The sequence below is a fragment of the Phacochoerus africanus genome, chromosome 9 (genome assembly GCF_016906955.1).
Source record: "Phacochoerus africanus isolate WHEZ1 chromosome 9, ROS_Pafr_v1, whole genome shotgun sequence".
NCBI lineage: Eukaryota > Metazoa > Chordata > Mammalia > Artiodactyla > Suidae > Phacochoerus > Phacochoerus africanus.
This window is the reverse complement of record NC_062552.1, coordinates 45,063,060-45,135,148: the sequence shown is the minus strand read 5'-3', so window position 1 is coordinate 45,135,148 and position 72,089 is coordinate 45,063,060. Positions and strand designations below refer to the sequence as shown.

The following is a 72,089-nucleotide window of genomic DNA, read 5'->3' as shown; positions in this document are numbered from 1 at the left end:
CAGGAGGTTGAGGATCACCCTTCTGCTGATTTGAATACATACCTTAATACCAAGGAGGAGCTACTGCTCCCAGAAAGAGGAAGAGGCCATCTTTTCTCATCCCACTCCCCTGGGATGATAAAACTGTAGCCCACCCAATCCAGGGGGCAGAGCCTCCTTTCTGGCCACTTGCATCTCTCACAAGCATCCTGTCTTAATAAATCTATTTCTTGCCTATCACTTTGTCTCTGGTTGAATTCCTTCTGTGCAGAGGCATGAAGAACCTGAACCTCAGTAAGTCCAGACCCCAGGTGAGTGATTCCAATTTAAAACTATTGGTTCAAGTCCCAATTTAGGTTTAGGCTGGGTTTGAGTCCTGGAACATGGGTTTGAGTCCCAATCTAGGTTCTAACTAGGTTCAGGCCTTTAGTGCTGTCAGTTTCGCAGTGGGTTAAGAATCAAACTGCAGAGGCTCAGGTCACTGTGGAGGTGCTGGGTCAATCCCTGGCTTGGGAACTTCCACATGCTGTAAGTGTGAGACAGAATAGGAACATGGATTCTTTCCTTATGGATTGATTAATATTTGTGGCTTAAGGGTTCCAGGGAGTAACACCTCCACAGACCCCATTTTATTGTAGGAAATGTGTATCTCCCCACCACCCCAGACTGTTTACTGTACTCTAGCCCACTCCTCAACTGATAGAAAAGGAATGAGAGAAATGGTATCTCTAATCAAAGGGAAGAAAAAGACAAAGAAACCATAGAACTTACACCTGACATTTCCAACCCTAAAACCCCTATTGGACAAGGACTGATATAGGTACTTGAATAAGTCCAATGGAGAAAACCACATCTTTCTGGACCCCACATTGGTATCTTTAAGAGATAAAAACCCCTATAGGATAATAGAGAGCAGGGGCTCTTCTCCCCCATCCCAACAGTCCTAGGAGCTATTTGCTTCTCTTTAATAAAGACTTTGCTTGCTTGCTGCCTGTGTGTTTGCAGAGTTCATTCTTCCACTGCCATGAACAAGAACGCAGATTCTGGCATCATCTTTCTGGTATGAAGTGCAGTCATTAATAATAATAATAATAATATATTTTAAAAAGAGTAAGTCTAAGATGATAGAAGAAAGAATCGGTAGCTTGAAGATAAAAAAGAGCCAATCCAAAAAAAAAAGAAAGAAAAAATGATTTAAGATAAAAGAACAGTATTGAGATCTGTGAAACAATAAAAGAATTCCTATCTATGTATAGGTGGGTTCCCAGAAAATAGAACAGAGAGTATATTTCAAGAAATAATGGCCTAAAATATTCCGAATCTGATGAAAAATAATAACTAACAATGCCAAGAAAATCCACAAAACCCAAATAGGATAAGTACAAAAAGAACCATACCCAGACAAAGCATATTAGAGCTGCTGAAAGCTAAACACAAAGACAAAACCTTGAAAGTAGAAAAAAAAATACTGCTTGTACAAGAAAACAATGGTGTGATTAATAGCTGAATTCTCATCAAATAACAATGGAAGCTTGAAGATACTTGATGATCATTAGCATGGGTTCCTGTTCTCAACACACAATGAGTCCAAACAAACTGAAATGTTGGAGTTTGGAGCAGAGAAAGGTTTATTGCAGGGCTATGCAAGGAAATGAGGAGATGGGTGGCTTCTGCTCCCCCAAAAGCCCAAAGTCCCTGAACCAAAATTATAAAGTGTTTTTGAAAGCCAGGTGAGGGAATGAGGTCATGGGATAAGTGATCAGCTTGTGGCACCATTCTTGGGCTGATGATGGGATAAACATGATGGTGTCACCTGGGTTAACATTATCCATCCTTAGGCTCCAGGAGGTGGGGGGGGGGGCTAAGTGCTCATGGTCATCAAGTACTTAAAATCTTCTCTTTGGTGAGAGTTTTAGCATCTGTGGAAACAACTCAGAAAATGTGCGTCAGATACTATTATCTAGGTACTAAGAGGAGCTAAAGCAGAGGATATGGGGGAAGGGCCTGCCCCTGAAAGGCACCATAGGCTCCCGCTCCATCCCCTGAACCCATTCAAAATGCTGAAGAAAGAAAAACAAGCAAACTATTAATCACGGATCCCCTTTCAGTGAAAATATCCTTTAAAAATAATGGTAAAATGGAGACATTTCTAAATAAACAATAATGGAGAGAATTTCCTGCTAACAGCCCTACTCATCCTACAAGAAATTTCAAACTAAATCCTTTGAAAGGAAGGGACATGTTACTGGAGACTAACTCCGATTCTAGAAAAAGAATAAAAAGCACTGGAAATAGTATGTATGAAACCAAGAGGGCCCTGCGGGCTCCTGGGCACACAAGCCTTTCTCTGTCCCCCGTTTCTTGTTTTTAGGGAATAAATTTCAGCCTCCCTGACCTTCCTTGAGTACCAAAGGGTAGGTTCAAACAGTTGCTAATCAGGGAAGGGAGGGGATGCAGAGACCAGAGAGGAGCAATCAAAAAACAATAGTGCAACTTTGGGGAAGGGTCCTGATCCCGCCTCAAGGAATATGGATAACAATATTTTTGAGTTCTTCTGCAGAACTAACCCCCCAACAAATGGAAGATGGTAATGAAGCATTCTTTATTCTGGAAAAAAGATCGCCAGATCACTGAACACCAACTTTGAAAAAAATGCAAACTTGCCTCTACCCTGATCCTTATCTGCAGCCCTATTTTTCACTCCCTAAACCATAAAACCGCCTCCCAAGAGGAGTGGTCCCAATCTTTGAGGCATTATCCTCCTGTGACCTTCCTTTGCCCAGCAAAGCAATAAAGCTATTTTTTCGCCTCCGCCCAAAACTGTCTTTTTAGCAACAGGAAGCAGAGGCCGAGTTCTGCCAACATATATGTTGGGAAACAAAGTTTTGTATAATTTTTTCCCTTCTTTTCCTCTTTTAACTTATTTAAAAGAAATATTAATGTTTAAAGTAAAAAATATAAAACTGTTAAAGAAGAGAAGCATGTTTTCTTAATAGTGTTAATTACATGCATGATTTTAAAAATGGAAACTGTGATGCAACAAGGTGCTACATTTTCTACTCTTTCTAGTTCCTCTTGTGGAAAGTAACATAATGTCTTTTCTATCCAAGGAAATCTTGGTTACTCCAGTTTGTTCTGGTTTGGGCTCAAATGCCTTCTTCTGACCCCCCCCCCCCACCTTTCTGTCTTCTCCCAGTAACAATTTGTTTCAAATTAGCCAATTGAGAAGAATGTGCACCCTGACCTTACCAATGGGAAGGGGACAGGTACATCACCTGCGTTAGGTATAAACAGGGAGGGTCCTTTATTCTTTGTGCATGCTTTTTGAGTACCTGGGCCCTTCTACAAAAATAAAGAGACTTGTCGAAATCTCCCCGTGTTCATGTGTCTCATTTTCCAACACTGACAATCCGAGCCATCTCCCCAACACTCTGAATATCTGAGCAATCATTTAAGACTTCAGTACAGCTAAACTCAAATACACAAAACCAATATTTCTATTTTTCAGTTTGTCTGTTAGGTCTCACACTAAATTTGCTTATGAAAGCCAATTATCACTTTATATTTAATTAAAATGTCCCTGACTAATGACTTGTTCAAGCCACTAAAACAATTCACAATTTAAAGCCACTAAGACCATTTACAATTGCAAGGATAACCCAGGGAAGGATGCTGTACTGTGGTTGATTTGTGTAATGAAGCAAAGGTGATAAATTATTAACTCCCCAGACAGGCAGTAAGGAAGGAAATTCCCCCAAAGATGAGCTTTGTGACAAAATCTAAAACATCAACATGACATAAAAGAAGAAAAGAAAGGAAAGGAAAGGAAAAGGGAGGGAGGGAGGAAAGAAGGAAGGAAGGAACAGAAAAAAGAAAAAAAGTGAAAGAAAAAGAAAAAGCTAAATTCCCTAAAACTTCCAAATCATCTCTTTTAACAAAAATACAGTGAATTGATAATAAAAATATGTTTATACTATTATTTATAGGAATTTTATATAATTTATTTAACTATGAAAATAGAAATCTTCTTTCATTTTTGGAGTTTTCTATTTACTAATCATAAATAATAAATTCATGAGATGATAAACAGGACTGCTTACTTCATTCCGTAACTACCATTGCCAGAATGGTTCACACGTTCTGGTATAGTCTCTATATTGAGATCAATTGCTTCAATACAAATTTCAAATTTGGAAGTTCCCACCGTGGCTCAGCTGTTAGCAAACCTGAGGATTCAGGAGGATGTGGGTTCGACCCCTAGCCTCACTCAGTGGGTTAAGGATCCGGCATTGCCATGACCTGTCATGTAAGTTGCAGGCATTCCTCAGATCCTGCATTGCTGTGGCTCTGGTGTGGGTGGGCGATTACAGCTCCAATTGGACCCTTGCTTGGGAATCTCCATATGCCGCAGATGCGGCCCTAAAAAGAAAAAAAAAAAAAAAAGACAAATTTCAAGCCTGAACATCTCCACAGCAGAGAAAGAACATCACAAAGAAAGCCTGGATAAAAACTAATATGCACAAGAGGTAACCTTATCCATTATTTTGTACACAAAATTATTTGCATAAAGATTACAACTTTTTATTTTGCCTGTTTTTCTGTCAACAAAAATAAAAAATAAAAACCTTAAATGATAATTCCTTTCAAATCGAGAAATGGTTTTCTCTATCTACCTCAACATTCAAGATAAATTCTACATTCCAAGCAAACTAAACTTTCTCCATAAAATGTTCTTTGTTTTACAAAGTGTGTGATACTATCAATATTTTTGAAACTGACAGCCCTAATGGCCTGAACCTAGCCAGAACCTAGACTGGGACTCGAACCAATGTCCCGGGACTCAAGCCAAGCCTAAACCCAAATTGGGACTTGAACCCGTGTGCCAGGACTCAAACCCAGCCTAAACCTAAATTGGGACTTGAACCAATAGTTTTAAATTGGAATCACTCACCTGGGGTCTGGACTTACTGAGGTTCAGGTTCTTCATGCCTCTGCACAGAAGGAATTCAACCAGAGACAAAGTGATAGGCAAGAAATAGATTTATTAAGACAGGATGCTTGTGAGAGATGCAAGTGGCCAGAAAGGAGGCTCTGCCCCCTGGATTGGGTGGGCTACAGTTTTATCATCCCAGGGGAGTGGGATGGGAAAAGATGGCCTCTTCCTCTTTCTGGGAGCAGTAGCTCCTCCTTGGTATTAAGGTATGTATTCAAATCAGCAGAAGGGTGATCCTCAACCTCCTGCTCTTGGTCTGAATCCGAATGCAGGCCTCACTCCATCTCCCACCCAATGACCTGAGGCATATCTCGTGCCCTCCACTAGTCAAGCAAGCCTGCCTTGTTCTGATGGCTTTCTTGAGCAAATATTAACTTACAATGACCTCCCAAAGTCCCCTAGATTTCCCTCTTCATCTGTGGTCCCTAATCGGGACTTCTACAACTACTTGTGCCTACTCCATCCCTATCATTTTCACTACACTAGAAATATCCTTCCCCCAAGTTTTCTACATATTGAAACTCATCTATTCCTTTAAACTTATACCATGATGCATATACTAATTCTCTTCCAGCCCCAACTACTTTTTGTTAAGGCAATTTTGATTTGCTCTGATTTGAAGAGAATTTGTCACTTTTAACTTATTTTTCTTTTTAGGGCCACATCTGTAGCATATGGAAGTTTCCAGGTTAGGAGGTGAATCAGAGCTAGAGCTGTAGTCTACACCACAGCCTTGGCACACAGGATCTGAGCTGCATCTGTGACCTATGCTGCAGCTTACAGCAATGCAGATTCTTAACTCAGTGAGTGAGGCCAGGAATTGAACCTCATCCTTACAGACACCATGTTGGGTCCTTAACCTGCTGAGCCACAATGGGAATTTCTGTTACTTTTAATTTTAAATCAGATTTTAGTTGTTTCTATATGTGTCTTTCTAAGAATTCTTAACTAAGACGCTAAAACCCTGTTAAGATTTGATAGGATACCAGATAGTTGGTACTCAAAAGTTGTAAAATAAACATATCCCTAAACTCTTTGAATTAGCTGAGATTAATCTTATATCCAAAAGTCCTTTAGCTATTCCTACAGATAATATGATACACCTTGATTGTATAAATAAACCAAGTCACAACAAAACTTAGAGAGTAAGGATTATATAATCATGGATTTTAGAACTAGAAAGTGGTGAGAAACTAGTCCAGTTTCATTCTTTTGCATGTAGCTGTCCAGTTTTACCAATACCATGTATTGAGGAGACTCTTTTCTCCATTGTATATCCTTGCCTCCTTGATCATAGATTAACTGACCACAAGTACATGGGTTTATTTGTTGGTTCTCTACTGGATTCCATTTATCTATGTGTCTGTTTTTATGCTGGTACTATACTGTTTTTATTATTGTAGCTTTGTAGTATAGTCTAAAGTCAGGGAGCCTGATTCCTCCAGCTCTCTTCTTCTTTCTCCAGATTGTTTTGGCTATTTGGAGGTCTTTTGTGTCTCCATACATGTTTCAAAATTTTTATTCTAGTTCTGTGAAAAATACTCTTTGTTTTTGTTTTGGTTTTTTTTTGGGGGGGGGGGGTGGAGGGGGGCTGTACCCACAGCATATGGAAGTTTCCAGGCTAGGGATTGAATCGGAGCTACAGCTGCTGGTCTACACCACAGCCACAACAACTCAGGATCCAAGCCACATTTGCAAACTACACTGCAGCTCATGGCAAGGCCAGATCTTTAACCCACTGAGCTAAGCCAGGGATTGAGCCCTCTGGCCTCATGGATACTAGTTAGGTTCATTTCCACTGTGCCACAAAGGGAACTCCACTCTTTGTATTTTGATAGAAATTTCATTGAATCTGTTGATTGTCTTGGGTGGTATGGTCATTTTAACACTAAATTTTCCAAACCATAAACAAAGTATATCTTTCCACTTGTTTGTGTCCTTTGCTATTTCTTACATCAATGTCTTATAGTTTTATGAGTATATGTCCTTTACTTCCTTAGATTTATTCCTAGGTATTTTATTCTTCTTAAGGCAATTGTAAATGAAATTGTTTTCTTGGTTTCTCTTTATGATATTTTATTGTTAATGTATAGAAATGCAATAAATTTTTATATATTAATTTTGTATCCTGGAACTTTACTGAATTTATTCTAATGGATTTTAGAGGTGTCTTTAGGATTTTCTATGGATAGTATCATGTTATCTGCAGTGACAGTTTTACTCCTTTCTTTCCAATTTGGATGCCTCATTTCTTTTACTTGTGTGACTGCTGTGGTTGAAACGTCTAGTACAATTTTGAATAAAAATGGCAAGAGTGGGCATCCTTATCTCCTCAGGTAAGGCAAACATAAGCAAAAGTAAACAAATGGAACTATATCTACCTAAAATGCTTTTGCACAGCAAAGCAAACTTCCAACAAAATAAAAAGGCTGCCCACTGAATGGGAGAAAGAATTTGCAAACCATATATCTGACAAAGGGTTAATATTCAAAAATATGAAGAATTCATAAAACACTTGGTAGTATAATATATTATTAAGTAAATTAACTTCTGTGGTAACTTCATTTCATTATCAGACAACTGTAGTTATATTCTATAATATATATGAAGTAGAGATACAAAATAGAAACATATATGGCAAATAGTTGAATGTTTTCATGTGTTGGAAACTGCCCTAAAGATTTGATATGCACTTTCCTATGAAGCATCACAGCAATCTATGAGTCAAGCTATACTATCCTAATACATAGATTCGGAAATTGGAGAGGCTAAAGATCTTTCCAGTCGTCAACCACATGGTATCATTGAGTAGAGCCGGGATTAGGATACTAACAACCTGATTTCAAACCCCATGTCCTATGTGCTATCATATATTTCTGGTCCTGTTTGTTTCTTGACAAGTTCAGGTGAGCTCCACATCTTATAAATGGGCTCTCTCATCATATACAGATACCATGGTTTACAGAATAGCTTCACACTTGCATTATGATAAATCAAGCCCTGATTAAACTTATTTAGGAAATTTAAGATTCAGTGGGGCACATAAATAGTACATAGGAATACATGTAAATAATATAAGATTATATCATCTGTGGGCCAAGTGAGCAAATATTTTTAAAATGCTAAAAGAAACTCTCAATAGTTTTACTTCAATTCTTTATGTCAGAGATGGTTTGAGTTGAACTTTGGAATGGCAGGAGCTGGAAAAAGGTATGTCTGAGAGGGAGCAGGGTGAGGGTGGTGAGAATTATGAGTCCTAAGAGTGAAATTAAAAATCGTGAGCACTCCATGAAAAACCTGTTTTGCTCAAGCTGAATTATGAAATGCTTTGCAATAAGGACATTTACTTTATATTTTTCAAATAACCTCCAGAACACAGTAAGTTTCTAGTACCTCATTATTAATATGTGATTTGACCTCATTAGGATGACAGAGGATTAAAAATATTCCATCCAGAAAATCCTTTCATTTTTAATTCAACATTTTTAATACTCAATAAAATTAAAAAAAAAAACTGTGCTATAATCATGCCATGTTGTTGCCAGTCACTCTTCTCAGTACACCAGAGTGCTGGTACATACGCAAATTCATGCTTTCATAGAAAGGAGAGCTGCTATTTTGTGTATACACACACACATACACACATTTCATGTATGATTGTATATGTATTTACATCTTCCTGGGACATATTAGGAGGTCACTCAGTAATTGCCAAAGCACAGAAATTGCTGGGGGGAGGTTTTTTTTTTTTTTTTTTTTTGCTTTTATTTTTTAGGGCCGCACCTGCAGCATATGAAAGTTCCCAGGCTAGGGGTTGAATTGAAGCTGTAGCTGCTGGCCTGTACCACAGCCATAGCAATGCCAGATTCAAGCCACTTCTGTGCCCTACGCCTACAGTTCATGGCAACACCAGATCCTTAACCCACTATGCAAGGCCAGGAATCGAACCCACATCCTCATTACCACTGAGCCATGATGGGAACTCCCACAAATTGCTTTGATGTTAAAAAAAATTTTTTTCAGAAGCTTGCTAACATCATGATTGGTGTTCCTTGTAATGGATTTTGTTGTTAACTTGCAGGCGAATAAATACTATCTGATCTACAGTCTTAATAAGGAAAACAAATTGCAAAATATATCCTCGTAATGCTATACAAACTGTATCATATTAAAATTAAGAATATCAACCATAGGGAGTTCCTGCCGTAGTGCAGTGACTTAAGGATGCAGCATTGCCTCTGCAGCAGCTTTGGTTTTGCTGAGGCATGGGTGCAGGCAAAACAAAAAAAAAGGAATTTCTACTACACTAAATAATTTTTCTAATTAATTGATTATTGAAAAATTATTCATAATGTTCTTATTGCTGAATATACACCCTGACAATATTATCAATTATCATATAACAGATTGGGTGGGATTTGATTAGTGCTTAATTATTCTTACGTGTTTGGGATTTTTTTTCCCTTTCATTGGCTATAAACACTGAATGCTTGCATCCATTCTAGTTATCTGACTTTATATTTGCTCTGGAAATAACATCGTGGTAGAATGGGGGATTAGGTAGGAAGGTGAACCTCTTCTCAAATCCCATTAATCGTATTTCCTATTAGAATGAAATATAGCTGCCAGGGTCCAGCCCCAGCAGCCAGGAGACAATGAACAGGAGGAGGGGCTACAAACAGGCACGGAAAGAATTGGAGCCAACTCCCTCAGCAAGTGCTGCAGATGACACGTTTATTGAAAGGAGAGCATCAGCTTTTATACATTTTACTCTTATGCATGATTATACAAACAACAATATATGTTAATTTATTATTCCAAACTATTCTTTTAGTTTTAGATTTTAAATAAAGATTACGTACAAACTGTACTTTTATTCTTAGAAAATAAGTAAATAGCAAGCAGGATAATAGGTATCTAATTTTTACTTTAACAATGATTTGGCATAAGGTGATAGATATTCTTGCCTAAGCTACCTATTGTGCTCCTCTAGCAGGCATGAACAGCCATTGATGGGGAGTGAGGTATTCACACGTGGCTTGCTTTTGAGGTCAAGCTGACCTCAGACCATTAGCAGGTTGTGCGAACATAAACTGTCTTAAATAAACCTTATCTATTATAAAAATCTTTATTAATTATAAAATCTATATATCAAAAAAATCTTGCCAATTATAATAATAATTTCCACCTGCTGGGTCCCAACAGGTAGCGTTTATTGTAAAAAATATATATATATCTTGTCTTATAGTATCCACAATTGTTGGGCCATCGGCAACACCCAAACCACCCCCTAATCTGTCTCCATGGGGACGGACCAAAGTCCAACAAAGATCTCCAGGCTTACGTGGCAGTTCTGCGTAATATTTACTATTACTCCTCTGAAGGGAAACTTCCTATTCTTAGGAAAGTTCTTTATGCATGGTTCAATTGTTTTCAACCTATTTGACAAGGGCTTAGGTTTATAAGTAGGTAATGGCCCATACTTGGGTGGAAGCTCAGGAATTTGAGAAAGTTCCCATATTATGAGCCAAGAATGACTCACAACACACATAAGCATCAGACAGAAAAGAAGTGCAAGAATAGAAGAGGAAATCATATTTCAGAAATTTTTACTAAACAGGATCAGCTGGGGGATTCTTCGAAACTGCTTTGCAGCTTCAGTTTCTTCAGCCTCTGCTGTAGCTTTGCTTACAGTTAGGCCTCACACAGGATTATTCTTCTTAGCCACTTTGTGGCTCCCAGTATATAGCTATAGAAGCTAGAGCATTGTCTATGGTTCTTAGCTGTAGCCGTCAGCCTGGCTCTGATCCCCTTCTATCCCACACCAATGAAGAATGCTTTGTCTTTGGTTTCTAGAAGATACAGAAACACCGTTTCAAGTAGAGCTACTTGTGATTCCTTGGGCTGACAAGGACCCGAAGAGCAGCAGCGGTGTCCTTCTCGTCATCAGTATCACTGTCAGGGAAGATGAGTGCCAGCACTGAGCAGTCTGCTCAGGCCTCTCTTGGCATCAGCAATCGTGGTGGTGACAGCTTCTTGGCTCACTAAACGTTTTAACATACCACACTACCCAGACCCTGAGGGCCTAACTGGGCTGCACCTATGTTTTTCTTTTTATTTAGCATTAAGTAGAGTCATGTATGCATAAAATGATTGAACAAATGTTCTGTAACCATCTAAGCTTATAGCAATAAATGCTTTTTATTGTAAAAATAGTATTCCAAAGATCACCTGACAGATAACTTTTTCCCCCCCTGGAAATATTGTCTAAATGGAATAGCAGTAGCCCAGTTAGCATGGAGGTCCCTGCAAGTAAAAAGGGGTGGTCAGAGTTCTGCAGAAGGCCAAGATTTATGGCTATTTCAAGTAAACCGCTATAAGGGTCTTAAGTATTAGGGAATCTAAGGACATGACCTGCTTACTTGATTTTGAAATAAATGCTTGCGTTATATACATACTGCTCATTCTTCTTCCTAGCTCATGCCAATATAGGCTTTTCAAAACATTGTTAAGGGCCGTTAAGGTGGTTTATTAGAAAGTTACTTCATTGCCTCAGGAAACCTTGATATCTAATTTTGTTTGTTTGTTTGTTTGTTTGGCTTCTTAGGGCCACTTGCACAGCATATGGAAGTTCCCAGGCTAGGGGTTGGAATCACAGCTGTAGTTGCCAGTCTACTCCTCAGCCAGGGCAATGCAGGATCTGAGCTACGTCTTCAACCTACACCACAGCTCAGGGCAATTCCTGACTCTTAACCCACTGAGCAAGGCCAGGGATTGAATCTGTATCCTCACAGATACCAGGAGGGTTTGTAACCACGGAGCCACAATAGGATCTCCCCTTGACCTCTAATCTTAATGTTTCTTTTTTTTTTCTGCTAGGCAGAGTTAAGATTATTGTCTGTGATTCAGTTGGGGGTTATCTAGGAGATAATAACCCTGTGAAATTCCAGATTCTTTCACGACAAAAATCACCTCCATCCAGTCATTTCCTAAAGGAGCAAAAGATTTCTTCTGCAAGTGAGGAGTAATACATTTGAGTGACTAAATTTTCTTGTGTCTGAGATTACTAAGACATTCTTTTTCCATATCCAAGAGTTCTTGATCCCTATCCAACTGTTTTTGTTTCATAGCCTTCTGTTTATTTTCTGAATGCTAGTCATATTTTCTGAGAAGCTTATTCAGTTTACGTTAATTTCTTTTTAGAATACTTTTTTATTTATGTTATCTCAGGAGTGATCTCTCATTGGGATTTTTCCATAAAATTAATTTTTCTCATGGCAGCCATATTTGGGGAAGGAGTTTCTTGGCTGTTTGGTTGTTTTCTGGTCATGCTTACTCCACCATGTTTGATTTCTCTGCACTTATTTTTTCAGGACCCCAGGATTCTCAGATGAGATCCAACTCTTACATTTCTGACTCTGTATTGTATTGCTGTCTTAAGGAAAGGTAGCCAATTTGTTTTGAGACCCAACGTGTCATCTGATCCAGCTCTTGGTTGGTGGATTGTCGCCAACATTCCGTGACACACCCATGATGCTGCTCATCATATAATTTACATACAGCTGAGATTCTATCCAGAGTCCAAGCTATTTCCAGCCCCCATTTGCAAACCCAGGGCTCCGTTTCCTCACAGTGGGTGGACCACTGTTAGTGCTACAGTTCATGGGAGATAAACTTAGACATGCCGTGAGTCATTTCCAATAGTGGAGCCCTGCCTAGTCAAAGTGCTATTTTCTGAGTTTTCATTCCATTTCTGCTTCCTAGAGGAAGTTAATCTGCTTTTGACCATGAATAGTTCTCTTAAAATATGTACTATTAATGTTTCAACAGTGATGATGTGTGTTTTGAGTATGAGGATTCAGTGTATACTGACGTTAACATACTTGCCAGAAGACCTCCCATAAGCACTTTTAAAATATGTGTTTATTTGAACATATGGACAGTTTCATAATGAGTTACGTTTTCTACAGAACCCAAAGATCAGAAGGATTACAGAATATGTTAGGAATCAAGTAAAAGCAGGATATTCACCTGAGCATGAGGCATCTAGATACAAGTATGGAGCAAACTAGAAGATAATTTTTAAGATTGGTATACAAGATGTTTTATGGTTTTAATACATTTGATCTCTGGATATAAAATTTAAAGTGTCAAAACTTACCCATTGGAATATTAATTAATCAATAGATAGAATTAATAAGCATAATCTTAGATTCTGAGACATGAGTATGTGATTGTTGAGTATATAATTCTCCAACAAAATATGTTCAGAATACTATCAATAAAGCACAATTGACTTTATCTTGTAAAATACCTATTCTATAAAATATTTTACTCTATAAAACATCTTATGCTATAAAAATATTTTAAAGTATCATAATTAATATTTGACACAAAAAGTTGAAGTTTTGAAAATCTAATATCACATTAAATTACCTTATTGCTTCAGTACAAAAATTAGCTTAAATTGGTAATATGAACATTTAAAATAAGTAGTATTAATCAAATTTCTTACTAGTTTATTCAACTTAAAACTGTAGACACCCAATGGGAAAATATACATGCTATTCATAAATAGGTAGAATAATCTTTTCATTCACTAGAAAAAAAAGCCATTTATTTTGAGTAATTGTATATTGATCTTATCAGTGCTAATAATACTCATATGGTTCAAATTTTCAATTGTGCCAAACTCTCAAAATTTTCCATGCTATTTTTCCAATGAGAATGTGGAAATATGTATAAAAACAAATTTGAACTATTAATTTATTTAGCCAACAAGTGTTTAGCAGCATCTACTCTGTATAGAGCATAGCTAACTTTTAAGTAGAACTCAAACTAAGTCACATTTTATGCTAATAACCCTCTGTTATTTTTGTACATACAGTATCATTTTCTTTGAGGAATTTTCTATCCCTTAGAGCACCTGAAACTGGCATCTCAACTTTTAATGTGTAGGGGGCTTTATCAATACTTATTAAATTAAATCATTAAGATTTATTCTTATATTCAAATTCAATGACATGTAAAGAGCAAAGAATTTAAGAATATTAAAAAGTAATGTAATTTTCAAGCAGATGAGAAAGCCAGGAAAATGATTACTGTATAGTTGATAGATTAAAAAATCATTTTCTGACTCATAAAGAATATAAGAAACAAATTGTTTCCAGTCTTTATAGGCCTCTGGGGAAAATCTGCCCAGCATTCAATCAATACTTCTTAGATTTTAAGTGACCGTCTTTCTGAGATATTTCATTCTGGAATATCCTGAATTCCTTTAGCTCTATCAGCCACCAAGTCCCTCACTTCTTCCTTCTTTTGTCCCCTTCTATGTTCTACCCTTAGTAGCACCTTTGGAACATGTAGATAACTTAAATAGATGCACTTTGTTTTTTCATTTTTCAACGCACAGCCCTGCCATTATTCCTCATGTATAAAGTCCGTCTTTTCAAGATTGACTCTGATGAACATTGTCACAGAGATTTGATCTGTCAACATTTCTCCTAGTTGCTCCCAATTTTATCCTTTCCATTGTCTATTTAAAATGAAACATTAGACTTCCCTTGGATTATAAAAATGTAGCCCACCTAATCCTCAGGGCAGAGGCTCCTTGCCTGCTCACTTGCATCTCTCACAAGCATCCTATCTTAATAAATCTCTTACCTATCAAAAAAAAAAATATATATATATAAATTAAATGAAATGACATATTCTTGGACTTCCCATTGTGGCTCAGTGGTAACCAACCTGATTAGTCCATGAGTATGCACGTTTAATCCCTGGCCTCGCTCAGTGGGTTAAGGATCCAGCATTGCCATGAGCTGTGGTGTAGGTTGCAGATGCGGCTCGGATCCCACATTGCTTGTGGCTGTGGCATAGGCTGGCAGTTACATTTCTGATTTGACCATAGCCTGGGAACGTCCATCTGCCGTGGGTACAGCCCTAAAAGAGACAATAAATAAATAAATAAATAAATAAATAAATAAATAAATAAATAAATAAAATTATTGTCAAGAGGGTTTGTGTTTATTTGATTTCTATGTCAATTTCTAATTTATTAATCGAAAGCGTAGCACTTTGACTTCCATCAGAATGCTGGTGTCTACACTGAAAAGTCTAATTTTTCCAAAAAAAGTCCATAAGGTAGAATCACTATTATGCACAGGAAGGATCATAAGCAGAGAAGTCCAGAACACTGGATTAGAATCACAGCTCCAGAATTTCAGGCTATGTGACCTTGGGGAAGTATTTAAACCTTTTGTCTTCCATAAAGAGAACTCACAGCAGGGTTGTTGTAAGCGTTAGCTATAAAGTAGCCAGCTGAGTATCTGTCAGTAAAGACACAAAATAATAGATTTAGATCATATCATATTCATTTTATTATCACAAATATTGCTTGAACAGTGCATGCTATTTCTCTATACCTTCAATCAAATTTCAGGTAATGGGGCTCACAAGACATTTTGCAAAGCTGTTACATATGCAAGAGAGAAAAGTAAAATCTTTATATAATAGGATACTCATAAAGATAGGTACTTAACATTAAATGTAAATAATAAATCTCCATCTTACCATCACATTCAGACATGGTAAACATATTTTTCGAGTTACCTGTAAGTTAAATAATTTTTTCTTATAGTATTCTTTTCTTTTTTTTGTCTTTTGGGTTTTTTACGGCTGCACCCACAGCATATGGAGATTCCCAGGCTAGGGGTCTCATCAGAGCTGTAGCCGCCAGCCTACACCAGAGCCACAGCAATGCTAGATCCGAGCCACGTCTGTGACCTACACCACGGCTCACGGCAATGCCAGATCCTTAACCCACTGAGCGAGGCCAGGGATCAAACCCACAACCTCATGGTTCCTAGTCAGATTCCTTTCTGCTGAGCCACGACAGGAACTCCAAGCATTCTTAAAAATAAATCTACATTGTCAATTGGGACTGTCTACTTGTTAAATATGAGCTTTATAGTTTTAATCCTTTTACCTTGTTGAAAAGTAAATATAGAAGAAAGATCAAAGTAATGAATGTTTTTAAATGGAGAACTGGCTTTGTTTTGCACACACAGAAACATCGCATTTTAGGAAAGGTGTTTTGGAATCAGTTGCGCTTAAAAAAAGTAAGTTTCTTATAATCATGCCAACTAAGTCAATGAGCAGAAAATATGTAGAGACAAGTTCTAGGTTAAAGGGTCATGATAACAGCAAAATCCTCTACTTAAAAAAAAGGACTAGGGAAAATTACAAGTTTCATATCCTTCTATCTAGAATAAGCTTCCCCTTCATCAAGTCACTTAGTCCCTCTTTGTCTATAAATCTTCTGAAGAGTCAGTTTACACATAACGCAGGAGTTAAATATAGTACAGTTCTTTGGTTGTTTACCTTTAAGCTTAGATATATTCATTGGCTTAAGGAGAGAATAAAAGCTTTGGCTGCTCATGTGTTAGTGAGGAAAAGAAATTTTAGGGGCATATTCTAGCCTAACTCAAAGTTAACACGTCTTGGCTTTCATTACTCGAAGGAATGCCAAGTCTAGTCGGGAATAGGACTGCCACTGTGTCACCACCTCACATCTGCTACATGCTGACAATAATCCCGTTTTGGAGCTAATTCCTGACAGATAGCACTCTCCCATGATTTATTTTGGACATGTTTGTAAGTATTCATCAACAGTGCCAGAAAAATGTTATTCCTATAGGAATTCCTGAATAAAAAAATAACCATTCCCTTAGTTATGGTTATTATGTATTGATAAAAAAGTAATGACACAGGAAAATCTGTGGATAAAAATGAGTCCTTAATTATTTTGATTGCATATCTGTAAAACCTTATCCATGATTTCATAATGTGCTCTTGAAATCATAAGAAAAGAAAAGCTCAGAATTACAACAGAAGAGGCAAGGGAAAAAGTTCTCCTGCGTGATCGTGTGTTATGTAGAATGTTTATAATTAATACTGTAAATCAGAAATGAGTGCTTTGCTGTTTTTCACTCAGACCCTGTATTTTTTTTTTTAAACGGGTTTCCTGTAGCTATTTACGAGTCATGATACACCTAAAATCTAATTCTTAAGGAGAGAAGGAGGGAGTTCCCGTCATGGTGCAGCAAAAGCGAATCCAGCTAGGAACAATGAGGTTGTGGGTTCGATCCCCGGCCTTGCTCAGTGGATTAAGGATACGGCATTGCTGTGAGCTGTGGTGTAGGTTACAGATGCGGCTCGGATCTGGCATTGCTGTGGCTGAGGTGTAGGCCGGTGGCTACAGCTTCAATTAGACCCTGAGCCTAGGAGCCTCCATATGCCGTGGGTGCAGCCCTCAAAAGACAAAAAGACCAAAAAAAAAGGGGGGGGGAAAAAAAGAAAGAGAAGGAGGATTTCCACCCTCTATTTTGGCCTGTTCAATGGTTCTGATTTCAAAACTGGGAGTATAAAATCTCATTATATTGTGTAAAAAGCCGAGTAACTTACAGTTATATGTAAACATAAAAACATCAGTGACTTGAGAAACATTTAGAAAGTAAAAATTCTTATAAAAACTGAAATAGGTATATTTTGAAGTCTCAGATCTGTCACCTGAACAAGTAAGAATGATTGCAGTACCTCTTTGTAGGATTGTTGTGAGAATTAAGAGACAGAGATCGAGCTCTTAACTTATAAACACTCAATAATGAACACCTATTTTTCTTACATTGTGGAAAACCCACAGGGTGTTTGACATCATTTAATCTTTACTCTTTTTCTAACAGGATAAACATAGAGGAAAATATCAATATTAAGACGGGGCATTTTCAGAATTCCTGTTGTGGCTCAGTAGCGAACCCAACTAGCATCCATGAGGATGCGGGTTTGAGCCCTGGCCTTGCTCAGTGGGTTAAGGATCCACTGTTGCTATGAGCTGTGGTGTAGGTCGCAGACGCGGCTCAGATCCTACGTTGCTGTGGCTCTGGTGTAGATCGGAGGCTACTGCTCTGATTGGACCCCTAGCCGGAACCTCCATATGCTGCAGGTGGAGTCTTAAAAAAAGACAAAAAAAGACCAAAAAGAAGAAGGGGCATTTTCATATCATAGGGAACTAGGTACAACCAAGTGTGCTGACATGGCACAAAGATATAAATTTCTTACCTGGAAAGCATTCTTTCTTTGGTTCCTCTTTTTTTTTTTTTGGTCTTTTTTTTTTTTTTTTTTTTTGCTATTTCTTGGGCCGCTCCTGCGGCATATGGAGGTTCCCAGGCTAGGGGTCGAATCGGAGCTGCAGCCACCGGCCTACGCCAGAGCCACAGCAACGCGGGATCCGAGCCGCATCTGCGACCTACACCACAGCTCACGGCAACGCCGGATCCTTAACCCACTGAGCAAGGGCAGGGACCGAACCTGCAACCTCATGGTTCCTAGTCGGATTCGTTAACCACTGCGCCACGACGGGAACTCCTGGTTCCTCTTTTTTTTTAATGTTGACGAAACACTTTATTATACTCATCCGAAAATCAAATATTGCAGACTTACAAATTCTTGGCCCTCCAACAAATTTTTTTAGGAAATGTTTGCTTTTTTCAACCCTTTGTTAATTTTCTTTTGTCTTTTTTTTTTTTTTTTTTTTTAGGGCTACACCTGTGGCATATGGAGGTTCCCAGGCTAGGGGTCAAGTCAGAGCTACAGCTGCCGGCCTACACCACAGCCACAGCAATGCAGGATCCAAACCACATATGCAGCCTACACCACAGATCATGGCAACGCCGGATCCTTAACCAACAGAGTGAGGCCAGGGATCAAACCTGCAAGCTCATGGGTCTTCGTCAGATTCGTTTCCACTGCTCCATGACAGGAACTCCCCCTTTGTTAATTTTCAAAGGAGCACATTTTTTGGTAGGAAGATGCAATTGTGAGAGGAGTTCCATTGTTAAGAGTTCTCTGTTGAGATTCCGGAGAATCTTGCAGCTATATTCGTATCTAAGAAAACAAGGATGATCAAGCTGATCTTTCCAAAATGATTCTCTGACTAAATATTTCAATGTTTCTTTTTCCCCTCAAGAATAAGGTTCAGGATTTCCCACTGCGGGGCAGTGACTTAATGATCGGCTTGTCTCTGTGGAGGCACCAGTTCAATTCCTAGCCCAATGCAGTGGGTGAAAGACCTGGCATTGCTGCAGATGTGGGCCTAGGTTGCAGATGCATCTCAGATTCAATCCCAGGTCCAGGAACATCCATATGCCAAGGGTGCAGCAGAAAAAAAGAAAAAGAGAAAGAAAAAAAAAAAAGGTTCAAATTTTGTAGCACTTGAGTAGATTGATCTGCTCTCTGTATATTTTTTTAGACTCACCCCTACCTTCTGGCTAGAATTAAACTAAGCTATTACTCAGTGTCTCATGTGATTAATATTCATTTATCCCCTCTGTCATTAAACCTATGATAACATTTCCATTGTAGTCCTGGGGCTTATTGTTTTCTAGGATGGGAATAAAACGCATTTAAGAAGGGAGTCATTTACAAGGATGGCTAAAGAAGTGATTTGAAAGGTAAACCTCCTACTCTCTAGAGAGAAGCCCTGCAGGGACGAGCAGAACTGAGAAATGGAGAAATATAAGGAGATAGAGCAGTAGAGCACCTGGGTCTAGACAGACAGCAAATATATGATTTCTTTCATTTGCAGCTATACTTAGACATAGGTTTTCATTTTTATAATTTCCCCTAAATATCTTTAGGTGGGCACTCTAAATGTAGTGGGCATAAGAATCTCTGGAGAAGCTTGCGAGAGTTCTGTGGCTTCAATTTTAGGACTTCTCATTTAACCATTTGGGGAAAGAACCCAGGAATTTTTTTTTTCTTTTTTTCTTTTTTTTTTTTTTTTTTTTTAAACCAATATCCCACGTGTTTCATACATCTGGCTTCAAGGATTAAGAAAGAACCCATTTTGATAGTACTTTAAAAATATCAATAGTATTGCCTGACACAAACATTAAGTGTCCTTCTTATCCCTGCAAATATACATACATACAATAAATAGTATTTGCTTTACACCATCAGATAACTGAAAATAGGAAATCAATTACTGTATTCCTATAGAGGCATCCTTTTGATCAAAAGAACTGTCTTTACCTAATATTCCGTATCAGGGCACGCTAACAAATAATCATTGAAATTAGTGATTTAATATTGTCCTAGGTTCAGGACAGCTGTTCCAGAATCTTCTAACGTGAACTGATGCTTCTCACTGCTGATGGAGACCGTAGCCCAGGCCATTGCACCATCTGCTCAGCTCTCAGTCACCAGCAGCTGCTGCTCTTGCTTTGGCACCATCTGCCTGGCTCTTTCTCCTTCCCATCTGTACTACTCCTTGGCACTGCTAAAATTACCACACATTTCACCCTCAACTCCAAAACAGAGGAATTCCTTAGTCATTTCTCCTTTTAGATTTAGGGAAGCACTTTGTGAAACATCGATAAGGCTTAAAAAAACAGCTTTAAAAATCCCTTCTCCAACTCAAAAATTCATACTGTTGATGATTTCTCAAATTGAAAGGAAGCTCAGTCTTGGTTGCCACAGTAGAAATACAGAGCTTCACAAATGCAATTAAAATGATACCTGGTGTTCAGATGATGCTTGTCCTTAATAATAATAATAATAGTAATAATAGCAATAAAATATGTTTTTAAAACTCAAAAATTGCACTACATATAAAGGAAGAGAATAAACTGTTAGAGATTATTGCAAGATACATATGTGTGTGTGTGTGTGTATATATATATAAATGTATACCACAATTAACAAACAAATATGATGAAAGTGGTATGCTAATATCAGTGAGAAATACAAAATTTTAGAAACATCAACTTATAACCCAGTTTGGGAAATACAAACATATAAAAATGATAGAAATGTAAGACATAGAATTGTTGATTAAAAATCTTTATTTAGAAGAGTTAATCTCTCCAACCCTTTTTTAGTGCCTTCCCTTATCTCTAAAGGTAGAAGGATGGAATGGATAGGCAATAGGATCCTGCAGTACAGCACAGGGAAATGTGTATGATTGGGTCACTTTGTTGAACAGAACTTAATGAAACATTGTAAATAAACTATACTTTAATAACAATAATAAAAATAGGAGTTCCCATCATGGCTCAATGGCTAACGAATCCAACTAGGAACCATGAGGTTGCAGGTTCAATCCCTGGCCTTCCTCAGTGGGTTAAGGATCTGGCGTTGCCGTGAGCTGTGGTGTAGGTCACAGACGCAGTTCGGATCTGGCATTGCTGTGGCTCTGGTGTAGGCCGCTGGCTACAGCTCCAATTAGACTCCTAGCCTGGGAACCTCTGTATGCCGTGGGAGCAGCCCTAGAAAAGACAAAAAGACAAAATGATAATAATAATAATAATAATAATAATAGATGACTCTTCGCCTGCAGAAAATGGAAGGCTTATTCATCGAAGAAATTAAACAAGAAGAGCTTTGGATTCAAGGATGCAAAAGGAAGCACAAGGCAAGAATGAAATATAAGAAAAAAATTGAGAGAGGATGTTACATGATAATCTCTACATGCGGAGTCAGAATTCTAAATGCTAATCTTCCTTCCTGCTTCTAGAATTCCAGCAGCCAATTCTATAACTATCCACACTCTTTAAATTAGAAGATTATTTTTTTTTTCTCTTTGTAAAGAAGTTTCCCTCTACATTTGGATATTTGAGGTCCGGGAATAATTTTTGTTTTGTTTTGTTTTTTTACGGCCGCACCAGTGGCGGATGGAGGTTCCCAGGCTATGGATCGAATTGGAGATGTAACTATCTGTCCCATACCACAGTCACAGCAACACAGGATCCGAGTCTCCTCTGCAACCTACACCACAACTCACAGCAATGCCATATCCTTAATCCACTGAGCAAGGCCAGGGATTGAAACTGTGTCCTCATGGATGCTAGTCAGACTTGTTTCTGCTGAGCCACAGTGGGAACTCCCTTGAAATAATTTTTAAAGACAGAAAATCATGGGGTTTTTAATGCATATCATTATACCAAATAAAAAAAAATCTGGAATTGGGAAAGACAGACTTTTGTTCAAAAGGATTATTGTGAGGGAGGGAATGAGGCTATTGCAATGGAGGAGACCAGAACTAAGTATGAATTCTCTTTTGTGAAAGCAGAGGACTGTAGGATTGCTATGGGCTGGGTGAGCTGGAAAAGTGCTGGAGGAAACTGGGGGAAGATCGGACATCTTCTGTGTCTGTGAATTGGTTTTATCCAAATGAAAAATAAACTCCTATCTTCAGGACAGGAGGTAGTTTTAGAGCTTAGAGCAAGGTATCCCCAAACAATCAGGCTCCCACCTCCCACAGGAACAGGGAGATGGTAGCATTATCTCCTTTGAAATAATTAAAAATAACTCTGGCAAGATTAGAAATCTTGGTCTAGGCACATTATGTAGAAGGTAAAGAATAGTCTTTCCTATTGTAGAGGAAGACATCAAACAATGAAACAAAGAAGCAAGCCCGTGAGAACTCAGCAAACTTTGTAAAAATACTTTTACATTATGTCATGGCTTCTTTCCAGACTCAGCTATGATAGAAAAGTTTTGCCTTTCTCTGTATGTTCATTGCTATTTATGCTTTCCTATTCTAGGACAAATTGATACTTTAAGATCAAATTATTCTGTTTCTCCTTGGGGAAATAAATACAACATACAGACATGCATTTCTCTTGCTTGTCATATAGACTGCAGTAGCAATAGTAATTATAATTTTATTCAAAATAACTTCCTTGTACAGAGAAAAATGAGAAATGGCCATCATACACAAACACTTTAAGATATTCGTTGAATAGGAGTTCTCGTTGTGGCTCAGTGAGTTAAGAAACAGACATAGTATCCATGAGGATGTGGGTCCGATCCCTAGTCTCGCCCAGTGGATTAAGAATCCGGCATTGCCACAAGCTGTGTTGTAGGTCACAGATGTTGGATCCAGTGTTGCTGTGGCTATGGCATAGGCTGGCAGCTGTAGCTCCAAGTAGACCCCTAGCCGGGGAACTTCCATATGCCACAGCCATGGCCTTAAAAAGAAAGAAAGAAAAAAAAGAATATTAACTGAATACATGCAACTGTCTATGTTGAACTATATCTGAGCTGTATGTTCCTGGAAAGTAGCAACAATCAAGAAATCCCCAAGCCTGAGTGTCCCAAGAAAGGGCTAACCACTTAAGAGATAAGACATTTTCCTCTCCTTCCTCATGACTCTTATACACTTGTGCATGATTCTCTTATTTACCTGCCTCTATAAAACCCCAGCCTCCTCCTTTTCTTTGAGATGTTCCCCGTCTCTCTTTCCCCATCACGATCGACTGAATATAAGTCTCTCTTTCCTTGTCCTGTGCATTTGTATTTCACAGAGCACAACTTTTTATAGCATGACTTTTTACAGCTATCCCTTTTACAATCATTTCCCAATAATTTCTGGAGGTAAGAGACCACTCATTTCATACTCACACAATGAAGGTCAAGACTTTTCTTAATTATAGACACACCAACTCCTAGAAACACAAACATGTGAGACCTTATAGTGTCAGGTCTACAACTTCAGACACAAGTCACAGATATACAAACACAAAACACTCGCACATTTGTTCCCAGCAGGTGTGAACTTATTTATTTCTTTGAGCTTGCAAACAGACATCAATGAAAATGGCTAACAAACTGGATCCTCTATCATCTCTTACCATGTGGAGAACAATTTTCTACTATCCATCAACCAACCAGTTAGAGTTCTAAATGGTCAGAGAATAAAACCAAACAATCAGTCATTGCTGCCACCCACCAGTGGGGATTGAGTTCATAGTTGTGTGTGAACCGGAAACAAAAAACACAGAATCAGAACAGAGGGGGGAGATGAGTTCCCTGGTGGCTCAGTGGGTTAAGGATCTAGCACTGTCACTGCTATGGCTCTGTCACTGCTGTGTTTGATCTCTGACCTGGGAACTTCCATGGGCCTCAGACATGGCCAAAAAATTAAAATAAATAAATAAATAGTAAAGGGGGGAGGCAAGAGGAAAAGAGGGTTAAAATAAATAATTAAAAATAAATACATACATAAAATAAGAACACAGGGAAAGGCAAGAGAAGAAGAGGGTGAGAAAAAAAAAAGAGAAGAAAGAAAGAAAGAAAGAAAGAAAGAAAGAAAGAAGAAGAAAGAAGAAAAGGAAAGAAGAAGAAGACGAAAAAGAAAGAAAGAAAGAAAGAAGAAAGAAGGAAGGAAGGAAGGAAGGAAGGAAGGAAGGAAGGAAGGAAGGAAGGAAGGGAAAGAAAGAAAGAAAAGAAAGTGTTAAAATTTCATTGTTGCTTGGAATTCACTTTAGGGAGCCAAAAAATCCATGCCTGGGGTTAAGCTTCCCAGTAAGCAGCCTTCTCCATTAGTGTAACTTACTGAACTCTGACAGGTGAATCCATGAGTATTCTGAGGCCATCTCTAAAATAAAAGCCACGTGGATGTTTGATTACTCCGTGGTCAGGTTTACCAGTTGCTACGTCTGCCCTCACATATTGAGCTTCCTAGTCAGCGTCTGTAGTGCTTCCCTCTTAAATATAAGCTGACAGCCATAGATCAGCAAATATTTTGAGCATAAGAATAAAAGATATCCAAGTCAACAAACAAGGAAAGTCATTATAAAGTAAAAAGAGCCAGTTTACAGGTTTTTTAAAAAGGGAGAAAAGTGATTTCGCATGTGCAAATATGCTCGTTGCATTATCTTATCCACCTCTACCAGAAGGAGCTAGTAAATGCTTTACTTAACAAACACAAATACAGAGATTTCCAAAGAACATTTAAGAGGTTAAACTGGCAAGTGGGGACAAAGAGGTAGGCAATATCACTTTTTGAGAGAAGTGATTTGTTAGCTGATATGAAATACATTAGAAAAGCTATAAAGAACCATTGGGGGATTCTGTGTAGGATAAGATGGCATATACAGTGCGTTCACTAAAACTGCCTTTATTGAAACATGCATGGCACAATATAGATTTACTTCAGGATTTTCTAATGGTCTTCGAACAGAGGCACCGAATGCTTAAAATAAGTCACAAGCAATCTGCTCCTAGGTCACTCTTTTCTAGAAAGGAAAGCCCATATTTTCACTCATATTCTTAATTTAAGATCTAGAAGTGTGGACACTGGGAGGGGGAAGGAGTGGGATGGGCTGGGAGCTCGGGGTTAGTAGATGCAAGCTATTTCATTTAGAATGGATAAGCAATGAGGTCCTGCTGGGAACTGCACAGGGAACTCTATCCAGTCACTTGTGATAGAATATGATAGAAGATAATATGAGAAAAAAGAATGTGTGTGTGTCTGTGTGTGTATATATGTGACTGGGTCTCTTTGATGTGCAGCAGAAATTGACAAAACATTGTAAATCAACTATAATTAAAAAATTAGGAGTTCTCATCCTGGGTCAGTGGAAATGAAACTGACTAGTATCCATGAGGACACAAGTTCGATTCCTGGCCTCACTCAGTGGGTTAAGGATGCAGCATTGCCTTGAGCTGTGGTGTAGGTCACAAACTTGGCTTGGATCTCACGTTACTGTGGCTGTGGTATAGGCTGGCAGCTACAGCTCTGATTTGACATCTAGCCTGGGAAGCTCCATATGCCATGGGTGCAGCCCTAAAAAGATAAAAATAAAAAATATATAAAGTACTAACACTATCCATATAGGATAGTCTGTCTATTTCCCAGGGTTGGTGGAGGCTGATGGAGGAGAGGCAATTTGGAAGGGTGCAGGGGAGTATGCCTCATGGCAGCTCGAGTTCGGTGCATTATCTTCTCTGACTCTACATCCAGAGAGAAAATTTCCTCTTCCCACTAACAATTTAGTAGCTGGGGAGCCCACTTTTTCCTTCGAACATGTTGTACACCAATCACGTACAAGGCTCATGGGATACTTAGTGGAAGCTTAAGGAATTTTGTTTCTTTTTTGCATTTTTGAATTAACATTGTCTAATTTCTCTTTTTCTCCCTGGTTCTCTAAGTATCTTTCTTCTGCTGGCTTGTCTTTAAGTATTTCTGTCCACTATTCCTCGAAAATACTTATAACTCTGTCCTTCTCTTTATTTCTTACTTTGCCCATTCAACCCTCCCCTGAATGCTGAATATACAAGATATCTTTCTCTGTCCAGATTGCTATGGGGATCTGAAGTTGGGAGAGGTTAACTCTGCTCCCATAGGAAGATGACATTTTCAGTTTTGGTGTAGCCCCATGCTAGATGTGGAGAGGTGCCGTGTGTGTGTGTGTGTGTGTGTGTGTGCCTTTTTAGGGCCAGATCTGCAGCAGATGTGGAGAGGTGCCGTGTGTGTGTGTGTGTGTGTGTGTGTGTGTGTGTGTGTGTGTGTGTGTGTGTGTGTGTGTGTGTGTGTGCGCCTTTTTAGGGCCAGATCTGCAGCATATAGAAGTTCCCAGGCTAGGGATCCAACTGGAGCTGCAGCTGTCGGCCTATGTCACAGCCATAGCAATGAGGGATCTGAGCTGTATCTGGGACCTACACCACAGCTCACGGCAACACCGGATCCTTAACCCACTGAGCGAGACCAGGCATCAAACCCACATCCTCATGGACATGAATCAGGTTCGTTACCACTGAGCCACAATGGGAACTCCCAAAAGGTGCCTTCTTCAGTTCACCTTAAATCATTATCCTGATGTCTCCCCAAAATGAATGCTTCACAACGTCTGACCTAGAGTATAAAAGATGAAGAACGATTAAATAAAGGAACAATAAGAGAGACGGTGGAAAAGAAAAGCTTCACTTAACACTTACTATAAATATAGGAAGGAAAACTTGATTCAAGACTACTGCAATAGGGTAAAAATCATATTGCAAGAAGGAAGTGATTGAACTCAACTCTGTTGAACCAAAAGACAGAGGATTTAAATTTAAACCCTGGAGTGAAACTAATAAAAAAGTGCTGGAGGACGTTAGTGGGGAGGATGGTCATTGTAATTAGTCCATCTCTGGTCACTAATTGTTGCTTATTGAAATTAGGCTCCTACCCTCCCATGGAGACAGGGAGGCAGTGGCTCTATTTTTCTTGATGGTCTTACCAAACAATAAAAACAAGCAAACAAACAATTGCACTAGACAGAATGGAAGAGGATCACAAAAGAATGAAAAATCTCTGTTTACAGATTCAAGTCTAGACCTTAGGGGGTTGGAGATGAAAGTGAGCCAGGAGGCCAATGTTGAAAATTTCCTCTCTCAACAGGTTAAGCAGTAGGTACTGTAAACATTTATTTCTCTATAGTATGATTTGGGCAGTTGTAAAAAATAGATAGTTCCTCTTCAGAACAAAGGAGAACCTCCTTCCTGTAATGATCTGAGGCTGACACTTCCTCCCTTTGGCCCAAATGGGTTGTCTGATGGTGGCTTACGAACAGTAGAAAAGTTTCCTCCAAAGTTCTAGTGGTCAGGTGTTCCTGTTGTGGTTCAGTGGTACTGAATCCAACTAGTACCCATGAGGACACAGGTTTGATCCCTGGCCTGGCACAGTGGGTTAAGGATCCTGCATTTCTGTGAGCTTTGTTGTAGGCTGCAGATGTGACTGGGATCCGGCATTGCTGTGGCTGTGGCTTAGGCCAGCCACTGTAGCTCCAATTCAACCCCTAGCCTGAGAACTTCCATATGCCTCGAATGACGCTTTAAAAAAAAAAAAAAAAAAAAGTCTATTGCCCAGAGTCTGAAATCGAGATGTCGTATGGTCCAGGTTCCCTCCGAAGACTCTAGGGAGAATTCGCCCTTCCTTCTCCCACTGCTTCGGGTAATTCCAAAGCTATGGCTGCATAGCTCCAATGTCTGCCTCTGTCTCTGCGGTCTGTGTCTTTCTCTCCTTTCTGTCTCTTAAGGAACTGCCATCAATTTAAGGCCCACCTGGATGATTCAGGAAGATAATATCTTGCATCCTTAATCACACTTGCAAAGACCATTTTTTTCCAAATAAGATCACATTGACGGTTTCCAGGGATCAGAATGTGGACATCTCCTTTTGAAGCCATCCTTCCTCCCATTGCATGCAGGCATATTCACTTTGTAAACAGCCATTGAACTCTTTATGTAGTGGTTGGTCTTCTTTCCTTTTTATGCATTCCACTCCATAAACAATTTTTTGGCAGCCCCTGAGACATGTGGAAGTTCCAGGGCCTGGGATCCAACCCATGCCACAGCAATGAACAGAGCCATAGCAGTGACAATGCCAGATTCTAAACCCACTTTGCTACCAAGGGACTCCAAAAAATTTCCAAATAAGTTAATAACTCTGCTCATTATAAGCTTTCTGATTATGAAACTCTTGTTTGCTTTTGCACATGTTGGATATTGTAATGGGGACAAAATATTGTTTTCCTTATGAGTCTTAATTTTTCAGTTCCAGACTACATTGAAAAATCGAAAGTAGATAAGATACAACGTACACAGACGTTGTGTTTTTAAAGAAATATTTTAAATAAAGCAGTCTCACAAAAATTAACACTGAAGAAGTCAACAACACAAATAAGTAGTCCCATGCCATGATAAGAGTTATGGCCAGAATAATGATACCACTAGATAATATTTTTAACTTTTTTTTTTGGTATGTTGACAGTTATTTTCATGTACTTAGTTCAAAATAGATGCATCAGGAGTTTCTGTTGTGGCTCAGTGGGTTAAGAACCTGACTAGTATTCATGAGGATTCGGGTTTGATCCCTGGACTCTTCAAGGAGTTAAGGACCCAGCATTGCTGCAAACTGCAGCATAAATGGCAGATGAGACTCAATTTTGTGTTGGTGTAGTTGTGGTGTAGGCTTGCAGCTGCAGCTCTGATGTGACCCCAGCCCAGGAACTTACATATGCCGTGGGTGCAGCTGTAAAAAGAAAAAGAAAATAGTGCATCAACCTTCCTCCCCAAACATATAAATTCAAAACACCTGCACTGAAAAGCCTGCTGTGATGTCTGGCTTTACGAGAGAGCAGATAAGCACAATTATGAGAATATAAATAGGGACAATAATCAGCCAAGAACCAGAACAGACAAAGAGGCTTCCTGAGCAGAGAACCTTAATCATTAACCCAATTCAAATATGTGACATCAGGTCTAAGTTTTTTGTTATGTTTTTCTGATCAGGAAATATACACTTTCGGAGTCCTCATCGTGGCTCAGCAGAAACGAATCTGACTAGCATCCATGAGCACGCATGTTTGATCCCTGGCCTCGCTCAGTGGGTTAAGGATCCAATGTTGCCATGAGCTGTGGTGTAGGTCACAGATGCATCTCGGATCATGCATTGATGTGGCTGTGGTGTAGGTCAGCAGCTACAGCTCCGATTCAACCCCTAGCCTGGGAACCTCCATATGCTGTGGGTGCAGCCCTAAAAAGGCAGAAAGACAGACAGACAGAAAGAAAGAAAGAAGGAATACACACTTTTATAGCTTGTTTACTATATATTTCATTAACATAGGCATGTCTAACACACTGAGCAGTAATGAGTTGTTACGAATACTCCAGATATTTGACCCAGTTTTGCACCGCAAATTGATTCCTTTGTGTAAAAGGGCTTCCTCATCTGCTCAACTTATTATTAAGTCCATTGTATGTTCTTGGTGGCCAGCTTATGAATTTTGAAACATCACTCTCACTAAAAATATGTAAAGAAAAATGGCATTTTTATTTGTTTCTTTTTACGTATCTGATATGTATATACCAGCATGAAAACCTCACAGAAGATGTTACTAGGTTGACACACTCATGATATCAGAGCCATAGCATGTAACCATTCTTGAACAAGTACCAATTAAACATTGTGTTTAACACGTGGATGCGGGTTTCTTTCTTCTCATAGTGATATTTGTGTTTTCTAAAATTGGGGGTAATGATTGATTTTTTAAAGTTTTCTTAATGCATATATTTTCACAAACATGATAGGCTTAACAACATATTTGTCTTCATCTATGTCCCAAGGATTTTCTGGGACAATTCCAATTCTATTTTTTTTCTATCATGTTGTTATATCCTGTGTTAGATCAATGCGTCTTGATTTTTTTCATTGTAAGAAAAATATTCATTGTAGATCCTTCCTCTATGCTGAGACTCGTAAACAGAAAAAGAACCATGTATGAACATAGGAGAAATTGGGTTGTGGTGATGGTTGTACCACTATAAATATGATAAAATTCAACTTAAAAAAATAGAAGAGACATGAACAAAGCAGCCAACTGGCATCCATGCTGGGGACTCATATGCAAATCAAGTTACTCTGTGCTTTCCAACACTTCCCAAAATCTTTTAAAACCATATTTGAAGCTGGATAGCAACTCTCTATGAAGACATCAGTGGTATAAATACGGACAGCATTGTGTTGGGTAGAGGAATACCAGGAGTTGACAGGACCAACAGATAAAACCAAAGCAATTAAGTTTCCATCAACACTTAACTTGATGTTGAACCAACACTCTTCTTTCTAGACAGCAGTGGAGCAAGACATAAATGACAAATCGTACATTTCCAGTCTATAAACCATGCTGGTTGGATGAAGAAACAGAATTCTTTTCCAGCTTTTCTTTTTACCCTGCTGGAGGGGGGAAAAGAAAGTTGCTCAGTGATTTGTGAGTGTTACCTCAGAGATGTGAATTTCTCTGTCTGAAGAATATTAAAAGATTTATAGATGAGCTTTGGCATGCTTCCAGATGACTACAATTCCCCTCCAATGACAACAACAAATTCTTATGGCTAGAGGTGAGCAATTTTTGAATGACATTTAGTCATTGTTTCTCGCAGACGGTTTCCAGGCATTCATTATCAGCTCTTGGGCAAAGCCAGAAAAATGCTGTCTCAAGAGCATTGGATTTTTCTGTTATGTGAAAATTGCATATCCTCCATCTCAACACATAACACAAAATAACTCATGATTACACACGCTTTATTTTATTCCCTGGGAGATAGTCAATTGATGGTTCTCAAGAAATATCTGAGGAAAACATTTTTATTAAATAATTCTATCTTCTTTCAAGGAACAAAGGCATAACTAATCCACAATGGAAAAGAAAAAGATGATACCAGAACCCCTGTAAATGGCCATGCACTCATGTAAACAAGCATTTCCTAAATTTTCAGAAAAATAATTCAAAACCATCTGATTATACCTGGTTTCAGAGTGATTTTCTACACTCACACATGATTTCTGTCTGTGCAGCAATGTCCTTTGCTTTAAAATATTTATCTATCCTCATCTAGCGCAAATAGCATCTGGATTTAAAATTTAGTATTTTAGTCTTTAATATAACGTGATTTAGTATTTCCAGACTTTTCAGGGCAGCTAATTCTTCCACATCACTTTTGGAAATTTTTTTTTTTTTTTTTTTTTTTTTTACTTTTTAGGGCCACACCCGCAACATATGGAGGTCCCCAGGCTAGGGGTTTAATCAGAGTTACAGCTGCCAGCCTATATCACAGCCACAGCAACACCAGATCCAAGCTGTGACCTACATCACAGCTCATGGCAACGCTGTACCCTTAACCCACTGAGTGAGGCCAGGGATCGAACCCAAGTCCACATGGATACTAATCGGGTTTGTTAACCGCTGAGCCACAGTGGGAGCTCCCAGTATCACACTGTTCATTCTGGTTAAAAAAACTGAAACAGTTTATTATTAATTTTGACTGGAATTCATGTTTAAAGTTTATGTAATAAACTTGTGTTTTGGACTTAATTTGTCTGCTTGTTTTCTTTTAAAATCCCTTTTTTTTTTTTTGCTTTTTTTTAGGACCACACTTGCAGCACATGGAGGTTCCCAGGCTAGGGGTCTAACCAGAGCTACAGCTGCTGGCATACACCACAGCCACTGCAACACAAAATCCGAGGTGCGTCTGTGACCTACACCAGAGCTCAGGGTAACGCCGGATCCTTAACCCACTGAGCAAGGCCAGGGATCGAACCTACCTCCTCATGGATCCTAGTGGGGTTCGTTAACCACTGAGTCATGATGGGAACTCCTGGAAATTTTTTTTATTAAAATGCTTTCATTAGCAATCAGTTTTCCTGTTGAACATGAAGTTCCTTAGAGAAATGAATTAGTTATCCTTTCATTCCCAGAATCTCAAAATGTCTGGCATTTTATAGTGCAGTTGCCATAAAAGTATTGTATGTACTATCATGCTGGGTGCTAGATTGCAAAATTCATGCAATTGTGCAGTTTACATGTTTGATTATTCCATGTACCTTTAGCAGCTAGAAGAGGGATTGGTTCATATTAATACTTCAATAAGTATTTATTGAATGCCTGTATGCATTCATGCGATAAAACCAACAAGTTACTTTTCTTTGCTGGGCCATAGGATCACTTTTGCTTTCAGTGATTTTGCTCTTTGATCATGACTCCACTGAATCATGCAGCTAATCTTTGCAGCTCATTCCAAATGTGGACGTTTAAGACTGGTGAGTTTCATAGATGACGTTGTCTGGATTATAAACTAGAAACACATCCACAGGCATGACTTGTAGTCTTCACAGCCTCTAGATTTGTTCTGATGATTATGTGTTCATGCCCCTTGTCTGCTATAAATTCCTGAATCTCTTGTAAGCATTTTCCTTTAGCTGACTTCCTCATAGAGCATATCTTCCCGTGCGGTGTTGTTTAAAGGCAAGAGCACACTATACAGCCAAATATTTCATTCTCATCAGAGCGCTGAATTTTACACACTGTGTGAATCGGGGTAAGTTATATATACCTTTAAGTGTCAGTTTAGTTATCTGAAAAGTGAGATTAATGACAAACAACTATTTAACGGCGTTCTCTTAATGTTAAATAAGAGGAAATGTGCAGCCTTATCTTAACACCTTCTATTGTAATTATAACGCAAAAGTTAATGTTGGTTTCCACGATTTTAGGAAAGGGATTAATAAATATACTACACAAATATATTATTTATTCGTATCATTCTCATGAACTTCCTGCAGCAGGGCTAGAAAGAAACTATTTTCATGCAGAGCCAATTACCATGTGGTTATATAGATCGTAAACTGCCAAAGCAGGCAACTTTTATTTCACAAACTGTATGACCCTGCTTCTAAAGCAATCAGCCAGTCATATAGAAACAGACAGTGGCCCTCTGTCTCTTTTATAACTGAAGGCAGGCTAATTTCAAATTTTACCCTGGAAGTTAGCAGTCATCTCATGGATTGTCATAAACCAGCTAAGTGTTTATATGATTCTGTTTACCTAATCCATTTTATCATATTTGTCCATTTATCTACACAGGTGCCACTAGTTTTTTTTAATTACCACGGCATCATAGTAGGTCTTGATATCCGATAGTATAAATCCTTCAGCTTTGTTCGACTTCAATATTTCATCAATGTTGAATCAAGCTTTAGAAGAAAACAACTCTGTGAGTCATGACTTAAGATAGACACACACATACAAGTAGTAACAATAAAGAAAGAAAAATACACAGGACGTATTTGAATAAAGAACTTTTATCACAAAAGGCACAATTAAGGAAGTTCCCATCATGGCTCAGTGGTTAACGAATCCGTCTAGGAACCATGAGGTTGCAGGTTCGATCCCTGGCCTCGCTCAGTGGGTTAAGGATCTGGTGTTGTGGTGAGCTGTGGTGTAGGCCACAGACATGGCTCGGATTCCGAGTTGCTGTGGCTCTGGTGTAGGCCGCTGGCTACAGCTCCGATTGGACCCCTAGCCTGGGAACCTCCATATGCCGCAGGAGCGGCCCTAGAAATGGCAAAAAAAAAGAAAAAAAAAGGCACAATTAAGGGAATTCAGAGAATAAGACACAGACTAAAAGGAATGATTTGCAATACATATATTTGGACAAATACTTTATATCAAGAACATATAGAGAATTCCTACAAACCAATGAGAAAGAGGCAGTCAACCTAATTAAAAGAGCGGCAAAAAATTTGACGGAGACTTCACAAAAGATAGCATAGAGTGGCTGATAAACATATAAAAATATGCTCAGCCTATTCTCAAGAGGAGGTGATGACACAAGTGCATAAATACCAGGAGGCAAGGATCATTTGGAACCATTTTAAAGGCTGCATATCTCACTTCTAGAAATCATTTTTTTTAATGAACATCAAAGTAGAAACAAATTAAGAAATATGAATAGGTAATTTTTTTCAAAGAAGAAATTTAAATATCTGATGCATGTATAAAAATGTACAATAATCCTAATCATTAAAGGGATGCTAATTAAAACAGCAATGGGATAACAATTTTTGCCTATCAGGTTGACTTACAATGTTCTTTTAAATATCAAGTATAGGTAAAAATATATAGAAAGCAGCAAACATATAATACTAGTGGGAGTGTAAATTAGCATTTATTTTGGAGTTTAATTTGAGAGTACTTCAGTGTATAATATAAATTTATTGTCTAACAATTTTACAATGAAAGACTTGTACTAAGAGAAATTATAAAAGCATAAAAATATTTAATAAATGATGCTCTCTTTATGTTAAAAACATATGCTCAGTATCATTAGACAAATACAAATTATAAAACATGATGAAATACCATTACATGAACATAGTGGATAATTTAAAAAAAAAAAAGAAAGAACTGAGAGTACCAGGTATGCATGAGGATATGAAGCTGGTAAAAGTATTAAAGCATACTTTTCTATACCTTGGGAAAAAATATATAAATATATATATATTTATACATATATATATTTTTTTTTTTTTTGGTCTTTCTGTCTTTTCTAGGGCTGCACCCGAGGCATGTGGAGGTTCCCAGGCTAGGAGTCTAATCGGAGCTATAGCCACCAGCCAACGCCAGAGCCACAGCAATGCCAGATGCGAGCCACATCTGCGACCTACACCACAACTCAGGGCAACACCAGATCCTTAACCCACTGAGCGAGGCCAGGGATTGAACCCGCAACCTCATGGTTCCTAGTCAGATTCGTTAACCACTGAACTCTGCACCTTGGAAAAACATTTGAGAACACCTACTGAAAGAAAACATATATATAGCATATGACCCAATAATGCCACTTCTGGGTATATGTCCAAAAAATTAAATAATAATGTGTACCAAAATATGTGTGGATAAAATGTCCATAGAAGTTTTATTCATAATAGCTCTAAGCTTAAAACAAACCAAATATTCATTAATAATAGAATGAGTAAATAAATAATATTGTCTGCTTACCACCCAGCTATTAGCAAAATTAAACTTCTTTATAGGCAATATAAATGAATCTCATAGGTATAATATTAAGTGAAAAATCTTAGGTTCTAAAAATATATATTCTGGAATTCCCTCATGGCTAAACAGGTTAAGGATCTGGCATTGTCACTGCTGTGGTTCAGGTCACTGCTGTGGAGTGGGTTAAATCCCTGGCTTAGGAACATGCATGCTGCAGACGCATCCAAAGAAAACAGACAAACACATAGATACATAAATACATAAACAAACAAAATAAATATAGTCTGCTTGTATAAGCTTTCGAAGCCAACAAAACTAAGCTAGAATTATGGAAATCAGAATTATTTTTACTCCAAAGAGTTACTGACTGGGGGGAACCAGGGACCTTCTTGGGTGCTAGAATTATTATATTTACATTGTTTTTTGGGGGGGGGTTACCCAAACATATGCATATTTACAAATTTATCAACCTGTACACTTAAGATTTATATACTTTACTAAATGTAAGTTGTAGAAAATCACAAATTCAATGAGGCAAAGAAGATTAAAAAGGATGAATGATATAATCCTTGTAGAATTTATTCTTATGAATTCTTTGATTAAGGGAAGGAACTGTTCTTCCTGTAAGTGCTTTCTGAGAAGGTCATGGTCTAACAATTTACTCCACATGAGAGAATGTGTTCCCAAGGGCACTAGTGGGAAGTACTCAGTGCTCCCGTCAGCCTTTCCCCAGGTTTTTGGTCTCTCCTCCTACTTAATATCAACTTACAAATATCCAAGTTCTGTTTACAAATTAATAAGACATACAATCCGAAACAGAAATGTAGGGAAAATTAATTTTTTTGTCTTTTTAGGGCCACAACCGTGGCAAGTGGAAGCTCCTTAGGCTAGGAGTCCAATTGGAGCCACGCCATAGCAACTCAGGATCCGAGCCATGTCTGTAACCTACACTACAGCTCACAGCAACTGCTGGCTCCTTAACCCACTGAGCAAGGCCAGGGATCGAACACACACCCTCATGGATACTAGTCCGGTCTGTTACCACTGAGCCACCACAGGAACTCTGGGAAAATTAAGTTTAATAGTCTGTGTATCAAGTTTCTAGTATTATTATCTGCAAGTACTTTAAGAGTTTGGGCTGAAAATTGCCTCTTGCATATGAAACAACTGTGGTAAGTAGAGGTTGATGTTAAAGTTAATGAGGTGATATTTCAGCTGCTTCTGTAATGCTTGTGTTTACAAAAGCTGCCTTTATCTGAGTACAAGCAACTATAATTCCTTAGTTAAAGTGGCCTCCTTCAGGAGTTCCCTTGTAGTTCAGGGGGTTAAGTATTTAAGGATCTGGCGTTGTCACTGCAGCAGTTTGGGTCATTGCTCTGGCAATGGGTTTGATCCCTGGCCCAGGAACTTCTCTATGCTGTGGTTGCAGCCAGAAAAGAAAAGAAAGAACAATAGCAGTTAACTCTAAAGAGATGGTTGTGTCATGCCATCTGTATCTCCAGCATCATGGATTTCATTCTCAGCAAAAATAATTGTTTTCAGACAACCTGTGGATTTATCAGTGTCATAGATAATAGGAGAACCTAGAGTAAAACACTGCTATTTTAACTCCAGGATCAGTATGACTTTTATTATACCCCATGTATTGATTGATTGCGTGTGTCTAAAATAGTCAATTATTTCAACTGTACAATAAACTTAATAAACTTTTATTAAACATGTGTCAAGTACACTTAGAAGTAAAATTAGATTTGCATCATCTTAAAAGAAAAAAGTGCAAAGATTTCAACTGATTTTCAATTCTGAAGCTCAAACCTTATGATAACACATGAAAGAAAATCCCTAAAATTGCTGGCTGTTTTTGCTAAAATATTCATGATAACATTATTTATAGAGGAAAATACGAATAACTTAAAATCAAACCTTAGTCAAAAATCTTAAGTTAATTACAAATCATTCATGTTATCAAAACAACACTCATAATAAATATATAATAACAATACAAATTCTGGAAAAAGAAGATATAATTTTTTGTATAAATTATGTGTTTATGTATCTATCTAAGTATTGAATTTGTACATAAGAAAAAAAGACTTGAAAGACAAAATCTAAATTGTCAGTAATATTTGTTTGGTGTGAAATAGAAAATTTTAGGGTGTATTTCTTAAGCATCTTGTAACAGCTTTTTTGAGGTAGAATTGAAGTACATGCTGGTATGTACCTAGGAAAACATCATAACAACTAAGATAATAAATATACACAACCTCTTCCCAAAATTTTCCCTCAGAAAATGCAAGAGAAGTAGACAGCCTCATAATGGGTATTAACTTGAATAATGTTCTCTTCAGTGAATAGAGAAAAAGATACAGATACAGATCTGTAGATACAGCTAAGTAGCTTTTTTATTTTATTTTATTTTTTCTTCAACTAACTCAGGGGGAAAAGTCTCTACATTACTGGGTTTTTTGAGGATTAAGTAAGAGAATAGGATGCATATTTCTTCATCTGTGTTACCATATTACTGTATCTCTTAAGGTTTCAGGGGATTTGACATTTTGGAGGGGAAAAGTGAGGAAGGGAAAGAAGGAGTGAAAAAAAGAGTGATACAAGAATTTTTCTATGTGTTTGTTCCCTGACAGATTTGATCTACAGAATTCCCCTCATATCAAACATGTTTGGCAGCGTGTGGGGGAATCTCGAGAGCGAAGGCTAACTGCATCCTGTGTGTTATTCTGCAGAAATCTCTTAACCTGCTCTTCGAAAGTCTTCTTTAAAATGAGAACCCAGCCGTTAGCCTTTTCTGCTTTCCACTTGGCAAAATGGATTCAGAAATAAGTTTGGCAGATGGTGAAATAAAGTACCAACCAAATTTAACAACATGTGCCTATTAATAGCCTAGCATCAGCAACCTATATCAAATGGAAGTAAAAGAGAGGGTGTATTAGCTCTGATTTGCTCAGCTCACAATGACAGCCATTCCTAGCAGAGGGATCCGACTTTGCAGAACATCTGCAGGTCATGTGCCATAAATCACTTGTACCATGATCACACCTCCATGCTATAGGCAGCAGAGAATTCAAATCTAATCTTGTTGTGTTCCTATGCTAGTTTCCTGTTGCTACTGTAACAAATTCCTATAAACTCAGAACCTTAAAACAGCATACATTTATTATTTTTCAGTCTGGAGGTCAGAAGTCCAAATGGGTCTCACTGAGCTAAAACCAAGGTTCAGCAGGAAGACTGCAGGAACGAATCCATTTCCTCATCCTTTCCTGCTTTTAGGGGTTGCCCTTATTCTTTGGCTCCTGGTCCCTTCCTCTATCTTCAAAGTCATTCATGACTAGTTGAGTCTTTTTCATAATCCATCACTGACGCTGCATCTTTCTTCAATGGCTAAGTACCCTTGTGATTACCTTGAGTTTACATTAGTGATCCAGGACAATCTCCCTACTTTAAAGTCAGCTGATTAGCAGCTTGAATTTCATCTGCTATCTTAATTCTCTTTTGTCACGTAATGTAACGTAGTCAAAGGTTCCAGGGATTAAGACATTAAGTGCATTATTCTTCCCATCCCAGTGCTCTTTCTCTCTTGGTCCTAATGACAAACATATTAAACCTTGTTCTGATCCTGCAGGTCTCTTCTTGCAGAAAATGCAACTATGTGTAAAAGTGTTTCCAAAAAAAAAAAAAGGCTTATTACAAAACATTATCCCAGGAGTGGACAATAGCCTAAACTTATGTTACTTTCCTTTTCAGGGATGACAATGAAACGCTTCTTGTTTTTGGCTGTTGCTTCTGGCTTCCTGCCTGTTTTGATTGTACAAGTATGTGAAGATTGTGTTTTAAAATTACTTTCAAAAAGAGGATAAGAGCTAATCCTTTAGTAAAACTCACTTTGTTACAGTCACTGTTGTGAGGATTCTGTGCCCATTAGTCATCTAATTCTTACCATAGCCCTACTAAGCCAGTGCTATTCTTCATCCCATATTACAGAGAAAGAAACCAAAGTATCAGGAGGTGAAGTCATGTGTCTGAGGTCAATTAATGAGGAAATGACAGAGCCTGAAGTTAAACTTAAGCAGTTTGGCTCCATGGCCCCATGCCTATGTCACTATAACCTGTCTAAATAATACCAAACAAAGCTAAAAATATAGGACAGGAATTACTTCTTTACAAACTATCCATCCATTTTCCATAGTGAAATGGAAAAGATATTACTTTTTAGTTTTTAACCCAGAAAAAGTAAGTCTTTCATCAACATCCCAATTGAGCTCTATGATTTATGACTATAACAAGAATTTAACCCATCTAAATTCAATATAAAATGGATGATGTCAACAGTAAGGAGAGAAATGTGGGTAACTGCTAGCAATGGAGTTAATATATGAGGCCTGAATCTCAGGGTTTATTAAAAACATTCACGCAACAGAAACAAAACATGAAATCATACAATAAGAAATGTCACTACTATTTTATGGACATCCAATAATATGCCCCTCTAAATAACCTCAATGATAGGAAGAAGATATTATAGTTTTAATGTGTCCAAAATATCTTTTGAGGAGCTGAAATTCAATAGCTTTGATATAGAACATGAGTTTTTTATACATGTACATATATATGTGATATATATATATATATAAAAGCTAGATAGGAGAAGTCAAAAGCAGAAGCAGGAGGCACTTAATTTCATAAATGAAAGAAAATTGACATGCATTAGATCATCGGAGCTGCTGGTTGGTTTCTTATCACTCCTATCTCTTCCCCAAAGAGAAACCAGGTGGAGTTCTTAGCCAATAACCACAAATCGTCCAGTAAGCAGGAGGTAGAGCCTTGAAGATTTCCCTTCCCTTCCCTCTGAAAACTGCCCACTGTAATCCCCCAGTATGGAGGGCCAATCTTCACACTTCATAGCAAGGAAAAGCCAAGCTGAACCAAAGCTACCATTCTGGAGGGACAGGACAAAGGCTGTGAGAAAGCTACACTTGCCTTTAAGACTTAGGTTTACTAGGCTGGTCTAGGCCTCTTCGTTTAAGTTCTGGGCGACAACCTGGCCCAGGTTGCCACCTGAAAGAAAGGAGATGGTATCACAATTAAAATCCCAGATAAAAAAGTAGACAGGTAGAACCCCTCCTATTCAAGGGGAGCAGTGCCTGATTCATTTACTAAGATTGCAAAGGAAATAATACGAAACGTTTAAAGACATTGATAAAACACATGTTTATGTTCTAGAAATAGGTAATTATTGGGATATTTGCAATTTTATAGACAGTTTGCTCAGAAAATTACAGCTTAAGAATTTTAAATGAAAACAAGAAGACAAATTAAGTCTCCCAAACACAAGTTTATTATATAAACTTTAAACATGAATTCCAGTCAAAATTAATAATAAGCTGTTCCAGTTTTTCCAACGAGAACAAACAGTGCGATACTGGGAGCTCCCATTGTGGCTCAGCAGTTAACAAACCGACTAGTATCCATGAGGACTTGAGTTTGATCCCTGGCCTCACTCAGTGGGTTAAGGGTCCAGCATTGCCATGAGCTGTGATGTAGGTCTCACATGCAGCTTGAATCTGGTGTTGCTATGGCTATGATATAGGCTGGCAGCTGCAGCTCTGATTAGACCCCTAACTTGAGAACTTCCATATGCCACCGGCACAGCCCTAAAAAGAAAAAAGAAAAAAAAAGTGTAATACTTTCTTTTAAATTTCTTTCCAACTTTACTGGAATGCTAGGCATCTAATTGGACAGAAAATGCTTTTTACTGAGATATAAAATTTTCCATGAGAATCTGAGATAGACATTTACACAAAAGGGTCTTCAGAGGAAAAGTATAGGCAGCTGCAATTGGATAAGTTGATCTAATCTTGTCTGGGGTAATTAAAGACCTGTCTGGTAATTAGGAGATGCTAGATCTGAGATCTGAAGGGTAAACTGTCATCCCTTGGTTGAGTAAGCTGAAAGCATATAGTAACAAAGGGACAGGCTTAGGCAAACATCTGGAGGCAGGATGGAAGCTGGCACAATAGAATAACTGAAAGGAAACCATGGAGACTAATGCAGAGAAAAGTAGGGAAGCGTGTCCTAAATAGTGACTGAGAGGCCAGCAGGGTCTTTAAGGGACTTGTAAAGATTTAGTTCTTCTTTCTGAGACATGTAAACTCTTGAAGACTTTTAACTGGAAGGTAAGCCTCTTGAGTCCTGTGTTTTGAAATGTGTACTCTGGTTGATGACTGGAGAATGGATCGTGGAAGGTTGAATGGGGGGGTAAGGACAATGTAGAGGTGAAGGGCACAGGGTGATGCTGGGAGGGCACTATCAGGCCAGGAGGTACCACAGTTGGTCCAAGTAAAGGAAGAGAAGTCTGAGAGGTTGGAGAAAAATGAAGAGACAGTGGTGTTCCTCACAAGAGAAAGATTATTTCTACGTTAAGAACTTAGTCCAAGGGGTCAACTGCCACTGGACCAAACAGGATGAAGACATCAAAAAATATTGAATTTAGGAGTTCCCGTTGTGGCTCAGTGGAAACGAATCCAACTAGGAATCATGAGGTTGTGGGTTCGATCTCTGGCCTCGCTCAGTGGGTTAAGGATCCAGAGTTGCCATGAGCTATGGTGCAGGTCGCAGATGCAGCTTGGATCCTGTGTTGCTGTGACTGTGGTGTAAGCTGACAGCTACAGATCCAATTTGACCCCTAGCCTGGGAACCTCCATATGCTGTGGGTAGAGCCCTAAAAAGCAAAAAAAAGAAGAATTTAGGGGTTCCCATTGTTTCGAAGCAGAAACAAATCTATTATTAATGAGGATGTGGGTTCAATCCATGACCTCTCTCAGTGGGCAGGGGATCTGGCATTGCCTTGAGCCGTGGTGTAGGTCGCAGACTCAGCTTGGATCCCAAGGTGCTGTGGCTATGTGTAGGCCTGAGCTGTAGCTCTGATTCCACCCCTAGTCTGGGAACTTCCATATGCTGCTGCGGGTACAGCCCTAAAAGAATTCTATATAAATATAAATATAATTTACAAATTGAGCTTGTCGATGACCTTAACAGAAGCTGTTTCAAAGCAGAAGATCTCAACTTCAGCACTACTGACATTTTGTATGGGATAATTCTTCTGTTTTGTTTTTTCATTTTTTGTTTTTTTTTTTCCTTTGGCTTTTTAGGGCTACACTGTGGCATATAGAAGTTCCCAGGCTAGGGGTCAATTCAAAGCTGTAGCCACAGGTCTACACCAATAGCCATGGGAGCACTGGATCCTTAACTTACTGAGTGACATGAGAGATCAAACCCGAGTCTTCAGGGATACTAATCAGGTTCATTAGCTACTGAGCCATGACAGGAACTCCTGTATGGGATGATACTTTGTCAGGGGGTTTTATAGAATGTCAAGCAGAATCACTGGCCACTGGCCACAAAATGGCAGGGTATTCTCCCCAAACCCAGGCATGACCACCAAAAATTTCTGTAGACATTGCCTGATGCCTGGGCTGGAGATTGGGCAGGGGGTGGGGGTGGGGGTGGGGGTGCCATAGCACTCCTGGTATAGAATCATTGTTTTAGTGGAATAAATGGGGGGAAGGGGAATGCAAGACTATTACTCAGACGATGGGAAATAATAGACAGCCAGTACCAACAACCTTTTCAGGAATTTTGATGGAGAAGGAAAGCAGAGAGAAAGAACAGTGATTGAATGGAAAAGTAAGATAAATAAAGGTGTTTTTATTGTTTAAGTTATAAGCAACTTGATCATGAGTGAATACCAATGGGAAGGACCAAGCAAAAAAAATGGTTGAAGATAAAATGGAAAGATAAATAATGTGAATAAAGGTGGAAGAAAAAGGACTAAATACCATTGGTGGAGAAATGAGCTTTCATTATTTTTTTCCATGCCCATGGCATGGAAAAGTTCCAGGGCCAGGAATTGAACTGGCACCACAGCAACTACCTGAGCAACTGCAGTGACAATGCTGGATCCTTGACCTCCTGTGCCATGACCCGTGATTCTTTTTTTAAAAAAAAAATTTTTGAGGAAGAACTTTTGAAAGAATGACTTGTTTTTAATTATTTGAGGAACCCCCATATATTCCCCCACATACTACTTTTCATAGTGGTTTTATGAATTTACATACCTACCAACAGTGATGTACCTAGATTCCTTTTTCTCCATGTCCTTGCCTACACTTGGAATCTTTTGTGTTTTGTTGTTGTTTGTTTTTGTTTTTGTTTGTTTCTGTTTTCATTTTGTTTTGTTTTGTCTTTTTAGGGTGGCAATCACGCCATATGGAGGTTCCCAGACTGGGGGTTGAATCAAAGCTACAGCTGCTGGCCTGCGCCACAGCCACGGCAATGCTGGATCCAAGCCAAGTCTGCAACCTACACCACAGCTCATGGCAATGCCAGATCCTTAACCAAATGAGCAAGGCAGGAGATCAAACCCACATCCTGGTGGATATTAGTCAGATTCGTTTCTATTGAGTCACAAGGGATATTCCTCATTTTGGTTTTGATTCGTATTTCCCTCATGATTAGTGAGGGTGAGCAAATTTTCATGTTCTTATTGGCTATTTTGTATGTCTCCTTTGGAAAAATGCCTGTTCAGGTCCTTTGCGTATTTTTTGTTTGTTTGTTTGTTTGTCTTTTTGCCTTTTCTAGGGCCGCTCCTGCGACATATGGAGGTTCCCAGGCTAGGGGTCGAATTGGAGCTGTAGCCACCAGCCAGCTGGTAGACGCCAGAGCCACAGCAATGTCTGCGAGCTACACCACAGCTCACGGCAACACCGGATCCTTAACCCACTGAGCAAGGCCAGGAATCGAACCCACAACCTCATGGTTCCTAGTCGGATTCGTTAACCACTGAGCCACAACGGAAACTCCTCCTTTGTGTATTTTTAAATCAGGCTATTTGTTTTGTTTGGCTTTTGGTTTTGCTATTGGGTTATATGAGGTCCTTACATACCTTGGATATTAACCCCTTATCAAATATATGCTTTGAAATATTTTCTTTCATTCTGTAATTGGCCTTTTTATTTTGTTGATTGTTTCCTTTGCTGGGCAGAAGCTTTTTATTTTGATGCAATCCCACTTGTTTACTTTTGCTTTTTTTTTTAACATATGTTTACCAAAACCAATGTCAAGGAGCTTTTTAACCTGTGTTTTCTTCTAGGAGTTTTATGATTTCGGGTCTTCCATTTAAGTTTTAATCCATTTTGAGTTGATTTTCATTTGCAGTGTAGGATAAGGGCCAAATTTCATTATTTTGCATGTGGATATCTAGTTTTAAACATGCCAAGAGGATATATCTTAGGTTAAGTTCTTTTACCACATACATAAAATAATATCAATAGTTGTAATAAGGAGTCGGTAGGAAACTTTGGGAGGTGATGGATATGCTTAAGGTCTTGATGGTGACAATGGTTTCACAAAGGTATACTTATTCCCAAACTTGTTAAGTTGCATACATTTTATACACACACACACACACACACACACACGGTTTTTTACACGTCAATGATACCTCAATAAAATGGTAATAGCAACAACAACAATCAGAAAGTATGACTCTTCTTTCGTGCCATGAAAGAGAAGTAGGAAAGAATGACAACAGATATAGGCAGATTGATAGACTCAGCAAGAGATGTTGAAGAAGCTGCCCCCTGGTAGCTTGTCTTTACTGAAGGAATTAGAACATATCGTCATCTATTGAGAGAGGAGATACTCCTGAGTTCGAGTATGTAAGTTCTACAATATCACTGAGGAGAGAGACAAAGTGAATTAGCCAGATAAATGAATAGAATTGATGAGAAGTAAGGGACCATTTGAGATCAAACATCCTAACTTTGTATACCAATATATGTCATTCTGAGTGACGTTTTTCTGCCTGCACTCAGCCAACTTAGCGCAGGCAGGGTAATTTTGGCCCCATCCAAAGTCGGAGGTGTTCCTAAATGGAGGCGGGTAGGCAAAGGGTTCAATATTTTAGCAAGAGAGTTGTTGACATAGGAGAACATGGATAGAAAAGGAAGAAAAGACAAGAGAGGGCAAACAGAGAACGTAAAGAATGCGCTGGAAGGTGAAATTATGTTGAAAATAGCCAAAGGAAATCCTGGTCAGGCAGGAAGATGCTGGACAAGGTGACTTGGGAGGTCTGGTGTTTTGGAGCCATCATCAGATATTGGCTGGGACGGTCACCGTGGGAAACGAAACAAGGTTGAAGGAGAGGTGTAAGAGATGGAGAGTTCAAGGGCCTGAGATATCAGATGGTTGAGCTGTTCATGTGGATGTTGAAGGCCCTCCAGCTGGCCACAGAACCTGGGGTGGACAAGATGAATTGGTTCCGGAGACCCTATTTCTATAAAAAAGAGGAATTGAGAGGAAAGCCATGATAGGAGAGCAAATGTTTAGGGATGAAACGGTAGAGCTAAATGGCATGCGTTTCACTGGAGCAGGGTACTTTAGAGGCAAGGTGAGTTATCAGCTGGATATCGTAAGGGGATTCTTGTGGACTCCCAACATCCCCTCAAGTCTAGACCAGGCTACCCCCAGTATGATGGGAAAATGTCACCTCATAAGTGAGCTTCTGAGGACATGATGTCAGGGGATAGTCTCTAGAGGAGTCTACGGATTTCATCCTCACATTTTCTCCCAATACCCTTAAACTGTTGATGTAAAATAAAAGATAATAATTACTTATAGATAAACAATAAGATCCTGCTGTATAGCATTGGGAACTCTATATAGTCACTTATGATGGAGCATGGTGGAGGATAATGTGAGAAAAATGTATACATGTATGTGTGACTGGGTCACATTGCTGTACAATGGAAAATTGACAGAACACTATAAACCAGCTATAATGGAAAAAAATAAACATCCTTAAAAAAGAAAAGAAAAATAATTACTTCTCTATTTGAGCAAGGTATGGTGCTGGAACCTACCCATTCAGAAACTGTGTTGAGTGTCCTATAGTAGTTTAGGAATAAATAGATGCCACTCCAATTATACTCTATAAGTCTTGTCACTTTAAAAAAAAAAAGGATGAAATACATGTGCTATGTCACACACATGCACACACACATAGAAGTTGTTCTTCAAAAGATTAATGCTAACCTAAAATATTTAAGGCCATTTGCTGTTCTTCCTAGTAAGTAGCAGAATAAAAGGTAAACAAATTAATTAATTAAAAGAGTAGTCAGAAAGTCTACGTTGCAGTTGATTTGAATTCTATTTTATATATATACAAACTGATATAAATATCGATGTCTATTTTATATATATACAAACTGATATAAATATCGATGTTTTCTCATAGAAATAAGACAAAGATATAGATCTGAGTTGAAGACACTAGAGGCTTTGTACTTAATAATGAATCTTTTAGATTATCCCAGGCACATAATTACCTGTAAACAATATTCAAGTGCAAGTGGTTTCTTTGGGAAGCAAAGTGGTTTAGGAAATGGGGTAGAAGATGAGCCAAGGACAGGAAGCCAGTCAGTAAAAGGTGTAATAATATCAAAGCATCTTCCACCATGGTTCATATTGCCCAATAAAAATACTTCAACAAGGCCCAAAGTGCCAATCATAAATCTGAAAACAACCCAATCATGGAATATCCAGTGCACTATGCTAGAGATTTGTGTGATGTCAGACTGATTATATTATTATTATACATTACTATGACTCAAAACTAGCTTTGGAGAAATGTAAACTGATATACTGAGATTTCTTAGATTTTAAAATTCTGTTGATAATTGTGTATTCAACATAAAGTATAAATTCATGTCCCAAAGTCTACGAGTCATATATTATGCATTACAAATTCCACTTCAAAGAAATAAGACTAATTAATTGTTTTCTGGTAACAGGCAAAACCAGCTCAAGTTCCATATAAAACACTCCTTACTGAATTGGCCACAGTCCAGGAAGAAATAGTTACTGTACATAACACCTTCAGGAGAGGAGTATCTCCACCGGCCAGCAACATGCTGAAAATGGTAAGATTAATCAAACAGCAGCAACAATGATGCCGATAATAGTAATGCTGTCTCCTGAGATGGTATGACCTTCTGTTTGCTTTCGCGATATGAAAAGTTTGGTCTTTCTGACTCACTTCACTTAGTATGAGAGTCTCTAAGTCAGAAAGAGAAAGAGAAATACCATAGGACATCCCTTATATCTGGAATCTAATATACAGCACAGATGAACCTTTCCACAGAAAAGAAAATCACAGACTTGGAGTGCAGACTTGTGGTTGCCTAGGGGAAGGGGAAAGAGTGGGATGGACTAGGTAGGAGTTTGGGGTTGATAGATGCAAACTCTTGCCTTTGGAATGGATAAACGATGAGATCCTGCTGTATAGCACTGGAAACTGCATCTGGTCACTTATGAGGGAGTGTGATACTACGATAAAAAAAAATGTATATATGTATGTGAGACCAGATCACCTTGCCATAGAGTAGAAAATTGACTGAACACTGTAAACCAGCTATGATGGAAAAAATAAAAATCATTTTTAAAAAAAGGAACAAGAGAAAAAAATAAGTTTGGTCTTCACAAACTATCACGCAGCAGCAGAAGAAACGGAAGCCTAGAGAAGATAAGTAATTTTCCCCAATTCATAGAGTTAGTAAATGACAGAGCCACCATTCCGATGCAGAAAGTATAATTTCATTCTTAATGTACCTTGGGACAGTGCTTCTCAAACTTGAGTGTGCTTAAGAATCATGGGAGTTCCCTGGGGGACTAGCAGTTACAGATGCATGTTATCACTGTGGCTCAGGTTCAATCCCTGGCCCTAGAACTTCCATATGCTACAGGTGCAGCCAGAAAAAGAAGAAAAATCCGCTGAAGAATTTTGTAAAGCACAGGGGGTCCCTGGGCCCGTCTCTCTGAGATCTGATTCAGGAGATCCGGGCTGGAGACCACACCAAGCTGCCATCTGATGCTGATGCTGCCAGTTGGTATCATCAATGTAGCAACTTTGTTTAACAGGTTAGAGAGGCATTTCACAGCTGTCTTTATTGGGCAGTAGCCCAGAAGCTAAGACCTCTGAGAATCAGGAGGTCCAAGTTCTAAGCCAGGTGGTGCATCCAGAAAAACAAATATTGGCAAATCTATTTCCCAGTTCCCTTGCAACCCATAAGGGAAAAGGGGAATTGTCTTTTCACTCTGAACCTGCTGTGTGAGCAGACTAGATGCTCTAAACCAAAGCGAAACAAATTTAGGGAATGGTCAAGTGTATCAGATGATTAGCCTCACACGTATTTATCTCCCAGAAGTAGCACTCAGCTTTTAGGGATCCTAAACCTGACTTTTTAACCCCAGATTAGCCTAGAGCAACAATAGAAATAGTGCAGGTTCTGGAAAATGATTCTAAGACACCCCTTCGTCATGCAAATGACAAAGAGTGAATAGAAAGATGATTTTGAAAATGTATCTCTTGGTCATCTTAGAATCTAGAACGAGAAAAGCCAATGGCTAACATAGCTGTTCTTGCATTGGGAGTGTTGTAGCTGACATGCATATTACACTTATGGTGATTGACAGGTACTCTTTTAGAACCTTATTGCATTTGTCCATTTAATTTTCTCAGTTACTCTGTGATATAAATAATACAGTCATCTCTATTTTACAGATGGCGAATCTGAACCTTAGAGAAATTAGGTAGCTCATCCAAAGTCCCAAGTACTGGATAAGTACAGATCCAAACACAAAAGGTCAGCTCCAGGCACCTGCTCTTAACCATTTACCTCCCTTAGGACAAAGAGGGTTCAAAACTCTTGGTTTCCAGGTGAACAAACAAGAGGAGATAGTAAAGAAGTTATAAAGTGAACAGAAAATATGCTCTCTCATTTCAGAGACTTTTTATTGTGGATTCAAAATGAATACAAAGAGAACAATAAATAATATGAGAAAAATATGAGAATAAATATATAAACGTAATGTGAATATATATGAACAGATATGAACATAATATGAGAATGAATATATTCAACAAGATGTGAGAGGTCAATAAGATGATAAATTAAGTGCACCAGTAAAACTGAGTAACATTTTAAAGGGAATATGGGAGTTGAGCTTTCCCATAAATAATGCATAGGACATGGATAGAAAGGAACTGATAGAATTAAAGCAGGGCTCTCAAGTCAATCACAACGGCAAGGCAGAGATTATCCAAAAATGGAAAAAAAAAAAAAACTCTGTACCTATACCTAGGATTAGAATTTTGTTTAAATAGAACCACTTATTAAAGCCAGAATTCATAACTTTATTGCCATAACCATGAATGCTTCCTTTGGATTTTAATTATGGATGTTATCACAGAAAAATCAATGTGTTACCAGCCTTAATAAGAGGTAATATGCTGACGAGCTTCCTCAAAGAGGTCTGAACAACAGACTGTTGGTAATGGGTATGGCAGGTGGTTTACACTATAAGACATCAGACTTTGAGATGGGGGTTAGCACGCAGGATGCTTTTGGGGGCACAATCTCCAGATTGACACTGATGTGTGGAAGTCAAAAGAGACAGAGCATAGGCCATACACAGAAGCTGGGTTGTGATGTGGTCACAAAAAAGGCCTAGTCTAACCCCACAGGAAGCTGTAAAACTAGGACAGCTCAGTATAACCTTGTACCGAGTTGGAGGGAGGTTGCGTGGCATTTTGAGTTACTGCTTCTCCTTGCTGTCAGAGATGGGAGGCCCCATGGAAGTGAGTATGCTCATGACTGAGGACAATTTTCAGAGAGGAAGTAGAGCTGTCTGTGGGCAGGACTCTTAGCTTAAGAAGAAACATGTGCTTCAGTTCAGAAAGTGACCTGGGTGTAGGTCGTCCATCATGGCACGCATGACAAGCGATTAGCAGTAAGTTAGCTGGAGAAGTTCCAGTCCTCATCATTTGGCAACCTGGTCATAATAGGCAAGATTTTATATTAGCGAGTGAGATGAACGTATCCCCGTTGCCAGGAGATACTGTGCCCTAATGGGATGTGTTGTGTCATTTCTACCCCTTCAATTAAAGTGTATTTTTATTTTATTTCGTTTCATTTCATTTTGTTTTATGTATATTTTTTCATAGTTTAACCATTCATTTTGGGGGGCTTTTAGATTGTTTCTCAACTTTCCACTGTTATAAATAATGCAGCAAGGCAGAATGGTAACAAATGCAGTATTTTATATATTCATTTTTGGCTGCGCCTATGGTGTGCGGAAATTCCGGGGCCAGGGATCGAACCTGCATCCCAGCAGTGACAACACTAGCTCCTTAACCCTTAGGCCACTAGGGAAGTCCTCTATTCCTTTGATTAAATGTATCTGTCACTGAAATACATCTTTTCTTGCATGAGACAATCAAACTCTGAAAGCCACATTTCTACTTTAACCCCAGTTAATGAGTTACTTAGTTAACCTCGCAAGTTAATAAATTGAACAACCTGAGGGATAATTCCATAAAACTGACACAGATGACAGCCTATTTATATAGGAGTTAAACTTTTTTAATGTCAGGAAAAATATGGAAAATCTAAGTTAGGACGTCATCCAAAAGCTATTCTTATAAGTAGCAGAATGATTTATATAAAAGCCTGTAGTGAATAAGAAATACCACAACTTTTGTTGGTAATAATGTGTTCTCTGCAAATATTGGGACAGTCTTTTAAGTGAATGTACACAATGTGAGGATGAAAAAGTAGCTAGGAGAACACTCGTCCCTAGTGATGTAGACTTTCTGCTTTTTATCTGACCTGGAGAAAAACCCACCAAAATGTTTCAACTTAACACCATTGATGTACATCAAGAGTTTGGAGCACACACTCCAGAACCAGAAGAACCTTGATTCTGTTATCTTTCGGCCATTGGATTTTTTTTTTTTTTTTTGGCATTAAAAAAAATTTTTATTTTATTAAAGTATATTTGATTTACCATGTTTCTTCAAATTCTATTATACGGCAAAGTGACCCAATCGCACACATTTCCCTGTGCTGTACAGTAGGGCCTCACTGCCCATCGCCATTGGATCTTATTGGTTGTATTATCCCGGACAATTATGCAACATCTTTGTGCCTCAGTTTCCTGATTTGTGAATGGGGATACAATAACAATACTTCCCTTGTAGAACTGCTGTGAGTAAAGATAAGAGAATATACATATAGCATTGGTAACAGACCCCCAGCATGTAATATTGGCTATGTTTGGCTATTATTATTCATAATTTAGGGGGAGATGTGTGACACTATACTTGATTCTCCTCGTAGCAATATTTATTGATTGAGCATATGGCATAAAATTTATCATATCACAGTTGCATTGCATGGATAGGACATTGATACTTTGGAACAAATGATACAAATAATGGGGCCCATTTTACCAATGAAAACACCTGAGATTCAAAGAGATTAAATAAGGTGTCAGAGGCAAAACTGTGAATAAACAATAGGATGCATTTCTAACCCTAGTCTGTTTTACTGGAAGCATTTACTTAAACTCTGACATTTCTTTCTTTTTTTGTCTTTTTTGTCTTTTTGCCATTTCTAGGGCTGCTCCCGCAGCATATGGAGTTTCCCAGGCTAGGGGTCGAATCGGAGCTGTAGCCTCCGGCCTACGCCAGAGCCACAGCAACACAGGATCCGAGCCGCGTCTGCAACCTACACCACAGCTCAAGGCAACGCCGGATCGTTAACCCACTGAGCAAGGACAGGGACCGAACCCGCAGCCTCATGGTTCCCAGTCGGATTCATTAACCATTGCGCCACGACGGGAACTCCAACTCTGACATTTCTAAACGAAAGCTACATCTGAACATTAGCACCAAATTTTGATTTTGTACATTCAGTTGCTAAGACAATGGATTGAAAGATTTTTTCCTTCCTCTTCCAACCAAAGTATTTAAGAGAGGTGCTTAAAAAAAAAAAAAAAAAAAAAGAGGAGCTGTTATCTAAATTGTTAGCTTATACAATTAAGGATATTGTTAGCCTTGGATTTTTAGAAACAATAAACTAGACTCGTATCAGAGGAATGTTAATCAGGCCGTGTACTTGTATTTCACTCTTCCACTGTAGAACTGGAGCGAAGAAGCTGCACAAAATGCCAGAATGTTGTCAAAGGATTGTGAATTTGTAGAGAGCAATGCGCTTAAGAGGAGAATTACAAGTAGGTAGATGGTGCACTTTTCTGCTCCAAAGTCCTCAGGGATGGTTAAGTCACCTGGTAAGGGTAAGTTAAGGCATCCAGCCTCTATTTACATCCGCCCCATTAGAGTGAATTGTGGACCACTGCACGCTTTCATTGTTATTAATTTTGAAATTTGGATATTCACATGTTCAAATTCCTGACTCTGATCACCAAATGAAAAGAATCCAAGCTCTCAGAATTGTAGAACAGTTGAATAGTAGGAGGGTGACTTGATGGAAAGCTGTATGGCTAGAAGGTTTCCGCTCTCAGTGGTAATTTCAGCTACTCAGGATACTATCACAGGGCTACCTTTAGCTTTGGAATACTAATGTGGCTGAGAGGTGAGTCACATTCAAGTCTATTGAGCTGGCTGTAAGAACAATTTTAAATGCTCAAAAATGAGTCCATCTCATGGCATATATATTAGGTAGATCACGGCTAGTTTCCAGAAAAGCGGTTAGTCCCTCCTACACAAACAGACACAAGTAACACTTATAAGGTACTTGTCTATTACAAATACTTTTAATTACCTAATGAAACTTCCATATTTACAGATTATTGGGCATCTCTGCCTGCCATTGTTAAGCACTGAATTAGCAGTGTGAGTTTCCCCCGCTATATTAACAGATTATTGGGCATCTTTACCCAATGTGGTTAAACTGTGAATTAGCAATGTGGATCTTCCCTGCCACAGAGAAAGGCAGTTTATTCCCAAATACCATGTTTGATCAAGAGCCCACGACACAAGAGGACGGCCAAATGAGCAAATGTTTGCTCCAAGTCTTTGCACGATGAATAAATACCTCTGTGTGGCCACGTTCAAAGCGTGGGCCCTGTTATAACTCACAGGTTATTCTGCTTGGTTTCACCCTTCTCCAACAGCTGGGACATGGCAGAGACTGAACTGTTGGTTGATCTGATTTCTAAGCTTGCCGATCATCTCCTCTTGTCAAATTCTTAGCAAACCTGAGCACCATGGGTTTATTCATCGATAAGAAAGAAAATCCTCAGCAGCAGTACAGCTGAGTTTGTCTCCTCTTATAAAACATTGCTTGCATGACCAGGGAGACATTTGTAAAACAAAAGTGAGGGAAGGATCCTTGCAAAGGATTTCCAAAGTGTGTAGATTGTGACCTAGCCCTTTTCCCTCTTTTCAGATACTTTTTGTGGAGAAAATATGTATTTGACAACTGATCCAGTCTCATGGTCTAATGTCATCAGAATCTGGTACAGTGAGTCCAAATATTTCAAGTATGGGGAATGGACGTTAACAGACGATGATGTGACAGTTGAGCATTACACTCAGGTAAACTCTGTACTGGTTAAGTGATTATAGGCATGTGTAGAAAACAGGTGAATGAGAACTGTGGAAAATCATTCATTTTGGCAAACTTACACTCTGAGTTCCTCTTATAATTTGGAACATGTGAAAATAGAATTTCCCCAAGGGACAGCTTAGAGAAGATGCATAACTTCTTAGTTTCCTTTCTTACATATTTGATTCTCAGATTAACAAAATCATAAAACATCAATGTCATTAATAAATTACCTCTGTAATATTTGTAAAGAATGAAACAAATAGTACCCTATAATACAGAGAATTCCCTTCTTTCCAGTTTATTTTCATAGTGGTAAATATACATTTATATCAATATTAAATATTTACATATATTAAATATATAAAATGTTATATATATATTGCTATTTTAACTGTTTTTAAGCTCTGTAACAGTAATATTCAGTGGCAGTAACTGCATTCCAATTGTCACACAACTATGAACACCATCCATCTCCGAAACTTTTCATCAATCTCATATACTTGGAGTCATACAATATTTGTCTTTTTTGGTCTGCCTTATTTCATGTAGCACAAAATCTTCAAACCCTGTTCATCCATGTTGTAGCATTGTCAGAATTTCATTCCTTTCTAAGACTGAATAATATTCCACCTGTTGTTTATCCATTCAACCATAGATGGGTACTTAGGTTGTGTCCACAGTTTTGCCACTGAGAATAATACTGCTATGGACATTAGTGTACAAATATGTGCTCATGTTCTGCTTTCCATTCTTTTGAGTATATACCCAGAAGTGGAATTGCTAAAGCATACGGTGGTTCTATGTTTTACTGAGGAACCGAAGTCTTGCCTTCCACAACAGCATTTTACATTCCCAATAGCAATAAAATTTCCAGTTTCTTTACATCCACACTGTATTGGTCTGCCCAGGCTGCCATAACAAAATAACAAAGGCTGAGTAGGTTAAATGATAGAAATTTATTTTCTCACATTTCTGGAGGCTGGAAGTCTGTGAACTTTGTGAGCATGGTCAGTTTCTGTGAGAGTTCTCTTTCTGGCTTATAGATGGCCAGTTCTTTACTATGTCCTCACGTGGATGTTCCTGTGGGCATCCCTGCATAAAGAGCAAGAGCTAGAGCGAGAACCAGAGAGAGGAGAGAGAGAGGGAGGAGGAGCGAGAGAGAGGGCACTCTGGTGCCTAAACTGAGCGTGCATATGTATGTGTTTTAAACACATGGGGATCTTTATATTTCTAGGACTTCCTAATAAGCCATGCTCAAATCATCTTAAGCACCTGTGTGTTTCTTGTCTTTCTTTCTTTTTTTTTTTTTTGGATGAAGGAGAAAAAAGATAGCTTTATTGCTTTGCCAGGCAAAAGGGAGCCACACAGGCTAATGCCTCAAAGACTGTGCCCCCATAGGTGTTTGTTTTCAATCATGGATAATATTCATGTTATAATCATTTAGCAAAATGCCAAATTATTAATAAAAATAAATGTATTATCTTTACAGATTGTTTGGGCTACTTCTTACCTCATTGGCTGTGGCCTATCATCATGTGGTAAAGGAAAGTCAGCTCATTATCTCTACATCTGTCACTATTGTCATGAGTATGTATTATACAGAGCTTGGTTTCACATACATTTTAGAAATATATTTCCTTTGCACAATCGAGTTGCTAAAACATTATAAAACTCAAATCAGTGTTTCTTTCCAGTTAAACAGAACCTTAGGGAAAAAATGTCATTTAGCCAATACCTAAAACACTACACACACATATTTTTATTTCTATATTTTTCTAAATAAATCTATATCCCATCAATGTAATGTGCAAATTCAGAACTATTAGTGTGTGTCTTGCTATATGTGTTATTGCTCCTTCTAGTGACGTTAGTTAAGAGAAACAAATTTGGGCTAGCTTAAGGAAAAAAAAGATAATTATTTCAACAATGTAAGAGCATTTTTAGAATGCAAGGGCAGAAATGAAGTGGAGTATTAAGAATGAACAGACAGAAAAAGCTATGTGTTCTTGTATTTAGCACGTTGGTATTGGCATATGTATTTTCTTTAGAAATGAAATCTACATGTTATCGAAGATATGAGCATCAATTCCAAGAACAGATAGATCATCAGTTAGTGGCAGTTGTAATCCTTTGCCCAATCAACTGTGGGTATGAAGCAAGAGCAACTCCAGAAAAGAGTCTTTACTATAAGATTCCACAGAGACCTAGTTGTGTGGTTTGTGTGGTGAACGGAAGTAGGGGTTGTTCTAACCTGGAGAGAGTCCCCCATGAATTTACCGTAAATACCAGTTTAAATATTACTCCGCAAAGGTACATTGTTGACTGGTCCACATGTCTCCTTCAGCCATCTGGGCTTGATTGTTCAGTACACAAGTCTTTCCTCCATAAAATGAGCCCCAAACATGGTATTTAATCCCTGTCTTCCAGGTGTGTAGCACAATAAAATACATTCAGTCTGAATCAATAAAAATTATTTACCTGATAATAAGGTACCATATTGACACTTCAAGTGAGGCCTCCAACATCACTATAGATTCAATAGATGTAACATATTCATCTAATAACTCTGTGTGAGCTATTTCCTGGTCTTATCATGTCTTCATTTCCGTGCTTAAAATTTGTTGTGATTTTTTTTATCTATGCAATTTGTATTGAAGATTGTAAGGTCTCCTTGTGTTTAAATGCATCAATGGTCCTAAATCTTCGCAGGAGCTCATGGTCAGTCAGTGGTAAACTTCTAACACAAAAAACAAAAGTGGAGGAGTTCCCATCATGGCTCAATCATTAGTGAACCTGACCAGTATCCATGAGGATGTGGGTTCTACCCCTGGCCTTGCTCAGTGGGTTAAAGATCTGGCATTGTTGTGAGCTGTGGTGTAGGTCACAGATGCAGCTTTGTTCCTGCATTGCTGTGGCTGTGGTGTAGCCCAGCAGCTACAGCTCAGATTAGACCCCTATAGCCTGGACACCTCCATATGCCATGGGTGTGGCTCTGAAAAGACTAAAAAAAAAAATAAAAAATAAAAAAAAGTGGAACACATGGAGTTGAGATAGAAGAATTTACTTAGCCAAAGATTAAGCCACGTGGCTGACAAAATCCCTTACTGAGTTAAGAAAATTTTCTTTTATAAAGTGAAATTTGAACAGTTCATTCAAGGAGAAAACATATCAGATAAAATGTTGTTTCAACCAGAACATTTACTTGATTTTTAAGTGACATTAAGTGAAAATCAGACATAATCCCCATTGTTTTCTTAGATATCTGCAGGGAAGGTTGTTTCTTTGAAATTTTAAATTGGCTCAAAACAAGGAATCCTTATTTATTCTCTCTCCCCAAACTCAAACATTTTAGATTCATCCATGTTGTGGTACTTTCACTTTTTTTGGGGGGGAGTGCGTTTTAGCAGAACTTTTTTTTTTTAATTCGAGTTGATTTATAGTGTTGAGTCAATTTCTGCTGTACAGCAAATTGATCCCATCATACATTCTTTTTCTCATAGTATTTTCCATCATGCTCTATCCCAGGAGAACAGATACAGCTTCCTGTGCTGTATGGTAGGACCTCATTGCTTATCCATTCTCAATGTAATAGTTTGCCTCTACCAACCCCAAACTCCCAATTCGTCCCCCTCCCCCTTGGCAACCACAAGCCCATTCTCTATGTCTGTGAGTCTGTTTTGTAGACATGTTCATTTGTGCCATATTTTATAGTAGCTCATGTGTTTCTACAAAAGACACTAACATCTCTCAAATTTCTCATGCGTAGTGCCAGGTGAAGTTAGAATGTCTCCACTTTGACTCAAAATTTTCCTCTTTTTTTGTTTTTTTTGCTTGTTTTTTGTTTTGTCTTTTCTTATTTTATTTAAAAAAGAAATTTCACTTCCATTTTTTCTCTTCGTTTTTTTCTTACAAACCCTTGTGTCATGTTGACATTTTTCTTAACATTATTAAGAGCCACACCCTTTTACATAACTGTTTATCCAGTCCTTCTGGGTATAAATAAGGACAAGAGTCCTATCATAAATGTCTCTAAAACCCTCCTGCTTGTTAGGATTTGACGGTCCAAAGAGATGAACATTGTCTCCAAGCATTCTTTGCACCCCAGAGTCACCGGTAGTACGCTCAAGGAGAGAATTTATTACCATTCTAAGACCAGAAGGCTTTTTTATAGCAATCAGGCTTGGTTTATAGTTTTACTCTACTATCAATAAGGAAGAAGACATATAACAACACACTTAACAGGTTTAAATTGTATTTTTCAGCTAGAAAACTCATACATGTCTTAGAGATTATACATGGGTGGTTTTTGAAATGTGTTGAGTTGTTTTCAACTGTTTTCACTGATTTTAAATCGAGTGAAATCTTTTCAGCATTTTTCAAACATCAGTTTTATTAGACCACTTTTTCTGTTATTCTTTTTTCAGGGGAAATGATCCTAACAAAAAGAATGAACCTTATCGTAGGGGAACTCCATGTGGAGACTGCCCAAACTACTGTGAAGATAAACTTTGTAGTGAGTGTTACATCTTCGTTTGCTTCATGTTGACAGCTGGTCTGGGAGCCATCTATCCTTTCAATCAAGGATTGAACAGTATTGCACTTTTCTCTTTTTTTGTTGTTTGTTGTTGTTGTTGTTGTTGTTGTTGTTTTTGTTGTTGTTTAGGGCCACATGTGCAGCATATGGAAGTTCCCAGGCTAGGGGTTGAATCAGAGCTGCAGCTGCTGGCCTACACCACAGCCACAGCAGCAACTCGGGATCAGAGCCACTTCTGCCGCCTATACCACAGCTCATGACAATGCCGGATCCTTAACCCACTGAGCGAGGCCAGGGATCGAACCTGCATCCTCATGGATACTAGTCAAATCCATTTCCACTGTGTCACAATGGGAACTCCAGTACTGCATTTTCTATTACTCTTTCCTCAATCATTCCAAAGGAAAAATCCACATTATCTGATTTCCATCCCCCCATCCCCAAAGTGACCAAGAAGTCCAATGATTAAATCTGTTGGGTTGGAAATTAGAATGTCTGGGGCAGAATGCATGTTTCCACTCTAAAGCTTAGGGTTCCCACCCTAATAAGGGCACCTTGGAAAAGATGTGAATGCGAGTATGAATTTTTTCCCTGCTCTATAAGTTTCTTGGCTCTCTTATTTGCAGTCCTAAAGTTAGATATCTTGCTTTCAAATTACCAGTGTCCTCTAGCCATAATTCCCCCACCTGCCTGCCCACTTATCCTGGCATGTAATTTCTAACTGAGTGATCCTGATTCTTTGATGTTTAATATTGGAACATATCAGCTGATGATCACACTGTCTTCTTACAACACAACCTTTTATCTCTTAAAAAAATCTTAGCTAAAATGTTGTATCAACCATATGGGTTCCAATTACATGTTTATTTCCTTAGAAAAGTGCCTTTTTCTAGAGTTTCCTACAGGTGAAATTCCTTTCTTCATGTGGCTACGTTTATAATTTTCAATCAGTTTATGGAGAAATAGCACCCCCCCCAAAAAAAAAGCCTTTGTCTTCAGGTTCAGAAGATCAAAAGACTTATTTTTCTTCACCTGACCAGATCACTCTGTTTACTTTTAAAGAAAGAAATCTTTTTCTCTTTGTCAATTTCCAGTTTCTCTCTCTCTCCCTCTTCTTCATATTCTTCTTATCACTTTTTGTAATTCATTTTTGAAAATAAATATAGCTGGAAAAAGAGTAAATATCTACTAATCATCTTTGCTTGAGGGAAAGGGCCAGGTGTTTTTAAATTTGAGAGGCAAAAGCAATGTCTAGAGTGGAATGAAAAATACAGCAGTCAAATGAGAGTAGACAAGAAAGAAGCATCCCTTAGTGGTATTGAATCTATAGCATGGAATCTACATATCTTAAGCCCTTTACTCACCTATAAATGCGGAAGAGATGAGCTTTTGTGTTGACATTGTATCACCATGCTCTCTCCTTTCAGCCAACCCCTGCCTCTACTATGATGAGTACAGCAACTGTAAGGCACAAACACGAGGTTCTGGATGCAGCCACGTGTCAGTCCAACAGCTCTGCAAAGCTAGCTGTCTGTGTCACACCGAAATAAAATAGCCTTTGGTATCTGCAACGGTAATGTGCTGTTAGGGAAATGCCTGCTGGATCATGTCTTTCACCTTACTTTGCTTCAGCAGCGTCTGCTGAGTTTCATTTAGTTTTAATAATACCCTGAGATCCTAATTTTCACCAGTCATACATGGGCATCAGTACCTAGACACTGATGCCCCCTCTCAGGTCCTGACACCTCCTGAAGCAACATTGTTCTAAACGCTATTACTGCTGGGGTGAAACATGATGGGTGAAACGGGATTTAAATATGAAATATGGCAGAACATTATAAATCAACTATAATATAAATAAATAAGTAAATAAATAAATATGAAACATGGGATGAAATGTGATTTAGATGTAAGGATGTTCAAACACCTACCTCATATTTAAATTATGTGATGTCTGGTTCTCAGGTTGACATGATTCATCCAATTGAAGAATGGATTCAGTAGCCTGGGCTGCAACACGGTCTTCCTCTGCTTTCCCTGCTTTTCCAGGCCTCCTTCTGCCCTGATGGTTGCCTTCGCCACACAATTTACATGCACAAATAATTCTGCATTTCTTTATTTCGATCTGAAACCAACCAATAAAATAATCCACCAAGCAAACAAAGAGTCCAGTCTCATTACTGGAAAGATAAAGTTTGGTTAATTGGAAGGGGTTTGACTGTCTCATTGTTTCACTGCCATGGGACAGGGATTGGATCTCTAACTGGTACCCCCGGAAAACAAGACGCTCTTTGTTAGGTGTCAACTTGCAGAGACTAAAGTATGTTTCCTAGCATGTCCATTCTCATGTATTTCTTCATTACGATTCCACGACACAGATTTTTGTGGAAGATTAGGGAGGCGGAGGTGAAGCGATTTAGAGCTCAGACATGCTGTGGCTGATCTGCTTGTTCGTCTGAAGCAGCAGGTGAATTGTAACTGCTCCGTCTTCCCCTGGATCTTCCTTCAACTACTAGGATACCTGTGACAGACACGCATAATTACCTCCAAGATGAAGGGCCCCCGTTCTGCCAGACAGCCCCACCACTGTGTCAGCGTTGACAAGAACGGACACAATTTTCCATCCATCCTCATAGGTTTTCAGGTCCTGATATTGGTGCCAGGTGGTTTTTTTTGTTTGTTTGTTTGTTTTTGTTTTTTTTTTTGCAGTCTTTCTCTCTTCACGCCCATCATTCCTTCCCAGTGTCTCTCCAGTGTCCTGCAGGCTCCAATCGACAACAAATAAGCCTCGCAGAGTGTTTAGCCAGTTGTTAGTGTTTAGCCCACAATTGCATGAGATCAGATTTCTGTAACAAATACATACAGGTATTTCTTGGAAAAGTCCTCTCTGGTACAATATCTGCTCTTTTTCATTACACACGGATATCATATGTCAAGATGAAACAAGCTCTGGTCCTTATAAAAAACTTCAATGTTTTAAAATTAATTCAATCTACAAAGCACACTGATCTCTAATATAGAAATAATCACCAATCCTTTACAGAACCCTGTCTAGAGCTTTCTCAAAATTTTTAAAACTCAGTGACACATATCTAAAAACTAATAGAGCCTAGAAGAAATATAATTAAAAAATTAGATGCAAACCATTCCATTTAGAATGGGTAAGCAATGAGGTCCTACTGTATAGCACAGGAAATTATATCCAATCTCCTGGGATAGACCATGATGAAAAAGAATATAAAAAAGAATGTACACAAAACTGAGTCATTTTGCTGTACAGCAGAAGTTGGCACAACATTGTAAATCAGTTATGCTTTAACAAAAATGTTTTTAATTAGAGAGCATTTTGAGTAAAATTTTTAAATATATAAAAACATTTAAATATTTGCAGGATGAAGTTAAAGAAGTGACAATGGGGAAATTTATAAGACTTGACACAACATTGTAAATCAACTGTACTTTAACTTAAAAAGACTATGTAGACTATATGTCTATATTAGAAAATGATGAAGTTATTATTATTATAATTTTAGGTAATCAAGACAGTGTAGCATTTGCATCAAGATAAAAGATAATCTACATCCAGAAATAGAGGTAGATGTAATAATTTTTAATCCAGTTGCAAAACACATAGTGAGGAAAGAATGGACATTTCATCAAATGAGATTGGAACGCTGGATATATGTATGTATAAAAAATTAAACTTTGATCCACATGTTGAAATATTTAAAAAGTAATTCAAAAAGATTGCTTTGTAAAAATGTAACATGTAATGCTATAAAACATCTAGTAAACAATAGTAATAGTTGGAATCTTTGGTAGGCAAAGATTTACTAGAATCAAGGCCAAAAATAAGATTTATAAAAGAAAAAATTCATAATTTGCCCTTTGTCAACATTAGGGCTATTTGATTTTGGAAAGACACTGTTTAGAAACAAAAACATAATTCAACAACTGGGTATAAATTAATTCAAAATTATGTATGTAGTGCTGGAATTGTATCCAGATTTATGTAAAAATTCTGACACATCAATAATAAGAAGACAAGGAGTTCCCATCATAGCTCATTGGTTAATGAATCTAACTAGCATCCATGAGGACACAGGTTCAATTCCTGGCCTAGCTCAGTGGGTTAAGGATACAGCATGGCTGTGAGCTGTGGCGTAGGTCACCAGTGTGGCTCAGATTCTGCATTGCTGTGTCTGTGGCATAAGCTAGCAGCTACAACTCTGATTCCACCCCACACCTGGGAACCTCCTTATGCTGAGGGTGTAGCAAAAAAATAAAAGAAAACAAAAAGAACAAACAAGCAAAAAAAATAAGAAGACCAAAGAATTATAATTTGCAAAGTTTTGAACAGATAATTTACCAAAAAAAAAAAAAATACAAATGAAATAAGAAAATAAAAAGGAAAAGATTTTCCACAACATTCACCATTAAAGATAGACAAATTAAGATCAAGGTGAGGTATAACTACACACCTATTAAAATAGCAAAAATTAAGACTGTGGCATGGAAACATGGAGTAACTGGAATATTCATGCTTTGCTGATGGAAATGGAACTGATACAAACACTTTCAAAAACACTTTGGCAGCTTCTTAGGACCTGGTGTTTCCACTCTTGTATTTGAGCAAGAGAAATGAAATCATGTGTCTGTGTAAACACTTTTACGTGAATGTTCATAGTAATTTATTTTTTGTTAGTGCAAAACTAGAAACTACTCACCTATCAACAGGTAAATAAGAGCCATTAGATTTTCTAGATAATATAAATTATCAGAGGTATGAGTTTTCTTTTAGTTCAGTTGAAAGATTTGAAAATTCACTAGCCATACTGTACTATGACTTGGAAACACAGATAAGGAGAATACATTAGCCTGTCAAAAACCATTATTGAGCGACTGTTTGTGACTAGAATTGTTGCCAGAATTCAGCCTCTGCTGGTGCCAAGTTGAAACACGGAGACAGAGTTTTGGGTAAAGGAGAAAAAAATAGCTTTATTGCTTTGCCAGGCAAAGGACAGTAGCAGGTGAATGCCTTAAAGACTGTGCCCTCCATTGGGAAGAATTGCAAGGAGTTTTATGGTAAAAAAGGAGAAAGGCATTCAGATAGGAATCAGGATTGGGACAAACATGCATTCTTCTTTCTTTGGGGGAATCTCAGTCATCAAAGCTGGAGTCAGGGGATCTCAGTATGATTATGACGGTGGTCTTCCAGGTTATTGCCTAGAATAACAGTATTTGCAAGAAGGGCATATTGATCAGAGATTAGAACAAACTAGGAAAGTTCCAGAAAAACCTAATGTGCTAATAATCCTTAGCCCCCAGGCAATTGTGCTCAGAGTGCCTAATCTTTAGTTTACAGGTGATTTAGGGTGCAGTTAAGCCAAGGAGAAGGACAAGGAAGGAATCTAAACTGTCCTTGATTTCTCCTCCCTGGTCTTTGCATCCCCCCCCTTCCCTGATCAGCAGCTGTCTGAACCCTTCCCTAGGAACTCAGGGAAGGTCATGGTGGCTGAATGAGGCCCATTTCCTAAGAACAAGAAATGGGGGACACAGAAAGTCTTTTGTGCCCAGGAGCCCCACAGGGCCATGCTTGGTTTCAGAATCGGGGCCAGAATTTTCATGAGTCTCTGTAAGATTATGATTCAGAAAGCAATTAACAGAAAAGTAAGCATGAGTGTCTATATTCAGAATACCAATGGGGGAGTTCCCTTCGTGGCCCAGCAGTTAATGAACCCAACTAAGATCCCTGAGGATGTGGGCTCAATCCCTAGCCCCACTCTAGGTTAAAGATCCGGCATTGCCATGAGCTGTGGTGTAGTTTGCAGACATGGCTCGGATCCCACATGGCTGTGGCTGTGGCGTGGGCCAGCAGCTGTAGCTCCAATTTGACCCCTAGCCTGGGAACTTCCATATGCCACAGGTACAGCCCTAAAAAAAAAAATTAAAAATAAATAAACAAATAAAAAAGAATACCGAAGGGAATAAAAATTCAAATGCTTACCACTGCCTAAATCATAAGAGACCCTGTCAAAGAAGAGTGGCTTAAATAAATTATTGTTAGACTATCCAGAAGCAAGAAATGAGTATGAGAAATTTAACAAGGCAGCAAAACACAATTCCATTAAATACATGGAGAACAAATTTTTCATAGATTTGTAGACGTACAATAAATAAAGTGATACTCAGAGTTCTCTCAGTTCATGTTGTGAATTTATAAAATGTATTAAAAGATTATTCCACCCCATGCTTACCTTTCATGACAGCTTTTAATTTTGCTACTTTTTAAATATTGATCTCATCAATTATAAATAAAGATTTTGCTGGAGTTGAACCATTGATGAGTAGTTCCAAAGGAAAACAACATAATTTTAACTGCAAATGTTCTCAACTCGAATTTGTCTAAGGATGCAAAGAAAATATTTTATAGCGATGATGATGAATTTTCTAGAATCTGCTCAAGTTCTTGTACATCAATCTGGAACTACATAAACAACACACCATAGCATGACCTGATTCTCTATGCATATTCTTATCCTAAAATTATGTTTTTTCAAAAGTTGTCTGGAGGAAAGATTATATATTCATGTACAACTTCCAGATAACCAGATTCTTGTCAATGTACGATAACATTATATATTCTCAAAGAAATTCCTCATGAAATAATTAGAGCCCATTTATAAAAGAGAAGTATACCTTATTTGTGGATTCTGAAGTCCATTATGCAAATTGCAATTTCCTGAAAAATAACAGTAGGTAACTAGTCTCCAGAGAGGTAGAGGCGTCTATCACTCTTTTGACGTTGAATTTATCCATCATCCAGAAAATGCCAAAATACCATATCCACAGATTCTCTATTTGAGAAGGAAAATGAGAGAAACAACTACAAAAGGGGAAAGTAGATTCCTCCATTTCATGAGGAATGAAAATTGCCGAAAGACAATTTTTCAAACTGACTCTTGCTTTCAGAAAATTAAGGACCTAATATGTTTAATGGTATCTCAAAATTTTCCCTGTCATCCAGTGGAAAGTGGTGAGCAGAAACATCGTGTGAACCTGAGGAGAAAGACAAGGCATTTCTAATCTGGATTGAGTGCAAATGTCTCCCAAGTCCTTTTTAAATTTCTCTTTCAATTTATTTTTCTAAATAGTTCTTGGCTACAGTCTTATCCGGCAGCAGCTTCTGTAATAACGATGACAGCAATATCACTATGGGGACGCCTCGCCAAAGCCTTTCCACCCAAGAACTGACACGCAGAGTTCCTGTCCTGGCACGGAAGCAAATCCGACTAGGATCCGTGAGGACACAGGTTCAATCACTGGCCTCGCTCAGTGGATTAAGTCAACAACGTTCCTTTGCAGAGTAATATTTAAACTGCCGTGAGCTGTAGTGTAGGTTGCAGACATGCCTAGGAGTTGGCATTGTTGTGGCTGTGGTGTGGACTAGCGGCTACAGCTCTGATTCAGCCCCTAGCCTGGGAACTTCCATCTGCCACAGGTGCAGTCCTACAAAGACAAAAAAAAAAAAAAGAATTGACATGTGTACCAGTAGGTGTTTGTCCAGAGAACTAGAAGGATCTATGACTATGCTTGCAGGGGCTATGTGAGACGTGAGAAGTGGTCCTATTCAGAGACCTTTTAGGGAATGGAACAAAAGGAACTCAACTTCTGCTGATCTGGGTGTGAAAAGATGCTCTTGGGTGGGGGGGTGTCTCTGAAGGCATCATGCAGGGAACACTAGGCAAGTCACAGAGCTCAGAGAGTCCTTTTTCTTCATCAAGTTTCCTCACCTTCAAAGTCACTAGTTCCCTAGAAGCAGAAAAGATTATAAAAGGCATGGCTCTGGGAGTTCCTGCCATGCTCAGAGGTAACAAACCCGACCAGAATCCATGAGAGCACAGGTCTGATCCCTGGCCTTGCTCAGTGGGTTAAGGAGTCCGTGTTGCCATGAGCTGTGGTGTAGGTCCAAGAGGCGACTTGGATCCCGTGTGACTGTGGCCTTGGCCAGCAGCTGTAGCTCCGATTCGACCCCTGCCTGGGAACCTCCATATGCTGTGGGTGCGGCTCTAAAAATAGACATAAATAAATAAATGCCATGATTCTATTTATTCTATCTTCAACAAATGAATATGAATAAGTAGAAATGACTTCAGTTGTTTTTTTCTAAATGTTTACTAAGTACATAACAGTCACTAAGTTACTTTGTGTCCATTAGTACCGTAAGAAACTTAGAGCTACAGAATCAATCAATTTTGCGAATTTGCTCTTTATTCTATACATGAGGAATTTGGTTTCCAGAAAACTGGTGACTTATCAATGTTATGGATAATAAGAGAGCTCAAATCAGACCTCTTGTATTTTAAATCTAGGATTAGTATGATTTTTTTATTATATTGCACTTTGTTGGGTATGTTGGTATGTAAATGCATATATGTTATATACATATCTATACATAATATTGTTATATATAAATATAAATAACACATATAAACATATGTATTCACTTTTGTTCAAAATGAAAAAGTAATGAGAAATGCCAATGGTTAGAAAAAGTATGATGATTAAAATATTTTACATATATTGTGTTTTCAATGAGTAAGACAAACAGTAAAACACTGATTTTTTTTTCTTTTTTTTTTTCTTTTTAGGACCACATCTGTCTCTTATGGAAGTTCCCAGGGTAGGGGTTGAATTTGAGCGGCAGCCTACACCACAGCCAAAGCAATGCTGGATTCTTAACCCTCTGAGCAAGGCCAAGGATTGACCTAGCATCTTCATGGACACTAGTCGGGTTAGTAACCCAGAGCCACAGTGGGAACTCCCTAAACTACTGATCTTATACATAACAAAAATAAACCCAAAAGATGCAAATTGTCAGCATATAAATTGTCCAAATTGGAGTTCCCGTCGTGGCGCAGTGGTTAACGAATCCGACTAGGAACCATGAGGTTGCGGGTTCGGTCCCTGCCCTTGCTCATCGGGTTAATGATCCGGCGATGCCGTGAGCTGTGGTGTAGGTTGCAGACTCGGCTCGGATCCCGCGTTGCTGTGGCTCTGGCGTAGGCTGGTGGCTACAGCTCCGATTCCACCCCTAGCCTGGGAACCTCCATATGCCACGGGAGCGGCCCAAGAAATAGCAACAACAACAAATAAATAAATAAATAAATAAATAAATAAATAAATAAATAAATAAATAAAATAAAAAAAAATAAATTGTCCAAATTATGTACGAAGCTGAAAATACTCGTAATTGTTTTGGGCTTCAAAACCTTTTATTAATGCCTAGTTTGATATTAAATTGACACATAGTAAAATTCACATATCAAAAAGCACAATTTGATGGCAAAAACTCTCAACAAATTGAGGGTGGAAGGAACATAACCTCCACAAATTCAAGGGCACACGTGACAAGTCCACCACTAACATCATACTCAGTGATGCAGAGGTGAAAGCTTTTCCTCTAAGATCAAAAACAAGGCAAGGTTGCCTACTCTCACCTTCTTTTTTCTTCTTTTTTGTCTTTTTATGGCCACACCTGCAGCATATGGAAGTTCCCAGACTAGGGGTCGAACTGGAGTTGTAGCTACCGGCCTACACCACAGCCAGAGCCATGCTGGATCCAAGCTACGTCTGCAACCTACACCACAACTCATGGCAATGCTAGATCCTTAGACCAGTGAGCGAGGCCAGAGATCAAACCTGTGTCCTCGTGGATAATAGTCAGGTTCATTACCACTGAGGCACAATGGGAACTCCCTACTCTCATCTTCTGTTCGGCATGGTACTGGAAGTTCCAGGCAGAGCACTCAGATGATCAGGATAACAAAGAAGAAGGAGGAGGAGGAGGAGAAAAAAGGCCCCAGAGTTACAAAGGAAGAAGTAAAATTCCAGGTCTCAGCATCTGGTAAACTTGGTCACAACAGCCATGATTTCTTCACTAGTGAATGCAACAGTATTCCCTTTGCCAGGAGGTCCTATGATCTGATTGGGTATTTTCCTCAGGGACAGATAGTTTGATAGCAATATGTATTTTGGCATGAAATAATTACAAGCTGTAAAAGTTTGGGTTTTTTTGGTTTTGTTTTTGTTTTTTCTCTGCACCAGGCTGAATTACCTAACAGCCTGGTTAAGAAAATTCATTCACAGGAAGAGTAATTCAGAGAAATGACCACAAGATGGCAGCATATACATATGGTAGAGAAAATTTCGCCGTGAAACTGTTCGATGGATAGCCTAAAATTATTCTAAAGAAAAGCTACAACTATTTGCATAAAAAGTTGTAGTCGAAATAAAACAAAACAACCTCCACACTTTGTTGGCAATAGTCACAGCCCTTTAAGTGTATGTACATAACGAAAGGATAATAGGGAGATTATTGGTCCCACACCCACTGATACAGCTTCTGCCTTTATCTCGCAGAGTTAGGTTGCAGACATCTGCCTGACAACACATCTCTGCCTCAGCTCTCTCATTTGCAAATGGGGATAATAACAGTATCTCCCTTGTAGAGTTGCTTCTAGGATAAAGCAAGGGGAAATATTTACAGAATTCCTAACAGATCCTGGCATATTGTATGAACTAGTAATTTTTATTATTTTTATAATTCACATTTTTCAGTTGAGATGCCTGACACTCTACTTGCTTCTAATCAAAGCTGTCATCTGTTGATTGTGCTCAGAGTATAAGATTTAGAATAGCACAATTGCATTTCACAGGGTATCTCCTGGGAGTAAAAGTAATGCATAGCCTTTACTGAGATGCTAATCGTTTCTTTCTCTTCTAGTTGCTGAGTATTTATATCACGGAAGGATGCTGAATTTGTTCAAACACTTTTGAAACAATAATGGAGATAATCATGTTTCCTCCCCTACTTCACGTGACCTCTTGATTTATTTTTGCAGGTTAACCCATGCTTGATTCCAGAAATCAATTCCACTTGGTATGTAATCTTTTTAAAATACCACCGAATTCAGTTTCCTAGTATTTTTGAGGATGTTTGCATTAATACCCCTAATAATATTGCTCTGTAGATTTCTTTTCTTCTCATGTATTTGCATGGCTCTGGTGTTAGGGTAACAGCGCGTGTTATAGATATAAATGAGAAAGTAATCGGTGTACTCTTCAAATTTTCCGTCCTTCCACAATTAGAGAGAAGGTAGGCGAGGGAAAGGAAGAGAGGGGGCGGGAGAGAGGGGGGGGAGAGAGGGACATAGGAGAGAGAGAGGAGAGAGAGAGAGTAAGAAAGAGAGACTAGCCACCCGACATCAACACTCCTCATCTCTCTCTCTCTCTATCTTCTCTCCTCTCTCTCTCTCCCCTCCCCCTCCCTCTCCTCTCCTCCTCTCTCTCTTTCTTTCTCTGCCCCTATGGCAGCATGTGGAAGTTCTTGGGCCAAGGATAGAACCCACACCATAGTAATAACCCAAGCCCCTTCAGTGGCAACATTGAATCCCTACCTACTGTGCTACAAAAGAACTCCTGAAGATTTTTTTTTTTATTATTTCCTGATGAGTGAATCTTGGCAGGCTGGGTATTTCTATGAATTTTGCCCCTTTATTTTAGGAAATACAATTTTTGATATACTAGTGTTCCTAACACCTTCATAATCCTTTTTCTTTCTGTGGTTTTACGCTTTTGAGTCTTTTTTTTTCTTAGTCAAATCTAGCTAAAAGTTGTCAATTTTGTTGACGTTGTTGAAGAACCATTTTGTTGACTGTCTCTATTTTTTTTCTCTTCTCAAATATATTTATCTATGCACTTACCTTTACTATTTCCTTTCTACTACTACCTTTGGGTTTTAGTTTATTCTTCTTTTTCTAGTCCCATTAAGTTAGTGGTTGACATGAAATGTTTCTTTTTTAACATAAATTTTTACAATTTAAAATGTTCCTCTTCGTATTATTTTCTCTGCAAACCATAAGCTTTCGGATGTTGTGCAATTCATTTTCTACTGTCTGAATATTTATCCCCATTCCCCCTGTGATTTCTTCTTGTCCCATTTGTTGCCTAAGAGCATCATGTTTGACTCACAGACATGGAAAGAGACTTGGGGTTGCCACGGGGGAGGGGGAGGGAGTGGGATGGACTGGGAGTTTGGGGGTAGTAGATGCAAACTATTCCATTTAGAATAGATAAACAATGAGGTCCTGCTGTAGAGCACAGGGAATTATATCCAGTCTCTTGGGATAGACCATGATGGAAGATGCCATGAGAAAAAGAACGTACATGTGTGTGTGTGTGTGTGTGTGTATATACACATATACACATATATACATATATATTATGTTATGGCTGGATCTCTTTGCTGTACAACAGAAATCGGCATAACATTGTAAATCAACTACAACAAAAATAATTTTTTAAGGAGTTCCTGTCATGGCTCAGTGGAAAAGAATCTGACTAGCATCCATGAGGACACAGGTTCAATCCCTGGCCTTGCTCAGTGGGTTAAGGATTCGGCATTGCTGTGAGCTGTGGTGCAGGTCACAGACATGGCTCGTGTTCCACATTGCTGTGACAGTGGTGTAAGCCGGCAGCTACAGCTCAATTCGATCCCTAGCCTGGGAACCTCCATATGTCACAGGAGCAGCCCTAAAAAGACAAAATAATAATAACAGTAATTTTTTAAGAATGTGTTTAATGTCCACATGTTTGTGAATCTTTCAATTTTCTGCTGTCGATTTCTAGTTTTATTCCTTGGTAAACAGAAGAGATACTCATAGTCTGATTAGTTCCTTTTTTTAAAAAAAAAATGTATTAAGATTCATTTTGTAGCCTAATGCACGTTCTCTCCCGGGAACCAGTCTCCGTGCCCTGGAGGAAAGTGTGTATTCTGCTACTGTGGGTGGAGTGTTCTCTGCATTTCCCTGTTGACGTGGCCTGGCTCCAATATTGGAAGTGGGGTGTTGAACTGCTACTGATATTGCAAAGCTGTGTTTCTCACCCTGCAATGTTTGCTTCAAGTATTTGAGAACTCTGATATCTCGTGCGTACGTGTCTATAATTCTTAGGTCTTCCTGGTGAAGCTGCCCTCTTGTCACTGTATACTATTATTCTTTGTCTCTGGTAACTAACTGGTTGTGCCTTAGAGTCTATGTCAAATGATACTCCTGCTCTCTTGTGGCTACTATTTGCATGAGTATCTTTTTCCATCCTTTCACTTCAACTTTTGTGTGTCTGGGGGTATAAAATGCATGACATAGATGGCATATAATCAGTCTATTTTTAATCCATTAATCTACCACCGCTCTCATTTTGCTGCTTTCTGAATGAATTTGTATCCTATTTGTTCCTCGTTTCTCCATGAATACCTTCTTTACTGTTTACTTCATTTTTCTGACAAGGGTTTTTGTTTGTTTGTTTTTGGTTTGTTTGTTTGTTTGCTTTTTCTTTTTAGGGTCACACCCATGTAATATGAAAGTTCCAGGCTAGGGGTCGAATCAGAGTTGTAGCTGCCTGCCTACGTCAGAGCCAGAGGAACTCGGGATCAGAGCCATGTCTATGACCTACACCACAGCTCACAGCAACACTGGATCCTTAACCCACTGAGCAAGGCCAGGGATGGAACCCACGTCCTCATGGATACTAGTTGGATTTGTTTTCTCTGCACCACAACGGGAACTCCCTGTGAAGAATTTTGATTCTTTTTTCCTTTTGTGTATCCTTTTATCATTTTTCTGGTTACCATGGGGATAACATAAAACACCCTAAAGTCATTAAAATGTGTATTAGATTGATTCCAACATTGCTTCTATTGCATAAAATACTCTCTTCTGTTGCAACTCTGCCTCCATACAGTTACTGATGTCACAAATTACTTCTTTAAATCTTCTTTTAATGGAGATGTGTAATTATGTTTATGCATTGTATTTTTTATTTTATTCATATTTTTGGCCCCAACATAAAGTACCATGGTATGAGATCTAAGTTCCCAGACC

At 38.5% G+C, this 72,089-nt stretch overlaps 1 protein-coding gene across 1 annotated transcript; it reads left to right on the top strand.

Moving 5' to 3' along the window:
* The first annotated feature begins 32,468 nt into the window (after positions 1 to 32,468).
* Positions 32,469 to 60,309, top strand: CRISP1 (cysteine rich secretory protein 1). Its single transcript, XM_047797332.1, has 9 exons — positions 32,469 to 32,674; positions 38,890 to 38,957; positions 46,995 to 47,123; positions 52,185 to 52,275; positions 53,454 to 53,602; positions 55,105 to 55,202; positions 58,040 to 58,128; positions 59,577 to 59,722; positions 60,115 to 60,309. Exons 2-8 carry the CDS (start codon positions 38,892 to 38,894, stop codon positions 59,702 to 59,704), a joined length of 750 nt encoding a protein of 249 aa, XP_047653288.1. The 5' UTR covers positions 32,469 to 32,674; positions 38,890 to 38,891; the 3' UTR covers positions 59,705 to 59,722; positions 60,115 to 60,309.
* The last annotated feature ends 11,780 nt before the right edge of the window (positions 60,310 to 72,089 follow it).

What these genes read in the sequence shown, in the direction of transcription:
- CRISP1 (XM_047797332.1), top strand. Translation starts at nt 38,892, where the DNA reads ATGACAATGAAACGCTTCTTGTTTTTGGCTGTTGCTTCTGGCTTCCTG. An exon ending in TGCCTGTTTTGATTGTACAA is followed by an intron (nt 38,958 to 46,994) that starts GTATGTGAAGAT and finishes TTCTGGTAACAG; the next exon opens with GCAAAACCAGCTCAAGTTCC. An exon ending in CTGTGAAGATAAACTTTGTA is followed by an intron (nt 58,129 to 59,576) that starts GTGAGTGTTACA and finishes CTCTCCTTTCAG; the next exon opens with CCAACCCCTGCCTCTACTAT.